Below are 60,948 nucleotides of genomic sequence, written 5' to 3'. Positions count from 1 at the left end.
TTCAAGGACATATTTTATACACCTTTGATTATATATATGGACTTCAAAGACCATTTCAGAACTGATGGAGAAATTATTATCCTATAATGTTTACTTATACTTGATTGGTGCAGCTTCATCTGACCTAGTCCCAATCAATTTGCTGATCTTTGACACGAGTCAATTTGACCAAGAATCGAAAAATTATGACTAAAAAAAAACAAAAAAAACTACTCGGATCTAAAATTAGGAAACAAAGTCATTCATTAATTTTTATCATTAAAACTCTTGTATTTAAAAGAAAAGAAGAAGTAAGGAATGCCTGATTCTGATAGTTAAAATAAATAGTGTGGATAAAACTGCGATCCTTATTCACGACTCCTCATGAAGTGGAAGCGATTCTTTTACTTTTTTGAAAAGATATCCTTGGTAATTATTCATAATATGATTGAAATATGGCCTACAATACTCCGACACAATGAACTTTGATTTATTGGTTCACATTTTTCCTCTAATAGTCCTAATTAATTAATTGCCTTTTCAACCACGGATACGTAAATATAAAACTCAAGACCCAAGCGGAAGTTATTATGCTTTTAATTATAGCTACTTAAAGAACCTTCTACCTTTGTTAAACTATGAGATAATTACGGGATATTTACATAAAATTATATGTATGAGTTAGACTACATATGTATTATAGGTATGAGTTAGTGCCAAAATATAAAAAATATGTCCTTCCACAAAAAGTAAACCATTTTTTTCCCTTTTCAGCAAAAATAATTTAATAATTTATTTATAACTAGGGTTGGAAATTGTAAGCATTTTCGCTATGTAAAAAGAAACAAAAAAAAAGCCGAAAATGGACATAATAAAGTAAAAATTTGAAAAATGCTTTAGAAGAGAAAACTTAGCTGCTATTACTTTTCATTAGATTAGCTGCTAGCAGCTCTGAGAGAAAGGAAATAAACACAAACTGCACTTCGTATCAAGCAAGAAAATAGGCAGAAATTACTCCATTGTGGATCCTCTATTATACTTTGAGTCCAAGACAGACTTACATTTAAAATTACTAGTGGTAGTACACGGCATTGCCCGGACGAGTAATTAGGCGTTAACTAAGGTACAAACTTAACTCCCTAACTGCTCAACTTCCTAATAAATCCTCAGTTTTAAACTCTATTTTTCATGAGCACATTCACACATAGCTACTCAATACCATGGTTAATAGAAATAAAAGGTTAGACCATCAAGTAATCGGGCTTTCTAGAATATTCAATCTGCTTTTATTTCTGCTGGGCAGGATAGGCAGATTTTGACAAACATGCAACCACTTATAGTCTATGACGTCACTATTGTTAGAATTTTCAATTTAATGTATCGTACCGACTGCTGGGCAAGAAAAATAGATTTTGAGAAAACATGCAACCACTCATACACTATCACGTCAATATTTAAAAGCGGGGTGGTAGTCAAACATTAATCATAGCCGCGTTATGGTATAACCTTGTATTTCTATTAAACTTGCTCAATAATAAAATATTCTTTCCTCAAGAGGAAAAATAATAATAATAAAAGTTTACAGGGGGGTACTTTAGTCTCTATAGGGCTCACTAACCGTATTTTTCTTACACACGCTCGTTGCTAAACCTCATTTAAAGTCACATACATTATTTATTTTTCTTCTCTTCGTTTCTGTTTTAATGAACTAGTTGTTAAAAATGAGTTATCTCCGACAAGCAAACAGACAGATAAATTTTTCTTTATCAATATAGATAAATCCCAAACAATTCTTCAGTGTTACTCTCCATCCATCAACCATGAGCACTTATACCTGCTTTACCTACAGTAGAAGCAGACCTATAGGTGGTCAAAGTGCCATTACTCCACCCTTTTTATAAACAGTGTATTAGTAATATAATACAATTGTAAGGTTGAGTGACTATGATAATATCAGTACATAATGTGACCCTTCCCACTTACAAGATCATTCAGGTCCCGTGAGATTACTTTATACTTATATTTTCTCACCTCAAGAATTAAAAAAATAATGACAACAGTTTTTGAAAAAAAAAAAAAAAAATTGCAAGAGCGAAAAAAACTCGCGCGCTAAAAAAAAGTAAGGATTTACAACCATATATAAAATACAGCAAAAAAACAAAAAACTACATACCCATTCTTACTTAATCCATAAATAATTGTGTCAAACGACACTTAAAATGTCAGAAAAAAATAATACTTTATTAAGATGAATTGGAGTAGAAGAAGCTTGATGATACGAAAATGAACATACAGTTAATTAATTCTCATAGAAACTCAGATAGGTTTATAAATGCATTAGAAACATATTCAACCAAGGTGGGGATTTTTAATCCAGAACAAGATTATACTTCAGTATCCTTGCAAATATGAAATCTATGTCTATGAAAGTGTGCTCATCAGATTTAACTAAAAATTGTATATACATTCTATTGCCATCACTCGATTCTCCATATTTGAAAACTCTCAAACTGTCATAAGTGATGTACGTATCCTTCTTTTTTCTTTTAACTTTCTTCTTTCCCAATACATAGATGGTGGAAGAGTCAGATCGTGGCCGGAAGACTTGAATTAAGGATATTTTATATATATATTAGATATTTTTCTGAATCTCAAGTACACCTTGGAGTGCCTACAAGTACCTAAAGGGGTACACATCCCCATTTGAGAACTACTGCTCTATATATTGGAATTATTGGCTAATTTTGACAAAATAATTCAATTTAGTGCTATACACAATAAATAGAACGACGCCTTCAAGACCTTTCAATAGGATAATATACAGCTGACAATTTTAAGTCAATCAGGAAGGTAAAGGAAACACATGCATTCCTTCTGCTGTGTCCACTCTTTCCTTTGAGTCCTTTAGGATATAAACCATTAGGACAACTATTCAATGATAATTTCGTGATGTTTTTATAAAATATCGAGTAAGGTATTGCCAGAAAAACAATGATCCTTTTATGGAAGACAATTTTTTTGAAAATGTGCCCGGAAGTAGATCCCCTCCAATTAAGTCATTCCATATTATTTTTGATTCTTCTTTTTATTTCTTTGTTTAAAGAACATGACAATATTCAATGGAAATCATACTCTAACAAATTATAACTTTTAAGTTTTTGTGAGTCAGGATTCAAGAAATAAAATGAAAAGTTGTCTATGCTTTTCTTTCTACATTTATATAAAAAGTAACAATAGAAAATCCATGTATTATTCATGAGAGAAGGATATTCTTTGATTTATTATTCTGGTTAGTTAAAAATGCATGTTCAAATATATAGGATACACAATTAAAATCATATATCTGACATTTTACATCATGTCTGACAATGTAAACAAAGAGATCAAACAAGGAAATATTGGGGATTAAAAATGATGAGAGAAGCAATGATTAAGTGGGGAAATCTTCATTAATAAAAAATAATAGGACTTTTAAAAACACGCAACCTATACCATGGATTATAATTAGTTATAAAATCATTTGTAATTAGACTGTTATATACGTATATTTCAGGCCTAATAATGAAAATGCAAATATTTATCATCAAAAAGTGGTTTTATTATTTTTCAAAGTATTATCCAGCAGGATTTATACACTTTTGCATCTGCTCAAACCAATTGTCAAAACTCTTGATCCACTCCGATTGAGACACCTCCAAAACATGGTTTTTAAACGCTTTAAAAGTATCTTCTGGTGACGAAAATCGCTGACCACACATTTTTTTCTTGATGTGCAGGAATAAAAATAAGTCATTGGGTGCCATGTCAGGGTTGTACGGCGGATGATCCATCAATTCGACGTTTTGGCCCGTCAAAAAGGCACTGGTTTGAGCCTATGTGTGAGAGATTGCATTGTCATGGTGAACAAATGATTCGATTTTGATGTACCACTCAAAATTGACCGTGATACGATGCTTAGTGGAACAGTCGCCACATGACCAGTTTTGTCGAAGAAACAGGCGAGCATTTGCTTCGAAGTGATTCTTCCACAAACAACTTTTGTTGGATTTGGCTCGTCTTAGAAGACCCACACGGTCGATTGTTTTTTTTTCGGGCTCATACGCATAGATCTATGATTCCTCACCTGTGACGATCTTATAAACGTCTTTTGAAGCACCATGAGCGTATTTTTTCAATATTTCTTTGCACCAATCAACACGAGCCTTCTTTTGAGCAATTGTCAAATTGTGCAGGATCCAACGACAAGAAACCTTTTTTATGGGCAGGTGTACATGCAATATCGAATATATGCGGGGATGGAAGAAAGGCCCAAGGATGTCTCTATCTCACGGTTTATCACATGACGATCTCGTATTATCACTTCAGGCACGGCATCAATTTTCTCTTCCACAAATGCCGTTTTTAAGTGAGCGTCAGCCACGATTGAATTCATTAAACCAGTTTTTCACAGTGCTATAGGATGGTGCTTCATCACCATACAAAGATTTAAGTGTATCAATACACTGTTGCCGTGATAATCATCTATGTCGAAAGTTGTGAAAAATGATGGCACGAAAATTTTCACGACTTAATCCCATTTTTTTTGCCAAATGAATTTTTTCAAGTCACTGTCAACAGCACAAATGATGGTCGTTCGTCAAAACATTCTAAGTACGATTATGGTACAAAATATCAAACTTATCAAAGGAAATGTCAAATTGCACCTGGCAACACTTAGTGTAGCCTAGGCCAGAAATATATATATAGCAGCCTACGAATTTAGTAAATGTTGAAAAAACAAAAATTAACATGGTAACCCTCATAATTTGAAGAATGTTTTAGAGGAGAGCAGCTTAGCTGTCATGACGTTTCATTAGATCAGCTGATGGAGGAGGAGAAGAAGGAAATAAAAAAGGGCTTTTGATTTCTAATTCTACTATTAGTCAAATTTTCTAGTTTTTTTAAAAGTTCCTTTTATTGGTCAGATGGAGAAGATTAAGTATAAAGAGAGATTTAAAAAATATGAAATGAAAAGTTTGCAATCTTTTTTTAATTACTACCGTATAAAAAATTTATTTACCAAAGCTGTCATCCTTATTCTTGAATAGAGAAAATCTATGTAAAAAGTAATTATTAGTGCGTCACTGAAGAAGAATAACCTGATGATTTATTGTGGAGTTATAAGTTTAAGTAATTGTTTGACTCAGTATAGAATTGAGGATCGACATTGGGTGTAATTTCTGTCTATGTCATTGCTAGATACGGAGTGGAACTTTGTTTATTTACATTCTCTCACTACTGCTGACAGGTAATTTAAGGAAACATCATAAGAGCTAAGCTGCAATCCTTACAAAAAATCATTTAAAAGATAAAATGAATTACGGCTATAAAAACGAGGGAGGACCACATGATATTAGTGCGGAACATATTATCTTATTAAAATCCATACATATTTATTTTATTATACATTTTTAAGAATATTACACAAAGGCAATAATTCTTTTTTTCTTGGGGAGATGTTATCACCACGGCGAACTATTAAACAATGAACAAATACAAGAAAGAAAAAAAGACCACACGCAAAATCGTTTTTCCTTTTCTAATTTTTAAAAGTAGTTTTTACATTACAAACTACTCAACGTTTATACATCATATAAGTAAATTTCCTTTTCTAGAAGCGATCCAAGTTTAATAGAAATACAAGGCTATACCATAATGCATTTCCTAAAAAGGTTTGACTTCTACCACGCTTTTTAAATGTGACGTCAAAGACTATAACTATTACAAAGAGTAGCTTTATATCAACCACCTTGACTGTTACTGTCATAGTACTACTGTTATACTCTATGACGTCATATATGTCTGTCTTGCCTAGCTGTAAGTACGGTATATCAAATTGAAAATTCTAGTAAGGTCTATTACATGATGGCATAACCTTCTTCACAAGCAATAACAGTCTCAAAATGCCTGTAAACAGATTGGCAGCTCGTAACAATAAAGGCCATTTCCATGGAATACACATCAAGAGTGTCTGCTAGGCGTGGCTGGAGGGGCCATAGCCTCCTTACAATTAAAGATTTTTTGCTTTTTAATAGAAAATTGAGCATTTGAAATTGTAAACCCAATTTTTTTTTTTTGACTGCTTGGAGTGAATCTAAATTCCAATGAGAAAAACAGTGCTCATTCTTTTCCAAGACACCCTATACTGTGAAGTACAGAGGATTGAGGTTAGGGCTGGAGGAGGGCCGCAGAAAAGGAGGCCAGAAGTCTGCTTTATTGTTGCTTCCAGAAGTTTTAGTTCGTTTTGTCTCTATAGTGGTGTAATTGACTTTTTTTTTTTTTTTTGTTCCACCCTTTTTATACTTAGAGACATCCGAATTAAATGCTACTACTTATTTTGGGTACCCACTCTCTAGTGTCATTATTAAGACTATAAAATATTCACATCAAACTTCATTTTAAAAAGAGAACACTTTAAAATAATAAGATTAAAGATATGTAAGATTTATTGCTTGAAAAAATATCTTAATTTTCAAATGCATCACTATCGTTGCTGCTTAGCGTATTTATAAAATATTTATATTTAAAAAGAAAAAAAATGAAGTTCTAAGTCTTCGCTTTACAGCAAACTATGGTTTTTATCATTGTGATCCAAAGGATATATTAATTATACTTCAAATGAGAAGGTCCATTTTTTTTCTTCTAACAAAACAATTTTTCCGATTAAGAAAACAAAACGATAAAGAAACAATTTAAATCTAAAAACATGCATGTACAAATAATAATATTATTTTCAAAGCAAAAAGTATCACTAAATAAGGTATATAAAGAAAGGCTACAAAACCAGATGTTTCTTATTTTAAAAGTCATTTTCATGTTTTTTTTAGGGTAAAACAATAAAAAAAGAACTTTTTCAACCGAGGGGAAAAAAAAGAAGTTGTAATTTCGTCAACTATGTAGTAAATTATCGATAAAACGTACAATCGTACCTGAATTAATAATCCAATGCTATTTAGCTATTAAGATTGAAAATATTACTATCTATTTTTTATTAGTTATTAACTATGTTACTTTAACAGAATAAACCTCAAATTGTGAATGTATCCATATCCTATTCAATCATCAAAGCTAGATAAACTCTATAAATCAATCGGGTTCTTATATTTATCAAACATTAAAAACAATGCTTTATTTTGGGTTGCTATTGTATTGAAAGAATGTTTTTCTCACATTCCTTGATATCCACAATCCTCATAGTAATAGGAAGATGGATAATTACCACAAATAAACGACTTGGTTCACACATATGATCATAAAATACACATTAGATATAAACAAAACAGATTGTAAGATAATTTAACCCGAGGCACTGGGAGGGAGGTGCAAGGGAAGGGTCGAAGCGACTACAACACAATCTATCAATTACACAGATATACTATACACAGAAATTAATGAAGACATGCATGGGTGAGGTCCTCATCTTTATCTATAAATCTAGTAAAATCCCTGATGCAAGTAAATATTTCAATACATCTTCAATGCGCTTTGACGAAGAAATTAACTCCATATGAATGTCAATGATTCTTCTCAACAGACAGCAACATTAGTCATTCCTTCCAAATTCTTTGAAACCTATGTAACATATTAGAGTTCGAACAATTGTTATAGTATTTTATTTGTTTCTAATGTCTCAAACCTGGAAAACAACAGTCAAAATTCTGCTAACAAGACTATTATAAACAGTATTCACTATATTATTCTCAGAAACAGGACCGTTAATCCCCTGGACGACTCCCCCCCTTCAATCCCCGAGCTACTTATTAAGAGACGAAAGAATAATAAATAAATACTTTAATGTAGAGGCTAAATTATTCAACTCTCTGTCTGAGACACACTTATATTAAAGTACTCAAATCCTTGAGTCTCACGGAATCACTTATGAATTAAGGACTATGTAAAGATATGTAGTTGGCATTTCTATATAATCAACGAACGAGTCTTAGGGAACCAATCAAACCTTTTTTGCTCATTTATATGTATAAAAAAATGAGATAATACAGGCTCCTTCGTCTAAAATGTAACACTTTCTGAAAATTACAAAAATGGTTACGTTTAAAAAATATCATCAAATTTGGAAAATTTAGTTCATAAATACAATTATCTTCTTTTTTTGGTTTACATTCTCAATCAATATAGCTTTTAAGATTTAAATATCTTTATTTCAACTAGGTGAAAATTATCATTCCTTTATACGAAAATAAAAAGGAAAAAAGAATACAAGGTACTATGATGAATAATTAATATCATATAAACAAGTCGAACTCCTACAAGCTGCCTTTTGCCTTAATGAACAGTTCTAGCTGGGTGCAGAACTTTGCACGCTAGTTCTTTACAAAGCTCAACTCTAGGGTAGCTGAAGTTGTCCTCAGTGGGTCCTTTGTTGTGTATTGAACTCCAAAAAATTCCCCTTGAACTACACAAAAATACTAAAGTCTAGGGAGGAACAGGCGGGGATGTGGGGAGGCCATGAGTCAAGCTTTACAAGCTTTTTGAGCAGGGGTTTGAACTGCTTTAATCGATTTAATGGCTTCAAACCCTGACGCAGAGTTATCTTGGGGGGATTATGGTTTAAGTCTTGCTTCGCGAAGCGTCTGCAGAGAATTCACGAGCAAGTCCATTGACGTCATCTTGTATATTCTTCATTCAATGGTGCCTTTAATGGCCTCAATCAAGTCTCCTTGGCCTTGATATGGACCTTGTGGAAGCTTTTGGTTTACCTCTCTTGGTCACCCAATACACAGTAGAGTAGTTACTGCCCAGCACTTTAGAGATATATGATGGTGATTTTCCACGCCTGGTTACAGTTGCTTCCACAGAGACGAACTTTTCCATACTCAAAAAACTTAAACTGGAAGAAAAAATGATTAAAAAATGTTGTATTGAATGAATACTTTGCAGATCTCAGATGAAATAACAATAAAGTTTAAATAAATAGCACTGAAAAGTGACAGTGTCAAGATAAGTTTGATACATCACTGTCACCTACGTTATTATTGATAATTTTTGTAAAAGGAGGTAAAATACTGGAGAGCAGAGGGGGTTGGGGGTGGTTAATGACTCGAGGGGTAAAATATTAAATGGTAAAAGGAGAGGAGGGTAGTCCTCCATGGGGGTAAGAGCCTTCGAACCATTATTATCAAAGGTACAAACGTAGTATATACGCACAATTTGATTTGATTTGGATTTTAACCTTCTCTTTCAGAGAAAAGGTTGAGGGACGCAATAAAAATAATTTTGTTTTTCATCTTACGAGGGTCGTTACGAAGTTATGTGCAAAGTCCGAGAGATTGTACAACTGGCATGTATCGAGGTTATCTTTGGTTAGTAGTTCTTCTTGGAAGAACACTCGCCAGCTTTCAGCCAGATCGGTCTATTTCTTTCTGTTTGGCATTCGTTTGAGTGGAGGAATCGGCCAGAAATATTATGACAACAGTCATTTTAGATTTACAAGGAATAATCCTCAACGACTATCTGGAAAAGGGTAAAACTATTACAAGTGCATATTATTCCTTATTGGACCGTTTGAAAACCAATCTGCAAGAAAAACGCCCACGATTGGCTCGCCAAAAAGTCCGTTTCCATTAAGACAATGCAACAGCTCATACCCCAGCAGTTATGGTCACAAAACTAATGGAAATAGGGTTACAACTGTAGATGTCCTAAGCACTAGTAATATCCCTACATTCACTCTTCTGTCATCCATCATTTTATCATGGATTTTTAACAAGCATTATCCTCAACAGGGTGTTCCGAACGCTCAGTGTCAATTGTGCCAATATGTCCACTCCAAATTTTTTTGTAACCACTTATAAATTGTTGTAATCGAAGGTGCAGAGTCCCCATAATGTTTATCAACCTTTTTTTAGTCTCCTAGGAGACGTTTTGCCTTTCATAATGTAATGTTTAATCAACACACGAAATTATTTTTCGTCTAATTTTTGAAAATCCCTCCACTTACTCTATTCAAACGAATGCCACACAGAAAGAAATATACCGATATGGCTGCAATTTGTTGTTTGTTCTTCCAAGAGATGCCACTAACAAATATAGCCTCGTTACATGCCAGTTAGTGTCATCTTTCGGACTTTGCATGGACTTTTCAAATGACCCTCGTATGTCAATAGGGCATATGAGCTGTTTACTTATATTCGTTTGTTAACCCTTCACCAGTGAGGAACTCTGCATTGCAGAAAAATAACAAACCTCCTTGAATAATAATTATGATTCTCCGGCCAAAGAATACTAGCTAGAGAAATACTTCTTACGAAGTTGAGTCACCTGTTTTACAAAATTCCTTTAATTTTATTACTCATTATTATTTGAGACTTATGAATATGATTTTGTTAAGTAATAATTGAATTAAAAGTATTCCTGACTCAAAGTGGTTCTTCCACCGATGAGTTGTACAACCCAAGAAGTTGAATGAAAAATCTGTTCTATCCAAGAAACAAAAATAAACGTATAAAGTACTTCTCGCTAGTAGTCCTTCAATTACAATTTGAATTTAAATCCATTAAAACTAATCCATCTATTAGTCAATGTTACTATTTCAAGGTTAGCCAACAAGAAAATTGTTGTTTTTTTTCTTCGTAAAGAGTTTCTAGATGAGTATTTTTTTTCTCCTCATTTTGATGGTAATATCAAATAAGTTCAATCCTTGGAATTTGGTTCTTTAGTGAGCAAGGACTGAGTCACCAAGATAACGAAGAGCTATTATCCTTTTGGGTCAGGATAATACGAATATAGTCCATTCATGAATTACTCATTCTCATCAAGTTGAGGAAAGGACCAACATTTCTTGTCATGAAAGTCAAGATAATTTTGATAGAAGAATGATTACTTTCTAGCTCCTTAAAGTAAAGACAACAACAACAGTCAAGATCTATAAATAATTTATCTTCATACAATTTATAGAAATCTAAATTCTAGTTTGTTTATCGGATCCCCATGATTTCTTATGCAATGAAAAGATATAACTTTGTTTTAATATTTTGTTGTAAATTTTCTAGCATTTTTGAATTAGGTAACTGATATTTATCACTTCGACTTTTCTGTTTTTATGTTAATATTTAATATATACATGATAATATCCATATGGTCCTTTTAAATAAATTATTGTAATCTGAAATGTATTTCAATTTATTTATTGTGTATTTACTCTATAATTTTTTTATTAAGTTAGGAGTTTAAATGTAAGTATTTATATTAAAATCCATTGGTTGTGGATTATACCAAATTATTTGATCTAAGTTTATTTCATCCCTAAGTTGAATATTATAATATCATTCAAAATTAGTAAAAAAAAGAAAGTAATTTTCATACTACGCATGCAATTTCATAATTTAGGAAGACAAAAGGCATCAGGAAATTGATGATTAGGATTACATGAGTTCTTTTAAATAATTGATCATAAATTGATAAGATCCAAGATCATTCTCGCATTTGGGAATTTGGACTTAAATTCCTTTGGCATGTCTTATGATGTCATTGGGAAAGGGCAGATCAATTTATTTAAATTGATAATAAATAAAGTTCAACCATGTCATAAAGACTTTTCCGACTGATGTACGGTGCATTTTAAACATACTGCCAATCTCAATATCATTCTTGTTTTGGCGTAACTTTATCAATGTGAGGAATAACATGTCTTCTCGAGTTAAGGACTCATTTTTATAGTTTAAATGATCAAGAGCCGGTCGTAGAGAAAAATACAAACATTTCAAGTGACTGAAGTTAATAAGTCCTGTGTAGTAGGCGATTCATGAAATAAATTAAATTGTTTACAGTCGAATTCACACTAGTCTATAGGATAAGTCATAAATATCTTAAAGATAGATAAATAGGCGTCTTCAAAAATTGGAATTAAGTTATATAAGATAAAATGCATTTTACCATTTTTCTTTTACAAAACCACAGATGTTGATTCAAAATACAACTTTAGTATCCCTCAATAGAATATCCCAGGATATATAGTATTTTATTCATTCATCTACCTGATAATTAATGAGAAAGTTTCGGTCAGCGGATCTGATTGGTCATCTTATATATAGTATTTTATTCATCTACCTGATAATTAATAACAAAGTTTGGGTCAACCGATCCGATTGGTCATCTTCTTCTTATGTTGGATTTAAAATAATCCTGTTGATTTTATCTGTCCGTACCTCCTCCTCTAATACATCCAAATATTGATCAGGAGTCATGATCATGCTGTTGTCAAACGATATTAATTATGTTACAATTTTATAAAAAAGACTGGCTTTATACATTAAAATTTCTTAGGAAAATTTAAAGACCTTAAACTTGCTCCAATGTTAGTCATACGAAAATTTTCCTCAACTGGATTTTTACTTAGTTGTGAACAAGGACAAAGAGATGGGACTGCATCTCGTTTCAAATGCCGATATGCTTTTCCTCCCATGGAAGCAAGGGTTTATCTTAGCACTCGTAAATCTTCTGACTTGAAGTATTTTTCACTTAATACAGAGTATGGCGATGGCCTCCAGAGTGAACAATTATTGTCTTTTTGTCTCAGAGCAATCCGCCATTTAAGACCTGTACCTTCATTTGAAAGAAATCAAAATAAGCGCCCTCTAGAGCACCCAGGGACAACACAATACGATGGCATATGTATAAATTATAATAATAACTATATTATAACTTACAAATGCCGCTATATTTGTAAAGATGAAATATTGTTAAAATAGCTAAAAAATATACTGTCGTCACACCAAAGTTGACTTAATCTAAAGCGACACTAGCGCCCTTAAGCAATCCATACTGACATCAGCCCAAGCATAAGTGAGTCCCGCCCCTAACGAATAATATATTTATATTTAGTTTGCTCATCACTAAATTTGATTATTCTGTAGAGAAAAACGCGTGCAAGGAGAAGATGGGGGGGGGGGGATAGAAAGACATATGGTATCATTGTTTAAAATACTGATATGATTATCAGCTGCCTGCTTTATTAAGATTTTTGAGGGTACAACAAAAGTATTTGTAAGCAAAATGTTTAATGAAGATATACTAATTATAATTGACTTAGACGTTTTTTTATCCCTTACAGTAGATTTGAAAACGTCACACTCTATGAAATTGAAATTCATTATGAGCCATATTCTCAGAATAATAACTAATGAAACGGCAAAGTAGAGTATTTCGAAATATATTTGAAGTTCCAAGTTTAAAAAAGAAGGCTTAAACCAAATATAATCTACATACTAAAAAGTAAACCATCATACATTTATGTTAAATATACAAAATTAAACAACTAGAATCATATAACTAATAATAACAATAAATTATAAATACAGACTATTGAAATAATAGATTGATCTAAATAATATTTTCTTATTCTGACATGAATTCAGTTAAATATGTCATAACTTTAAGTTGCTAAACAAAAGCCAGACGTGGAGTTTAATCAAAAAGATAATCACCCTTTTTTCCTAATGTGGAAGTTGCTATATACAATTGTGCACATTATAGATATATCTCAACCGATGAGATCTAAATAATTATTAATAATAAAGTAAATGTCAAAATCATAAAATTAGACAATAAATATACTAATAAAAAAAATGTTACAAATAAATCCATCTTAAAGATTTAGAGCAAAAGCTAATTATGTAGTAATGTCGGGCGATATTCCTCTTTATTAAGAGCATCAAAAGATTTCCCCCCGTTATTTATGCGTGTATAACAACATACTATTATCATGAAGGATACACACAATTGTTAATTATAATGCTACACCCAATGTAACTACCCCCGTTGATGTGACCATTTAAGCAGTTATTTTTGCCTTTTATGAGTTTTCTGAACACCATTTCTTGGGCCTTATTAAGCATAGATAATGCTTAAGTGATAAAAAAGTAATATTTATTGACTATGTAATATTGGGAAACCTTATGATCATACCCAAGTCTTGAAGTGAAGAAACTAATGCCAGACAAACGAGTTGCGAACCATCCAAAGCTACTACTCCCGTTGCTGTGACCATTTAAGCACTTGTTTTTGCCATTTAATGAGTTGTGTATCATAATTCTTGATAATTTTAACTAAAATAGAATCATATTTTATGATTTGATTTAAAAAAAAATGAATACTTACTGTTAGATTGTACAAAATTTAGAGTTCAATTTTGTAATTTGGTGTGGATGACTCTAAACATGTTTAAAATTATCTTAACTTCACAATTTACAATGGAGGTATTTCTATAAATGACATCATTACCAACATCCTCCATTAATTAATGATGGTTCCTCGGGAAGGGAAGAATTTACCAGTGTATTTCTCCATAATTTTTTTTAACGTAGGATGATCAGCAATGGATAAGGTTATATTACATACATTAAGCATCTTTGTGAGATAAAAATTAAAGTCTGACTTGATGTATTCATCGTTAACTTGATTTTTTAGATGAATATCCATACTCTTGTTATGAGATGAGGATAATGAGTGGCGTGTAATTCTAGACAGGGGACTAAAGGGACATTTATATCGATAAATCCGACAAGTCATCTGTTTCTCATCCGGTAAGTATTTTCCAAATTCCTGGGCCTCCATTTTCAGAAATCCAGACGGAAGGCGACGTTATTTTAGGGATTTTATTCAGTTCTCTATCGACTATCACCCTGTAATATAATATTAATATTGAATGATAAAGGGGGGAATGATAACGTTCTTGATAGAAGAATATTATAGTTACATTATTTAATCAATGATGCCATAAGTATTTCTTCTCTTCTCCTCGCACGCTTTTGTATTCTTACCAAAATTATCACCCTTACTCATCACCTATTGTAATATTTTCGGTTAATGCAAGGTAAATCTAGTTCCTTAAGACCTTCCTGGGACTACTGATACTCTATGAGAAAACATGCACCTTAAATATGTTAAATCATTCAATGCTCTCGATCACAAAATGACATGGGATTTTTTCCCCTATAAGTCAAGCAATATAAAAAAAAGGATTAGACAAAAATACTAAAGGAAATTGTTGATTCAGGCCAAATATGTAAATGTTTATTCAAAAAATTAATTTTTTTTTGAGCTGGAGGGGCTATAGCCCTCCACAAATTAAAGATTTAATTTTTTCATTATGTTGGCAATATCAGCCATTTTTCATTGATAGTTTGTTTGTTAGAAATAAAAAGGTAAACGTCTCTTGATGATTGCCGGAAAGAAAAAATCAATCCAGGTGGAAATTCTTGAAAAACTTTTGAAAGATTGTTTACTTTTCCAAAATAGTTAATTTTTCCAAAATCCTCAATTTTAAAGAGTACTCAAAAGTGTTAAAATCATTTCCCCCGGATTTTTTTATTCCATCTTTTTGAATTTTAAATTTGTAAAGGGCACTTACAGACGACTCACCTTTTTATTTGTTAAAAAAAACTAACAATGCTAACTTTGTGGACATGGGTAGCAACATAATAATAATAAAAAAAATCTTTGAGAATTGAATTATAGAATGAGAAAATAACTGTCACTTTTTTATTACAATCTTATGTAATTTTGCCAAAATGATGTATAATCCCTAATTAAAAAAAAATATAGATATTATTAGGCTTCCCCATTACTATATTTAGAGGGGGTGGGGAGGGGGGGGGGATTGGTTTTTAAAATTTTTGTGAATAAATAAATCAAAAAATTAAAATTGTTAAGATAAAATTTTCAAAAATATTATTTTTTTTAAAATATCCACATCTATTCTCAAAAAATTTAATTTTTTGGAGAAAAACTTCCAAAATCCACAGTTGTTCACAAAAAATTGAATTTTTGAAAAGTTTCAATTGTAAAAATTCACCTACCATAATTTCAGATTTTTTCTAAATTCAAAAAATTACTTTTCCACTTAGTAATCAAGTCTTGTTTGGCTAACTTTTCTGCTGTGTCATAAAGTATTTAAAAAAAAAATTGTATTGGAAGTACCACACCAGTAAGCTCTGACCTATAGGTTGATACCCACTTTTGAAATTGTACTTCATCCACACTATTTTCCTCAAAGTGGTCAATCAATTTATAATTCTATATAATACCTTTTTTGTGTTCATAATCACTCCGTATCACGCAATCTTTCTTGCAAAAAAACAGAGGAAAAGGCTCGAAATCTCCTGGTAGTTTGCTAAATAAGTCAATCATACCAACTGTATTTATCTCTTAATCACTCCAAGACTATCATTCTCATATTATTTAACCACCATTTTTAAAATGAATGGGAGATATTTAAGTATACATATCATAATATTAAATTCCTACATTTTATTCGATACTGCATTATAATATTGCTTTGTAATATTTTCATTAAAAGCGTAGCTATACATTTTTGTTTTTATTTGATTCCCAAAAATTTTAGATAAAAATAATAGAAGGACCAATTTATATATATAAATATACAACACCAACGAGGGATCAACAAGAAATTGTATTCTGTCCTTTTGGCTTTGGAAAAGGAGTATAAGTATAGTATTATTACTAGTGATAGGATGATTAATCGGAATCGATGAAACGGGTGTTTTTTCCGGAATCGGAATGGGTATCAGGAAAATAAAGTTTAATTTGCGATTCTTATGGATTATCATTTATTACTATTTTATTGATTTATTGTATCAATTGTAATTTTTAAGTATGTTTTAAAATATTAAAGAATCAAAATTGGTATCGGAAATGTTTACTAGAATTGCATTGGAATCGGCACCGGGATTTTATTGTAATCGTCCCATTACTAAATTCTTATTACTTTGTTTATTTATCAGAAAGAATAAATTAAGAAATACCCATGACGTATCAATCGAGACCTGACAACAAAATACATAGGATATTTTTGTGTTAGCGAGATAAACCTGTGTAATACGTAGAGTCAGCTGCTTTAAATGACACAGGAGTCAACTTATGAAAACAGCTAAAAAAGAAAATACACCGCATCTTTGATTATTTAAAAAAGCGACCCGTGTATGGCATGCCCTGGAGGTATTTAGAGTTTCATTGCCACGAAACTCCATTCTGCTGTTTGGAGCCGGACAATATGTAAGTCAGATAAATTCAGAATATTTGCTAGTTCAATATGCCCCTCTTAGTCGAGAAGTTGAGTAGAGTCGCATCCTCTATTGTGACGTCCATGGAACTCATGGAACACTCATGAAAAATTGTTAAAACAATTTTTGCAGATATTTATTTTGTAAGGTTGCAAACCTGTATTAGATAACACTTTGAACTAATTTTGTAAAATTGTTGTTGTAATCTAATGTTCAAAGGTCTGCTTGTATTAAAATAATTAATATCTTCTATGGCTTTGCAACTAAAAATATGTATGAACTTTGTTCTAGAGAATGGGTACATTTGCTTTGGAAGTGATACAAGTCAGTGCAAAATAAGTAAACAATTCAATATAGCTAAGTATGTATTTATGAACTTTTCTCATCATTTTCCCATTATTTCGTCTTACAAAAAACAAGGATTCGGCAATGTTACAATAACAGAGAAACAAAGGCACACAATTAATCGCAACCACTTTTAGAATATAATGTTATAATTGTCTTTTAATGTCGTAAAATATACATTGTTCCATGAATTATATGATGCTAAGTGAGGGAGCGGATGTCAAAAATAATGGAGGCTCATTTGGGTCAAGGATTGAAAGGGGTAAGACATGAATGGGAAGAGGCTTTGCTGGGGCTGGTTTAAGAGCATTAGTTGATAAAGTGAGTGGCTCAAAGCGTTTTCGTTTCCTCACAACTCGCAGAACTTTGGGCTTCCGTATAGACAAAGATGATCTTTTGATGCTATTGTTAGTGTTCAGTTTTCTTAGCTTCCTCTTACGAAGTTTTCGATTCCGAAAGGCTTCCTTCATACGGACTCGACTTTTGAGTTTTTGACTTTTTGGGACTGGATTCTCTTCTCGCATTTCCAAAATGTGATACCCAGTATCATCTGCTCGATAGCGAGTCACTCGTCGAACTCCAAGCGCATCTACCCACGAGTATTCTCCCGTTACAACCTGAAAGAAGAAATATTGTAAGTAATTGTGTACACTGTACATAATACCTATATTGTAATCTAATACAGAAATATCTCTTAAATTTTTCTAAAATATATGATTAAATCCTTAATATACACACGGATTTGAAGGTCATGTTGTGAGGGGCGTGATATATATAAATAATGGGTTGGGACTCATTTTAGAAGAAGAAAAATACATTTACCTATACAAGGATTTGTTGTGATATTTTTTGGTTTTTTTGTTCATCAAGTTTTTCATTAATATTCAATTCATTTCACCCACGAAGAATTAGCTCAAGCATGATAGGTTCAACGGCGAATCAATATGATTTCCATCTCAAACTGTTTCTGAGGTTACCTTGAGATACCTTCTACATTTTCTATAATGCAAGGCTCATAAATAATCAATTTAGTATCTGATACGAACGCCTTCGAAGCATTCATGCATGCAGTATTCAACTTGCATATTTAATTATTGTTCATTTTAGCATGTTAAAATATCATCAAAATCTTATACGAAGATAAAAGAAGAAAATGCTCAATAAAGGGCCTAACATAATTCAAAGCTATAAATCTGGGATAAATAAAAAGGGGTTTAACTACAGAATTTGACTTCACTAAACGACTCACGATTGTGGGCAAGAAAACGTGTCATCTGTCAATATCTACTTCCTTTTAGTCATCCATTTCAAGCATCTTTCTCATCTACTCCGTTTAAAGAGATATTAGGATTCCATATTTCTGCTAATTAAGTCAATTAACACTCGTCTTCAGTGGTAGGCTCTCTCTCATCTAAGAACTCCATAAGCTTGCCTAAGGCATCAATGTTCTTTTATATCGAAGAATTGGAGTCCAGAGTCCCTCTCCTCCGGTTCTGCCTCTGCCTCTAGACTTTTGATTGTAGAATCATGACAATTTCTGTATTGTATTTAAGATATTTAAGCCCATTGAGGATCTCCAAGTCTCAGCCAATTCTTATTTTTTACTAATAGGTATTAGAGGAAGACTGTAGAATACTTTTCCACTCACAACAGTAGGCAGCAAATAGCAGTAATCAAATTGCAACCTTTCATACACAAAGAAACGGGAAAAAGGTCCGGGAATCAGTTGGTAGTTGCCCAATTTTTATCAACTATAGAGTTACTATTCAATAATGGTTGAGAAGTGATCGCAGCTTAACAAGAGCAATTTCTAATTGAACCAATCAACGTTAAGAATACTTGGGATATTTTAGTTTTCGTGTGGTAAGGGTGTGTAGTAAGAACCCCTTTTTATATGTACTTATATAAATCCAGTGGCGAAACGAAGACCACGTGATCAATATTTGTAGGAAGTTGTGGTCGTAGTGATAGTTTTTTTGTCCGCTAGAAACCTTGAATATTACTTCATAATTAACTACACAGCCTCCATGAACTCACCCTATTATCTAACAAGCAATATTCTACGAAGGGGAAAAAATTGTATACTGCATAAAGGAAAATGATATTAAATGATTAAGTGACGGATTCTGTCGCTTAATAAAAAGCCCCATCTTTAAATGGAAAAATATATCAGTACGACCATGTATCTTTCAAGCTAATAGGTGAGTTTCGCTACTTTGTTTTAAGGATTTAAAATAATCAACTTTGAAGAATGCAGTGCCTCAAATGTTAAGCTGAATTGTAAAGAAAATTACTCAAGATATCAAGGAATATCAATTCTACCTCTGTTTCTATTCCAGGAGTCCCTCATACTAAACGTACATACTTATGTACATCTACCGAAAAAAATTCATTACTTTTTGTTTGTTTTTGAAAAACCATTACAAATATTCATTTGAGTGCTACTGATTTGATGGATGAGACTCTAAATATAGCAATTAATCATTACATAACCCTTTAAACAAATAAGCATAGGGCAAAAGGCAAGACCCGAAAAATGGGATGAAAAAATAAATATACAGATTTGAATGTATGTACCTATAATGAAAGAAAATGATGAGTTTATCGGTGAATAATGAGTCTTTCAACAAGCTGATTGTGGATTGTTGAAATAGATTTATCTTCATTCTCTACGCTGGAATGATTCAACATCAGTGACATTATCACATAAAAATAAGGGCAAGGCTTGAAGAGGATTCATCTTTTACAAAAACAATTCAACAACAGTTTTTTATTGAATTATCAAATAAATTAGGATTAGTTATGGTCCATATATGTATGTAAAGAGTATCATGACATCTTGGCAAACTCTCTTGGAGAGAATCTGCAAAATGAATAAAAATTGCTAATGTTAAAAAAATCCAATTACACTCATTTTTATTTCATTCCACTCCTCATGCGTACATATAAAACTTAATTCATTATGTAGACTTACTTTTACTACAGAAATATATCCCTATGCCGAAGAAATATTTTATAAAAATCCGATTAACTTAAATATATAAAGAAGATCATTTTAGACGACTAATGAAAACATTTCCCCATTTTCATTTTAATCCCGACTGATTTACATACATATATTATTTATAAAGGGATATATATAAATATTTATATGATTGAACGTTTATATTTATTGTATATGATTTACACAATCCCCTCATATAAAGTTGTTTTTCGAAGCCATTTTACTTTATCTTGACTCAAAATGCATTGTTACATATTTGCAGAAATCTATGTTATGTATTAGGATAATTGCATGGTTGAATAACGTAATTCAAATGTATAGACGGGTTACCACATCTATGCTGCGTGTACACATAATTAATTTCTAAGAACTTTGCATATTATAATCTTAAAACTAAAAAAACTCTCCCTGTCAAAATAATGAGGTTCTCTGATTTAAAATGTTTCTTATTTGGGTGAGAGAATATGACGAGTTAATCATTTTTTTTGCTTTCAAACATATTTTGTATCACAAAACCTCTCCACTTTGAAAGGCATAGTTGTTGAGGTTTGAGGATTATAATATTCAAAGTTTTTAAAATATATTGCCAATAGTGACTTCTTTATTGATATATCCTTCTATTTTTAAAATAATTTCCTTCGGCTGCTACCATGGCTCCAACCTAGGCCTAAAAGTGCCACAGCACTTCTTGATGAAGGTGTCGGACATGGCCGACCCCTGCTGCTCGATAGAGGACTTAAAGTGAACCAAATTTCGGTGAGGGGTAGCACAGGCTCTCCTCTCAAAAACTGGCCTCTCTGGATCCGATTGGCATTGGTTGCTGTTGAAAGCAGTTGCCGATGTCGTCATTTATAAGAGACCTTCCCCAAATCCTTCACATACGTCCTCACAGACTGACATTGAGAGCCTTAGCACGCTGCCTCATCAACTTGGCCGGACTTCTGAAGGTTATGATCTAAAACCATATGCTTTTAATTCTGTAAACAAGACTCCGGGAGCGCCTTACGACCTTCATGATCTCTTTGACAATCATTTCGGCGTGGAGCAAATCAGACTCCCTTTGGCTTTTCTCCTCCATGCTCAGAATTTTTCATTTTTGAAAGTTTATTTAGTTATTGTTTATTAACCGGAGCAGTACCTTCTTTTAATAACGCAACCTAGGATTTTAAAAATATCACGCTGAAGTAATTCAGATTGATTTAAAGTCAAGTTCACGGTTTCGCCTCGCACATTGTATAAATATATACAAATGTTGAATATGGTATCCCGCCTTTCCTAAACTTATTCGTTTGGGGACATTTTTGTAGTATTATTCTGAATTATATTATACAGGTATTTGTTCACCAATGGCTCAAATGTAGGTATGCTTATAAAGTATGATTTGCTGTATACATACATATGGACGTAAATATTACGTACGTTTCAACTCTTCGTTCCAAGGAATTCTTTGTTTACCACACGTAAATAAGTACACGTACTTATTTGAGGTATTTAGTAGTAGTTAATATTATTACTAAGTATTATAACATTAATCATAATCAAAAAATTTGAATTTCCTGATGTACATAACCTATGAATGATATTGTGAGTATAGATACAAGTAACGTTACTCGATGTCGAGGATGTAGCTCCCATGCAATGATCCTTTTATGTAGATATACATATATATATTTAACTTGCTAAATACATTATTGGAAGGCAAAAAACTCATCATAGGACTCAAAAATTATTATTGAGTGCTAGGACTGTGTGTTCAAAAGATAGGTCATGTAAGTGTACAAATATAAGTTCAATTAAGGAGGTTTAGTGACTGTATGAATTATGAATTTGCGAATATAAAGTTAATGGGTTGCATAAACTATATAAGTAATTAATTAATCAAGAAATGGCTCTTGTTTGGATATATTTACAGCCTACATGCATCGTTTTCAAAAATAAAACCAGCATTACTTTTCAGGTATATATTGATTGACCAACCGGCATTATTGGCACGGACATATTCTCATATTACATTCTGCCCATGCGCCTAGGGATTACGTATAAATAAAACCATAAAATGTCTAGTTCTTTAATAGTTAAGTCGATTTTCAGGATATAAAAAGAGGAATTGGTCGTGCAAAAGAGGACGATTGGTCTCCCTTGTTTAATATTTACTATGAATTTTCTGTAATAATAAATAAATATAATCTAATAGTCAATTTAGAAATGCATTTATGGAATATTTGGTTTATTATGAGTGCAGTTGATTTTCAGGATGTAAAAATGGACATGTCTGTGCTTAAGAAACGATTGGCCCCCCTAATTTAATAGTCAATAGGGATTTTCTGTAGAAATTAATAAAATTAAAATAAACATTAATTTAAAAATAAAGAAAGATCAAAACTCCTTCTAAAACCAAACTAATTGCCCACTCCAACTGTAAATTCTCACAAAATGGGGTAACTAATGCCCCTATTGTGCAGTCACGATTAAATACAATTACTTTATTAATGGCATATCGCTGTATTTTAATTTCAAACTATCCAATAAAATAAATAAAAACGTATCTGCTTTGCTGACATTTTTTATCAAATAAAATAAACTGAAAATACGGCTATTATTATTGATTTGAATACAAATTTTAAGAAAATGTTGTTTGAATCAATTTATCCATTTATTAATCTCCTGGTATTAAGTTATATATATATATAAACCGATATGTGCAAATATATTTGAAGGAATGAAATTGTAATCAAACTTAAGAGGTTATAGACATCATTTAATAAAATATTACATTGTTAATTTTGCCAAAGGAATGGATATACATTTTTACCTTATCATCTCTCGTCTGCGACTGTGATTGATACAGTTGCACATTATCATCTGAAACATCAAATGAATAAGAAAACTTAATTGGTTTCCTTTTGATCGAAAGATTTTGGTTTCGAATCCGTCTCCGATGCCGAGCTTCTACGTCAGTCAATTGAAGGGATAGTAACAGACAAACTATTCCTACAAATATAGAAATAGTCTGAAAATAAGAAAAAAATGCTTTAAAAGATGACTCTAATCACGGAATTATTGCACTTACACGCTGCATACTGATAGTAAAAACCTAATTCGGAGTATTGTAGACTCGCTAGAATACAACTGACAGTAACGTTGTTGTAATTTTTCTCTTTTTTCTTCATTTGGATTCAAGAGGTCAACAAGGGAATACAATCTTTCCTGCGCGTACCAGTTTTATACCATTGGTAGTAGCGGATACAATTATTTTATGTAGTGCTTACAAAAGCGAGGAGAGGAGAAAAAGAAGATGATGGGTGAGGGTTAGAGCAAAGTATGGTTCATTTATGTAACATAGGCGTGTTTTTTGTGGATTCATGAAACCATTCTATATACATATTGTGTTAATAATATATGAATTAGGCCATTATTAATCCATATCTCTCATAATGACTTGACAGTAGACACTTCAAATAACTTTTTCTACAAGGAGGAAAACATATAACATAGAAGAATATGACACTAATTGAATACATGATGCGCAAGCAATCTATGTCGCCACTTTGGTGCACTCTCTTCGGGAAACACAAGCGCTTGGGCACCTGATTTTTTCTTTTGTTATATAGCTTGTGAAAAAAAAAATGGAATCAATTGATGATTTCGTTGCCTCAAATATTTGAAAAAGGCGCGAAGTCCTCCTTGGAATCAGTGCCTCGACCCATAAAACAAATGCTCGATCTCTGGGACTCAGTAAGATGTTCGTTTGCAAGGTTAGGAGGGAAGTTGAGGCGTCGAAAGGGGATTTTGAGTCATGCAGACAAAGTTCCCAGGCCACGTTGAGGTGTTGGTGGTGGTTAGCTCTAAAGGCCTCATCATACCTCCTCATGTGTTTCCTCAAGGTCAATGTTGATCCTACTTGGACATGTTAGAGACCAAGGTGAAGCTCTGGATCGAGATATTTGCCAATGGGAGGCCTTACATCTGGCAACAGGACTCGGCTCCCTTCCACATCTAAGAAGAAAAAAAAAGTCTCAAATAATTTTGACAACTTCACCTCGTCGAACGTTTGGCCTCCTAACTTGCTGGAACGGAATCCGATGGATTTTTTTGTGTTCAAGAAGAAATTCCAAGATTTGCTATGGAGCAAAGTGGCGAAGGCCTGCTCGCGCTTTCGGCCTCGTATAGATACTTTTAAAAAAATGCTGGATGTGATTGTATTAAATAAAATAAATTAGAATCCATGAAGCTTTCAGAACCTAGTTTCATTTTATCAATTTGAAATATTGGTTAGATAGAAAATTGTATTTACATAAAATCCTTTACGAGGCACAGATAGCTTGCACACCCTGTATGCCTCAAGTATTGCACATTATCTGTTCATGTACCTATTTAAATGTGCCAATACGGAAAGGGGAACTCATCACATTTGTAGGTAAATTGAATTGGTTTATTACACAGTCATATACGAAGTCATTAATGTATAATGAATGCAAGGTAACTGAAAATTATTTTACTTTATTGTTTCAAGCAATACATCAAATGGAGTAATTTGTTTTCTAAACTCAATCAATGAGAATAATTGGATTACATTAGGTGACGAATTAATATTACATTGACAAGATAGACATGGTTCAATAACCTTTTCTGTCTGAATATATTTTTAAACAATGCTTGTCTTCCATTTTCTCTCGTTATGTCTGAAGAAAGGGTTAATTGTATTTTCAACCTTAAGGTTCCTATGTACCTCTTAAGAAAAGAAGGTGTTTTATTTTTTCTTTTATCTTAAGGAAAAGCTTTGTAAAAATTACTTATACCATGATTATTTTCAAGTGTGTAATGAATATTTATTAAAATAAGTTGTGGTATAAAAAAACTTTGAAAAACAATTATTATATTGATGTCTTTGTAAAAAAAAAAAAAAGACCACGAGAAGAAGGCGGGAGATACTTCAACATTTAAAATATCTACCGTTTTTCCTTTTCTAATTCATAAAGGTAATTTCTTCATTAGAAACATATCAACTCTAGCTATAAGGACTCCAAGAAAAGATTGGACATCAATACCGTACGAAGAGTCGTAGTTTTTTCTCCTCTCTGATTTGCTTTTTTTGCTTAAAATTGTCAACTTCAGTTTGTTTCCAATTTTGAGCATATTCAATATAAGAAATTAAATTATTTCACCAAATTAGAATTTTTTTTAGAAATATTGATGTAAAAAAATTAAGATTTAATAGGTCAACTTTTCATGGAGCAAGGGGCATGATTTTGTCAAATAGATGTCCTCAAAAAACTTGCCGTTTAAATTTTACTCTTCAAAAATTGAAAAAATTATTATTTTTTTGAATATGTGGTAATATGTAAAATTTTGGAAAAAATGGGAAGGAATATTTTAGTGTTTTGAACGTTGATTGGTTGACTTGGAATCAGCACTTCTTAAGCAATTAACAATTATCAATATTGATTGATTAATAATTCTATAGATGGAAAGAATTGGCTTACTACCCACTGATTTGGGGTTTTTTTTCTATTTCTTTTTTGTTTAAAGGTTGCAAGACATAATGAAGTGATTGACGTGTCATTTTTCTTATTATTAATATATAAGTTAACTGGTTAAACTGTAATATGATGTTGTTAAGCTGTGATATTAATACTGAATAATTTGATACTCATATTATTATTTGATAATACCACATTTTTGAAGAATTGGAAAAATATCAACTGATTTTGGAGTGTTTTTTTTCTTTGGTGGAAAAGTTACGAAATCCAATAACAATATAATTTTGTGAGGAGATTTCGTGGAAGGGAAAAATTGTTGTCAAAAAGAATTTTTTATACATTTGATGTTCCTTAAAACAATTTTAGATTGCTTTATGATTGAATAAATATTTGTTTTCAATTAATATAACTTGTTTAATTATTTATTTTTAAATGGGAACATCTTCTCAACATTTCTTAGAAGAATAAGATATTTAGTGAAAAAAATCATTTATCTAGGACATATTTTGCTTTTAAAAAATCATATATTTATAGTAGTTAGTCAATCATGTCATTTTCTACCAACTTTAACTTTTTTAAATAAGATCAATCATTTTTTTTGTTTATCGTCTTCTTTGAAAAAAATATTCTCAGTGTATATATTAAATTTTTATAAAATAATATAGAGCGCGGTGCCCAAACGAGAGCTGATCCAGGAGAAATGCTCCCAGTATCCCTACAAAAACCCACCTTGATCATATATTAACAGAGGAAGTTCTTGGAAACTTTTATTCCTATCGTAGTTACACCATTAGTAAGCATGGTATTACTTAGAAGCACAGAGCAGGGGAGCGAGACTTATTGAATAAATGAATCAATGCACTTGTTAAATATCAGATGCAATGTAAATGATTTTTTTTTTGGGGGGGGGGAGGGATGTATTTTTGCTATAGAGACCTTCTCTATTTAAAATAACATTAAATTTAGTGAAAATAAATTATAATGATATTGAAATACTTATATATTTATAAATTTTTAAAACAATTTACACCGAAAATAGGCGAGAATTTTTCTTTTTGAGAGAGATTTTAATTCCACCACGATCTATGAAAGAATAAACAAAAAAGCAAAACGAGCACACGCAACAACTTTTTTTTCTTTTTAATTTCTAAACTAAGTTTTTTCTTTTCAGAAATCCCTTTCCTACTCATTACAAACCAGACAGTACTATATAAAAGAAAATTAAAAAAATGAATGAGGCACTAATTTAATGTTGTAAATGAATTCCTTAATTCCTAATGGTGATAAATGGCAGTGTTTTTATTAAAAGTTAAAACAGGAACAGACAGCTAAAAAAACAGCTTTGGAAAAAATACTATTCTGCCTGCAACCAAAGTTATAAGCCAAGTAGTGAAACTAAGACCAAGTGATCAATATTTGACCAAGTAGTGTTCTGTGTGATGTTTTTTTTTTTTTTTTTTTGACCGCTGGAGGAGTTGAGTATACTTGAATATTACTATGCAACTTTGCTTGTGAATAAAGTGTCAGAGAGTGGCGTCATCTTGTGGCAAAAAAATACAACTCCACAAATTATATTACTTTTAATACGAGAAAATAACATAATCGTAAGGTTCCTCAAGAAGAAGGCCCTATCAAAATTCTTATTATCACACCTTATTTTTCAAACAACAAGCTACATACAGTAACATCACCTTGCGGATTATTTTTTAGTTTGCTCATTTCCTATTAACAATCTGTGAAATGAAGAAAAACTTGCATACGTCATAATGTTGTGTGGGTCCTTATTGGGAACCGAGGATCGTGGTCCAGTCCCATCCAGTCAACTGCAGTTCCACTTGTCCGTCCTTAAAAAAGGTAAAATCAGTCCCTCCAGAGGTCATTGAGGATATTTTTCCTTTTTTTATTATTCCGTTATACAAGTATAATAGCTTAAAACAACGAATATAATTGAGTAAAATATAATATGCCCGTGAAAGATATATGCAATAATTTTGATACATATTTCATATATCTAATTTCGCTTAATAAGCCATTTATATTTCTATGAAAAATTTCAAGAACTGAAAGTTAAGGACCAGTCCCAATAATGGACCATCCTGAGGACCAGTCCCAATAATGGACAGTCCTGAGGACCGAATGAATAAGAGCCAAAACATTGCTACCCAGGATCTTGTATACGCAATAAAATAATAGGTACCTAATATATATAAAAAAAGCTTGTTTCTCTTATAGGAGTATCTTTGTTTCGTTAGACGGCCTTGATTTTTAATTAATCATCCCCATTGCTAAATAATAATTATATTTTTTCTCATAATGTTTTATTTTGATATATATAACTCAAGCATGACTAAAAATGCATGCATAAATCTCTTCAATGTTGACAGGAGTTCAAATGGATATAAGTTTTAATATTTATTATTTTATGGAAAACTACATTGCTCGGAATTATTTACTATAACACAAAGTTCTTCAACTCCTTTGTTACCCACTTCATTCTAGAGCCAATTGGATCAAATTAAACTTTTTTATAACCATGAATACCCAAGTTAAAATAAAAAGATATTTAATATAAAATTCTAAAAAATATTCAAAATTGCAAACACAGTAAATGATGCCTACAAAAGGATTACCTTCATATATATTAAACAATAGTTTTTGTATTGTGTTAAGATATGTGGTGCGTGAACATAAAATTTTTTTTTGAACAAAAATCAAGTACAGGACAAAATCCCAAAATATTTTTTACTTCATATATAACAGCAAGCTAATTATTCATAGATATATTTGAGTCGATTATATGCTTTGAATTCAAATTTGTGGGATGAGTTAAGAAGCACCACGTACTTTCATCTATAACCATTTCGCCTTAGGACATTTTGTCTTAAAGCTATTTTGTCTCAGGATATTTTGCCACAATATATAAATATAGGATATTTATGACATTATTTTATTAAAATTGATGTTCCTTTGAAATAGCTATGAATTTTTCAATTTTTTTTTTTTTCGAAAAAATTTAATACTTAAAATATTTTTCCAAAAAAAATTATTTTTTGTGAATAACTGTGAGTTTTGGAATTTTGTGCAAAAAACAAAAACCAACAGTTTTTATTTTTAATATTAGAAATTTTTTGCAAAATAATTTAAATATCTGCAAACAGTTATGGATTTTTCGGGAAAAAAATTGCGAAAAATTTAATATTTGACATTTTTTTCCAAAAAATTCAAAAACCAAGCCTTTAAAATCCTTGGACGCCCCTGAATGTTATCTATAACGTGGAACCTTTATTTAATTAATAGAATGATTTATGTCCCGGTATACCCTTTAACATAAAATCTATCAATTTTTTATTCTTTTACTGTAACAATCAATTTGACTTCTTGAAGTGCAATTTTGCAGTGAGTCTAAAGAGTTAATTAGAATAATTCTTGATAGAAATTGACGATAATTCGTTAACGAAGACAAATGTAATCCAAACTAAATTGTGAGAAAAACCATTGTAGATTCCCTTTGTTTTGACGGTCCACATAATGAACCCCTCTCTACTATCAAATTTATGTACTTTTTTGAGCGACATCCATAAAAAAGGTCACATTGTGTGGTTAATCCCCAATGTTATTACAACAATAGTTCAAATAATTATGTTCTACTAATAATAACATTGGGTTATTCTTTGTTTTGGCATCAGTAGTAAGTAAAAATGTAATATTAATCCGAATCCTATCGTATTTAGATTCAAACTTTGGGTAAAATGCTCATAAAATTCGAGACAAGTATCTGTTTAATTTTGGCTTCGGAACTAGATCCTAAAGTTTGGGTACTCGAAATTTACTCACATATTTACGTATAAAGATCAGAGCCTACTTGGATCTGAGAAAATTTGGGTCCGTCCTATATTTACTTATCACTTCGTTACTTTTAGTGTGTCAAACAACCTTTCATCTGTGAAGAAACAGGTGGGAAAAAGGGCCGAAATCAGTTGGTAGTTGGTCCTTTCTTCCAACTATAGATTTATTATTCAATAAATGTTGGAAACTGTTCATAGCTTACAAGGATCTACTTCTAATTAAACCAATCAACGTTCAAAACACTGATTCGGGAAAAAGAAGCATACACCTCGACAGCTGACAACAAAATACACTCTATTTTTTTGTGTTATCGAAGTAATGTAGCGTTATGTGTTCATTGTTTGTAAATATCTATGTACTTAATCATTGTTATCCATCCATATAAGGTTCTTCATGAAACATTCCGTTTTTTTTTAAATTGTGAACTTTACATATAAAATCACTCCAGGGGTTATGAAATCCTTGCTACTCTTGTTAGCAACGTTCTCTTCATTGTCTTAATGATTATTCGATGATTAAATTCGAGGATTAATGTACCAAGTACTTCTCTTACTATCAATTAGGATTAGAAAATGAAAATATTAAATTAACTCATTACTTAATGTCATTATTAATTATATTATTTGGATAAATTGGACCTATTTATAGGCAAGTATAATCAAATTCAATTTAATTCTAATTTTTACACTCTAAAAACAATAATTTTGAATTTACGGCCAAAATTTAATCAAATTTTACTTTAATTTTCTTTTTGTTTTGTTCGACATGCTTATATTTATACTCTCAATTTCTTATATTGCATTAATCGAAAAAGTAATTTGTACTACAAGACCCCTCAATTCGTTGCAATTTACATTGTACCGACAATATTACTCAAGGGCCTGACGACTGCCACAAGTTAACAATATAGGATTACAAAACAGTTTAATTATTGTATCATCAATATTTGAGTCCTTATTTCAACTATAAAATTTAGGACATAACTCTGCACTCTATTTAATTCTACTTGGAGATCAGTAAAAGGTTTCCGATCCTTTGAGTATCCAAAGTAGTTCGTTTGACTACAATTTGTTTTGTTTTTTAAATGATAAATCAGGTATACATTTTTTTGCATGACTTGATACCGATTTTAATTTTTTGTTCTCGAAAAAATACTCTCAAGATGTCTGCCTTCTGTTTGTAAAACCTATTATTCACATGTTTTTGAGTTTTAGCCCTGCCTCTACAGAATAAATGATTCTTCCAGATTTCCTTGCTTTAATAAACTAAGCAAACGAAGTAACTTTACTTAATCCCCAATAATTAGCTATTAGTTATACAAAAGTTCAGTATGAGTATAACTGAACACGCTACAAATGTTTGTACATGTTAAAGATATTCACAAAAGCATTTGAATATTTTTGATTTTGTACATAATTTGAGAATATGCTGAATGGATTAAATATGATTTGATTATTGAATATATCAACCCACATATTGTACATGCTTCCTAAGATGTTTAATTAATGAAATATAAATGCACTGTGGCTCATTTCCATATTTACACTGTAAGATTAGTTTAAAAACACCTTCAGTCCCTAAAATTTGCATAATTTATGCAAGTACAATTAAAATATTTGTTCTACAACAGTTAATAACTGTTAACTGTGAATACTTCATTTAATAAAATCATTTACAGAGGTAGGGATTTGGGTTCGAGGCATACTCCACGGTAGAGTCCATATTTTGAATACTTGCGACTCGATCTGATCTCTCATTACAAGAATCAACTCGATTTGGACTCCAATACGAATTTAAACTTAACTTAAGTTAAGTTTATATGGTAGACGGGGTAAGTTGAGCAAATTTTACGTGCACGGTCACATGCCATATAATTTTTGTTTGTTATCATTTGTTTTTTCAGCAATTCATTTAAACATTAATCAATGAATATATCTAGCCTGTTAAAATCAATAACACCATACACCTTTTCGCGCTATATAATATCTTCGTACTAATGTAGAAATCTTCATCTTCAACCTCATGATCGGGGTAAATTGATCACCATTGTGGGGCAAGATGACTATTCTTAAAAACACACACATACTTATAACGAGGCTTGTGAACAGAATGCAAAATTGAATGGCGTTCTATGGAATGAGCGTTCAATGAACAGAACGGATTTTTTTTTAAACGCTGAACGCTAAAAATGAGATTTTAGCGTTCCGTTCTAAAACTACTTAAAAAAATTTAAGAAATCGAAGTTTATATATAAATATATATATATTTAAGTATGCTTTAAAGGGCTGATAAAGCAGAAACGAACGGCAGTGGGGACGGCATAGGGCCTACTTTTGACATATGCCCAGGAACGATATTCGTGAGGATTCATGATCGGCAATGAAGGAGGCTACAAATCGTGTTTCCAGAATTGGGAAAGTATCATCGAGCTATTGCAACGATTTCCAGCATCATGGAGGACGTTTGGAACGTAGTCTGGTTGACCGGTGGAACCTCATCGACCGCATAGCCGAGGTAGCGATCGTTCTTATAGTTTCTCGCCTAGTCCACGGCCCAGTTTTTGTAGTCTTGTTGCTGTACTGGGTGTTCTCAAACGAGGCATCTGTGACACTATCGATGTGGAAGTTGTAATTTGGTATTGTACAGTGTATATGGTCATGACTGTTTAAGATTTGAGCGCAGAACGGAACGGAAATAATTACTGAACGCAGAATGAAATTTTATGAAATAGTAATAAATAAATAATTTAAAAATGGGGAATGATTTTGCCATTTTATTCTTTATAGGTATATTTAAATATAAATTGGATGAATCAGTTAATGTTCCATTATTCTAAGTTACACGAAAAAGGGAGCTGGTTTTGACGGCTTGCTGACTCACCAACAAAATAAGGCAAATATAGTTTTGTTAATATGTCTTGCTTCTAGAACGAAGTCTCGTCATTATTGTCAAGGATAAAAGTTTGTCTGTCATGTAACTTAACTTTGTGTGATCAACTTAGACCACCCACGCCATGCTTAAACACTGCTTATGGTGTTCTAAAACTCAAATTAATGTAATAATGTCAGAGGAAAAGGGTTATAATATTATAAAACGTATTTCAATTTTCATATGAACACAAACACTTAAAAAAGTAACGAAGTTATTCACCTAAAGTTCATTCATTGATTTCCCTTCAAACTGATGTGTTCAGTTACTTTTAAATAATTTGTAAACAGAATGAGGGAGGCCAAAGGAATTAAAACCAGATGATAATATAATATATGGACAACTGTCTGGAGGAGAGACCATTAAAAAAACGTCATGAAAGCGGTTAAAGACAGGTCTTACCCCAGTCACTCCTGGGGTATTGTTATGGACTAAAAATGTAAAAAAGGAATATGAAGACTTGAACTGAACTCTATGAAAATATTTTAGGACAAGAACTTGTGAGTAAAACCTTGTTATTCCGCTTGGAATTGAAGTAAAATAACTTCTCTTCACCTTTCCTAATTTATAAAAGTGGATTGATGTGTACATAATATTTAATATTTTCTTGCCAATTATTTTTGATTCCATGTTTAAAATAGTTCCTTGTCGGTAATGGGTATATGAGCCAAAACCATCAGAAAAAGATATATATCCCTACCGCAACTTCCTATAAGGCATCAAATAACATAGATGAATAAGATGCATTTTTGATAGTACTATTATTTAACCATTTCTCATCCTACAACCACCCAAAATATCATGTGGGCTCACGAGTAAACAATACAGGAAGAAGTAATGTGTAATGAAGTCGTCTACCAATTACTATTCGTACTTTCTTCCCAAGGTATTGATTAAATATGTTCAATAAAGTGACTTGAACAAAAAATAAATAAGGTATAGCATAAAAGTCAAGGTTTTTGTTTATCAGAAATTAAAAAAAAGTTTCATGTTTTTACATTACGTGACCCTTTTCGTTGTAATGATCAATTGTTTTTGTTTTGTTTTATTCAGTTTAGACTAGAGTAGAATTTTTTTCCAAAATAGATATAGTAATTGTATTCTAGTTATATGGAAATGTATGCCATATTAGTGTTACTACTCCACCCCCAAGACAAAACTTTATCCGTGTTCCTCTTAAGTCATATTTTCTAGACCCAATTTGGTCCAATATTTCAATCCAGACGGGTATCTCAGAGCGTAGACCGAAGTTTAAACGTTTTCAAATCATTATCCTGATTGCTTTGTGCTCTAGCGCATGGACTTCATATGACGTCTTTGTAGGTAGATATTCACAATTTTTACACACAACTGACGTCATGAATAATTCATCCATAGAATATGTAGGTATACACTGAATTTTAAATGAAACAAATCGAAGGACATGTCCTTATCGGTCTATCGGTTCAAGCGGTTCCGGTTCTTGAACCGCTATAACCGGAACCGACAAAGTCGAACCCAGACCGCAATATATTGCTTATCCGTCTCAGTTCTTATACTTTTGTTCTGATATAGAATATATAAAGAGAATACAATAGATATATTTAATAAAAAATAAATTAACTTTAATCAATAATTCAATTTTCTTAGTTGTTTTTTTTGTACAATTGCAGCATTTTCAGATGATTTTTTTACGTCGCCAAAGTGATACAGTTGTAACTGAGTTCTGAATAGACAAATACTTCTTATGGATCTGGAAAAATAGTTTTATGCACCAGACGGTGTCAATAAAAGAGAAAAGAGGTGGGGTAGATTATGACCTAGGTCCGCTAGTAAGCATGTCGGGCTCCTATAATATGATAATTATAATATTTCTCAAGCCAGTGTTTCCTAAGCTAACCTATGACAATGTATGTATAAACTGAAAGAAATCCTCAATTCTTCATCTTCCTGCGCCCCCCCCCCCTCCTAGACTCCGCTTTGAAAACCAATGTATTAAGCAACTTTATTTTTCAGGGTCTCTGCTGGAACTTGGGGCACTATGCACTCTGCGTATAAGGTAGCTGTGGTTCTGTTTGTATGTAATATCCTTTCCTGGGCCCAAATTTTCTAGTGGTACCCCTTGTTTTAAGTGCCTGTTACCAAACTGAGCCTGTTTAAAAAAACTGAGACCGTTGACATAAAAGAACCGAGACTTGGACCAATAGAACCGATGAAATGAACTGGGCACATCTCTCAATAGATCCTTTCTTTTGTTCGATCGAACCGAACTTCTTTGAAGGATCCAATTAGCTATGATTCACTAAAAATCATAGCAATTCTCTACTGGCAATTTTCTCGACGTTTTCGGCTACATATCCCACATAGTATTTTGGTGAAATATCCGTTCGGCAAATCGTTCTTCGGCGAAATTTCATTCGGAAAATTGAACTTTTGTAAAAATATTATTGGCCAATTCTCCTGACCGTTCAAACCGAACCCATCACTACTAGTACGTATGTAGATTGGTTTATTGTTCATATTTTATATGAACATGTCATGTCTATTATTGTTTAAATAAATGGGATTAAATAACTATCTGCCTTCCTAGGTATATAGGTACACCATAGAGGTATATATGTAATCTACAAAGTTACAATAAGGGATCTTGGGTTACATCCTTTCAATGTATGTATGATCTATTAATTTTTCTCAAAAGTAAGCATATTTTTGACATATTTTGACATTGCATTTACCTACAAATCTTGAGATGCCACTCCTTGCGATTTATACCAAGATTTTGGGATATTGACGCCATGTTAGATATGACCTGTATTAAAATTTCAAAATATTGGGATTTTATGTATGCAACAATAATTACTACAGTTGTAGAGGGCACAAGCAAGAAACGATTAAGAAGCTGGTAATGAAATTAGAAAGGATTGAGGAATAACTACATAGTTGGTAATTGATTTAATATTAACAATTATTTCAATGTTTTTGTTTTTTTAAAGCCAAATACTTAAGAAACGTTAGTTTTTATATACATCCATATAAATATATACCTACACTGACAATCAGTCAGTAATAATAAACCTGTAAGAACATTAATCTTTCCAAATTCAAATCTCACATTTTTACCTATTGACATTCATTTAATTATGGTAATAAATTAGTATTATTAGAATAAATATTTTAAAAATAGTATAAATATATACCTAACAAAAAAAAAACTTAACCTTGAATTTTGTAGAATAAACATCACTATCCTTCAACAAGACAAATATTTAATTGTTTCGGTCAACTATTCCTCTTTTTTTTCCACCCCGTTAACTACTTCTTCATATCAGCACTCTATGTATTTTATCTCTATGTTTTGATTGTATGCATTATACCTTCAAACTTTGTTTATCTAAAGCGGGGGTCACCACCAACTTTTTAAGCCTGAGTGCTACTTTAAGATTCCCAAAAAGGCTTTAGGGATACCAGCTCAAAAAAATATGTATAAAATAATCAAGAAATCAAAAACATACAATATTTTTAGAAGACGTTCAGCCAACGACTAAGAAGAAGCCAATGAGCGACCGGGTGCCCTGGTGGCATAGGCTTGGTGAACCATGATCTAAAAGTTTAGAGTTTACTACAAGTTTAGTCGTGTACAACTCGTTCATAACTCTTTTTCGTTTTGTTTGATTTTAACTGCGGCTAAATAATATATTAGAAAGAATCGAGCTGACAACCTTACTAACAAAAATATTCTATAAACTCATATTATTTTCTTGGGATTTCAGTATTGATTCTTGGGATTTTTAGGGGCAAATCTAGGGATATTATAAAATCTTGAGTGGCATCCCTGCCCAAAACCATCAATTACTATACAGTATAATTATATTATATATGGGACAACAGAGCTAATGGGCACATTTTTTGGCATAGCCTTGGATTGAAATGTTGTGTCCTTGATTGTTTTTACCTCGAAAAAAAAATGAAAATAACCTTTAATTCCCAAAATATATGTGTTTTTTTTTGTCTACAGAGGCAACATTTTGTATACGATCAATTTTCCAATTGAAAGCCTTATCAATATACAAAAATGAATAATTAATTACTCTTCTAAAGAAAGGATCCATTTTTCATCATTAATTTGTACTTACAAGACATTTTCTCAGATTTTGAAGTAAATAAAAAAATAGTTAAAATATTCTTTGGATCTGAAAACCATGGACCTACAAATTATGTTTTATACTTTTGTCTTTAATTTAGACATTTCAAGACAAAAAATAACACTGAATCCTGTAAACTTTGAAAAAAATATACGATACATGAAAAAAAACTTGGTTTATAAAAATCATTTTCACGTTTTTGGAGTAAAATCTTTGAAGTAATTATATTAAAATATTAGTTTGTTTGTAAAGTTCAAAACAATATGCAATTTTTGTACTAATTTCATAATATAGTTTAATTTAGCTGTGATATCAAATCTAATGTTGTTCATTTTTTATACAACTTGCTCTTTGCACTCACCACCTGCAAATAGGCGTTGCTTATAACGTTGATTCTCGGGAATTAATTAGTCGGTAATTTATCAAATATTAAATAATAAATTTGAAATTGATGTTAGAAAAAAAAAAAAAATTATACATATTCGAAATTTTTTCGGGAAAATCTGCGAATTTTTTAAGTGTTATCTGAATTATCCATTCCCAGACATCCTAAAAAGAAAGACCATTTTTCAACTGTAGTTGCTTATACAATAAAAATAGGTGGTATTTCTAAATAAGTGATGGAACACAATTCAAAGAAACATGTGGCAATTAATTAACAAATGGTACAGAAACAATGGAATTGCTGAATCATGAATGGTGATTGTCAATGACGTCAAGTCAACTAGAAAAGTAATGTACGCAGCAAGAACTAATAAAAAGTTTCAAGGGATGGGGAAGATGGTCAAAGGATCAGAGAGTTTTGATGAGAATGGAATATTTGCATACTGATTAAATAATATTGATAAAGAACTAGAGGATGGAGCCACAGAAAAATCAGAAACTTGCCTGTAAACCATTTAATCCCATTGTTTCCCACCAACATTTATGAAAAAGTATCATATCTTACAATCCGAATTCACAAGAGTCATCACTTGTGATACTAATCGATAGCATGTGATAGCCCACTTGCATTTTTGTGAGTTGGAAAACGGGAGAGTGTCTATCTCTTTCGTAAGCTGCTATCCTTATTATTGAATCCCCGAGGAGTGTACTTTCTTTTCTTCAACTTATAATGTAGGGGCGTCCGGAGGATTATATTTTTAGGGAGGCCTTGGTCAAAAGTTAAATTTTTTGAGAAAAAAATTCCGAGTATTTACTTTTTTGGAGGAAATTTTTAAAAGTCCATAATTATTCACAGAAAGTTAAGTTTTTGAAAAAAAATGAATAATTAATTAAATTTCAAATATTAAATGTTTTGAAAAAAAAAAATTCAAATATTACATTTTCTAATAAAAAAAAAAACAATTCCTTAATTGAAGGGGGAGGGGGCAACAGACAGCACTTCCTCTTCACCCCCTGCGGACACTCCTGTAATTATATACAAAAACCGGATTGAACATTTTTTTGTGCTCTTAAAAGGCAAAGAGGAACCTTAAGGATTTGCTGCGGAATTATAATTGTAAATCCTTGTTGGACTTCCTTAGAAAAGAATTGAGGATCAACATCGTACGCCCTTATCACAGAAGCTTGTTGCTAATCTAATAAAACGTCATAACAGCTAAGCAGCTCTCCTCCAAAACATTTTTAAATCGTTCTATGTTGATTTTTTGTTTTTTTTTATAATGTCCAAAATGCTACCGAATAGCATCACATCTTCTGTTATATTTTGAGTTAGATAAACAAACAAAAAATGTAAAGAGTATCATGCCTAATTAAGTATGAGGAATGTTTTCTGCCTATACCAAGCAAGAGATGGGCATGAACATGGTTGACTAAGATTTATCTTCAATTGATAACAGAAACCAAGCAATACTTATGTAAATATATATACCAACAAAACAATATTTGTGTGTACTTCATATTCCAGTGTTATTTATTTTCTTATGGGTGGAATGGAAGAGTGATGAATGGTGTGATGAGTAATATTGAAAAAGGTGTCAGGTCGATACATTAAATAAATAACAAATATTGTGATGGAATGATATTTAATTAGCCATACATTGTAGGTTTACTTTGGATAACTTGTCTTCATAGTATACAATACAATATTAAAATAATTATTTGTTGAGCTAATAGAAAGGCTGTCCCAAAGTGATTGTCTACCATTGTACTATGTACATTGTATTTTATCTCAAAAAACAATTTTAATTATGAGTTTATTATTTTTCTCACGAATTATATATTGTATTCTTTGCATAAGGTGGTCTGATAAATCACTTATAGAGTGATTTTTATGAGGGTGTGGAAGTTTAATTTGTTCATAAGTATGGACATGGTGTATAATTTATTTTCAGAAACGGACTTCTATAAGGGATTTTTACGTAAAGCTGTGATTTGATTTGAAGAAGCATATAACAACATACATAGTATGAGTTTTTTTTAATATAATTCGGATCAATAGAGCATGAGTGTTGTTTACTTAAAAGTAATTTGATCATAATGATAAAATATATAGTAAAAGCAAGGAAATTTTTTGAAGCTGAAGTTACTTGACCAAAATAATGTAATATATAGTTATATATACATCAATCACTCCAGATCTGACATGGAATCATCATAAAGTTCTATAAAAACTAAAGACTTCCTTTAAAAAAGTATTATCAAATGTAAAATACAGTGAGGATCGAACATAAAACTATTTGAAGCACCCTCTAGGATGATAACATACTTAACGTATGTATTGTAGAATGAGCAAATGTGTTCGCTGGATTATATTTTTGTGGGGCTTGATTTTTGGAATTTTTTCGAAAAAAAATCCAAAAGTTACAGTTTTCGGAAAATAATTTCAATTCTTTTTTAAATTCCAAAATCCACAATTATTTACAAAAAATTCAAATATTAAATTTTTTGAATTTTTTTTCAAAAACCCACAATTATTTATGAAAAATTTCAAAAAACTAAAGCTATTTACTGATAATAATTTTTTTTTTTGGAAAAAGAAATAGAAAAATGAAATTCAATTTCATATATTAAAAAGATATCCACCGCACCATTTTGTAGCTATAAAATTTAAAGAAAATACATAGTATTAAGTTCCCAGTAGTTTTTTCCCCCCGCTGTTCGCAGACTGCATATCCCGATCCCATGATACATAAGGAACAACGGTACATAGTTGAGAACTGCAACCATTAATCTAACAGAATGAAAGCGTCAAATTTACAATATTTCTTATAGTTTCTAGTATAATTTTGTTTGTTTTCAAGGCACCATCTTGCGGACATAATATTTTTTTTTAGTTTGCTTATGTCATATTCAACCAATGGTTTTTGTTATGTTTAGTTTTGGAATAACTTATCTGTATATAAAAAGACGCCATTTTCCTTGATTCAAAATTACCTATTGTTAGAGAATTTTTTATTTATGAGTATTAACTTTTTTGATTACATAACGGAGGACATATGGAAGAAGGAAAATACAATATTTGTCAAGTACTTTTTATAGGGGAGGGGGGAGCTTAAAAGCCGATATATGACCATTGACTATAAATTGCCAAACCCTCTGACCTTTAAAGAATCAAACTTACAAATTATAGAGGTATGTATACCAGGGTTCGGTCTAGAAATCCTAGGCCGGTCTGGAACTGTAATAATTTCTGTAATATCGAACTAATATGGTTTGGACCGGTCTTGGTCTACAAAAAAAAAAAAATCGAAGTCTATGTTTTTAAATGTTTCTATATGTAAAGTTTGAACATAAAATACATATAAAAACATACAAACGGCGGAAAATATGCTTTGCGGAAAATCTCCAATAGCCAAAATTGCCTGAAGCAACTCATGCAACTCAGCTTGCAACTCATAAATCAGGATAGGGAGAAAATTAGTGTATAGATTGAGACTGAAAAAGTCGGTTCATAATTTGAAAAGATTAAATTTCACTATCGATTTCTGAGATTCTACTCTATACTGAAATATTTGTTCTAATCGGTCTTGAAAAAAAAAAACTCTTAAGACCGAACCGAAAAAAATTCTTCCTCAAATCGAGTCTCAACACTAGCTTTTACATCTGTTTTTTCGTAAAAGGTATTGAATCATTATATTACTATACATGGCGTGTAAGCAAGACATTGAGTTTTACTATGTATTACCATTTTAGGAAACATTTAAAATAAAAAGGAAGAGTGTGAAAACATTATTCATAAGTAAAGTATAATTACAGTTTCCAAAAAGTACTTTGCTTCCCATCTTACCTCAGGGAATAGTGGTGTGGTAGTATTAAGATATCAACATATGTCATTAATTAAGTATAGCACATATGTTTGTCGAGAGTCAACGTACTAGTTAAAGTATCTACTAAGATTATGATGATGACGGAAGTAGTACATCCTTTTACACCCTCCAGGGACTTTTATGTACATTGGTTTTCTTCACGGGAAAATCTTTTCATTAGGCTGAGTTTTTAACTGAGGAAAATTTATAATCACTGCAAGAAGTATGTTTACGCTTTTATTGTAAGAGATAAGAGGTTGAGTTATAAAAATGTTGTTTATTTTTGTTTGAATAACATTGATTTCAAAATGGAGACGCAAGGCGTCTTGCATGTAGTATTGAGAGTGTCTGTTCAGAGTACACTGTATGTAGTGATCCATGATGTATGTCATATTTTTGATCTAAGAGATGACACTCTAAGCTAAGTAGCACTCTAGAAACTAAAGTACTCCCTGGGTCGAGGGCTCGCATTTTTGTAGTTACTACCTGAATATATGTTTAATTTTCTAAAGATGTTCTCATTATTCATGAAGAGAGAACATTTACTTATTAAGTAGAACCAGGAATGTGTTTTCTCATGATTGACAGAGAATAACGCTGAGAAATTATAGTTTTAACTCCTTCTTGGATTGGGAGTAGAGTTGAGGATCGATATCGGAGTAATTCCTTCCTAAATCATTGTTAGATACGGACTGGGGTTTTTATTAAATTATTTCATCTCATAGCTGCTGAAACGTAATGACAACCATATTGTTTCCTCCCGAACATTCATCAAATGATCAGGGTGACCACATAAAATTTCGTTGTTGTTTTTTTGTAAAATACCAGCGTTTCTTTCATATGATTTGAGTCTCTGACTCTGTACATCAAAGTAAATTAAGATCATTTAAAAAAGCAAAAATTTGTCAAAATCTAAAACATAATATAAATATGTGCCCAAGGAATCCATTCGTGTCGAACTAAAGCATGATTTGAACAATAAAATTGAGTCTTAATTTATTTCCTTTTTCCCTTTTCAAAATATATTGGGTATTTGATTATAAATATGCACATGAAATGAGCACGACCATATTTTATTCATACCTCGTGGTTTAATAAGAGGATAAATCATTTGTAAATGGGTTAAATTATTATAAATTGACCAAATAATGATAAGAATCTGCACGGTTTGAGATTAATTATTCTCGAATTATACTTCCTTAATAAAAAATAAAATAAAAATAATTAAAAAGATTAAATGAGTAGAAAAAACTAATATGATTAGAGGAAGTGTTCAACAACAAAGACGGAAGAACTCCTGATGGGCTGTGATATTTCATATTTTTCCCCTATTCTAAGAATTTCTTTGCTTGAGACATAAAAAAACATACTTTTTCGGTGGTATAGGCCATTTTAGTTTTACCAAATTTCAGTATTTTTGGGTCAAAATTGGCTGAAAATGTGCTCAAAGAGATACGTTTTCCTCGTTTCATGTTATTCAAGCGGAAGTACCAAGGCTTGTTCAGAGTTTTTAGGAGTCTACAAACAGACAGATATTGCTTCAACAAATCCAGTGTCTTACTCTTTGTTATTAATGAGACTATTCACACGTAGTTACTCAATACTTAGATGCTCTTTCCTCAAGAATAAGAATAACAGCATAAAAAATCATTTGATGAATCAGAGAGTACTTTAAGTCCCTACTAAACCTCATTTCAAGTCACATTCCTTTTTTTTAAATTTTAAATAAAGTACTTCCCGCTTTTTTATCTTTTTTTAATATGAGTTGAACTTACGCTTGCAATATTTGATTCATTTTGAATAGAACTCCCTGTTATATGATATAAATTCGATGATCGCTATAAACAGTGCACTGTATGACTATTTCTCATACATTCATGCATTGATACGGGTTGAATAATATAGATGGTTAGAAGATAACGTTAATCCTTCTTGTTCGACAACTATCCCTTGAACTAGAATTTTATGTTAATGTCTGACAAAACAGAGCCATTGTAAGCCAAAGGGTTTATCTTAAATTATTAAAAACTTGTCACACATTATTTTAATTGATAAAGCAATACAAAAAAAATAATAAGTATAATATTTTAGTCATTACGTCATATTTGAAACGGTCCAATATGATCAATTTAGACCTATAAATACAATTTCCCACGAAGATATAATGTCCTAAACAACACATCAATATTTGCCAAAGGCAGTTTTTTGATTGTCTCCAGCAGAAAAAGTCTTTGTGGAGGGGTAAAAAAAAGAGAACAGATGCATACATAATCTCTTTTGAATGTATTTTAGAATAAATTGTTAAGTCAATAAATATTTATGTCAAATATACAATTTTAAGTTTATTGTTCACTTGATTGCCTTATTGGTAGCAAGCTTAATTAAGTCCAGCAATTAAAATTATCATTGTTATATTTGAAAATATTCTCAAGGTTGATTTTAGAGAGGTGTGTCAGCATAAAATCAATCATGAACAAAAATATTGAAAATCTTTTTTTTTTATATATTTATATATACATGCAGCCCAATATTTCATAAACATATTTGAGTAAATAATAGGCCTTGTTTTCAAATTATTGGGATGGGATAGTATACCCAAGAGCTTTAACTAAAGTTTAGAAGCTTAATTTGATTTTAAAAACTTATATTGGGCTTGATACAGCCCCTTTCAACCATGAAATATGTAAATGTCTCACTTCTTTTACTGTGACGATCAATTTTGACTACTTGAAGTACAACTTGTGACGCACACAAAGGATTAACAAGAATAATTTGTTGATGGAAATCAACGATAATTTTTCGAAGAATATAAATGTAATTCAAACTCAATTTTGAGAAAAACACTTTTAGTTTGCTTTTGTGTTGATAGGCTGCAAATAATCTTTTCTTTTTTTAAAAATGTTTTTGACAAAATGAATTTTGTTAATTCCAAGATTGCAACAAAACAAATTGACAAAAAAGGACAACAATATTTTGGTCAGAGGGGGGAGAGGTGAACTATTCTCCCCCGCCCCTCTATTCACGTACCTATTGGATGATAATTATATCTTCACGACAAAATCTTTTAATAAAAAATAATTACCTCCGTAACGAAGTTGAACGGAGATTATTTTTTGCCTTTGTTTGTTTGTTTATCAGTCACCAGGATTACGGCAAAAGTTAATGATCGATTTTGATCAAACTTGGTGCAAAGATTATATGGTCATAATAGGAGGTCATTAAATTTTGTGAGGTCAAGGTAACACACAAGGTAAAAAATGAATTATCACCTATAATTTTGGAACAAATTGAGATCAGTATGTCAAGAAGTTGATATTCTCTTTTTCAAACACACATAAATGAAAGTAAATTTAAGATATTTCCCAATATATCACCCTTTATTTTTTTACATTTTTTAATGCGTTCAGGAATACAAACAATTAAATTATCCAAGGTCTCAATTTGATTTTAGGCGGAGGTTTTGCGCTTTACCGTGTGCTTATTCTAGTTATTTATGTTTGTCTACTTTTTTATGGCAAATACTGCTTATTTTTATGGCAAATACTGCTTATTTTGTTCCCACAAAACCTCTTCTTTTTGTTGCTATTGTAAAGAATGAATATTTCTTTTTGTCAATTTAACTATAGAATATTAGTAAATATAACTGCTCTAAAAAAATGGAAGAGAGTCTTTGAATATCTTAGAGGCAATGAAGGAGATTCTTCCAAACTCTGAGAATTGATTTTCTATCAAGAAAATATTATACTAATAATGATTTATGAACCTTCATTTATACATAACTCAGGTACTTATGTACTTCCATCATAAAGTCAATTAGAATCATGATATAATTAATACAAGATCCCTATCATGTGTGTATTAAGAACACACGTATAAAATCCTTATACCCATCGCATTCTTTGTTATTTTTACCATGAATCTTCGTGGTTTAATTAGAAGTTAATTTTCCTGGCGTTTTGACATTGATTCATGGATCTGTCACTTCTTAATTTTTGGCATCAAGATGTATTAGTAGGAAAGATGACGTTTACTTGCTTCTTGATGTGAATTTGGCAATTCATTGTTTTTAAAAGTAATGAATACTCTGTTTTATAGATCTGAAGTGGTTTTTTAGTATCTAAAATCCTATCCCTTTTTTCAAAAATGATTATCTATGTTATAAATATTAATATGTCTACCCGCATTAAAACGATTTGTACTTATCTACTGTTGATTATAGTATAGACCTTCTAAGAATTGATCTAATCAAAAACGATACTCCCTATAAAAATAATGGTTTATCCCCACAAATTAAAAGTAATCTTTTTTGTTCTTTAAAAAAGATTGGGACCTGTAGCAGGTAAACCTCTGATTGATTATTATATAACATATGTATTTTACGTTAGGTTGGGTAATTTGAAGGGGTTTGATCTACTTATTCCAATTTTGAAAACAAGGTATCGGGAAAAGTTGTATATTATTATAAGGTTGGGCAGCAAAACGTGGGGTGTTAATTAATGTTACTTTTTTCATTAATACAGGAAGTTTAAGTTATTATTTTCATTTTTTTTGACAGGAATGGTTCAACCATACTCATAAACTAGTAACTACATATGTACATTTCGTCATCTCTTCAGCATGAGTCAGCAAAAAGCCAAAAGGCCGGCCATCTTAGATTTTCTAGATGCTGAAGTTGAGGTGGCGAGAATTATGGACATTGTGAAGTGCTCCATGAGCCTTGTTGTTAATGCGGCCCAATTTATGAATGATGAAGAAGACATCTTCAGGATGATAGGAAGTTGAGGGCACAATTTAAAGAAATATCCGGAGTTTATGTTGAGCATGGAGAAGAAGTTCAAAGAGGATCCCACGATATCGATAAATCGTCAAGCCAACGACTTCTCCGTGGCTGGTAGTGCCATCAGGAGGGACGTGAAGGGATACTTCGTATTGTCTTCATACACGAAAAGTCCACCCCACATTATGACAGAGGTCATGAAGGCCAGGAGACTCAAGAGACAAAGAGATGTGGTTCCCTTCCTCGCCAGATTTGAACTCACTTGACTGTACTTTCTAGGGGGAAAACACCTGCACGTGGATACATATAAGGGTGCCATAGTAGCTGTGTGGGACAACTTGTCTGAGGAGTTTGTCATCAACTACTAGAAGGCCTTCTAGCGACGTGTAAAGGTGTGATTGATGTTGAAGGTTGTCCTACAATTGAGTGACCAAGTTTGCAAATGCCTTGTTTAAATGGTTTGTTATTATTGAAAAAAGAAAAGAAAAATATTGAAGTAGGTAGTTCTAAAGTAACCTCACGAGTTCATGGTTTGCTGGGTGACCCTGTTAATGTTTATGTAAAAGATGGAGTCTACAACATTCAAAAGGTAATAAAACAAGTTTTATAAATCATAAAAATTTATTTTTGTTTCATAATGATAGTACACCTTTTAAGTTTTGTTTTACATAGCTTTAAAAGTACATAATATAGAAACGTCTTCTATTGTACAATGTACAGACACTAAATACGTCGAATTTTGGCATTTTAATACCCGGTGATTTTTTCATTGTTTTGTTTCTGTTTTCTGTAATTTTTCATTGAGAGGTTTTTGAGGGATAGTTTTTTTATACAAAAAAAAAAAAAAAAAAGATGCGAACAGTGATATGCAACATAATAGAGGATGATTAGTTGATTGAGTAATTAGTTATTGGTGATTCTACAAAGTTCTTTAAAATATTAGTTTATTGAAATAAATCTGGTTTCAATTAGTTGATTTGAACAAATTGAACCAACTTAGAATCCTTGCATGACATCAAATCATTAACATTAATTTGAGATCTTTAGAACTATTCACGGAGAAGTTTCTTTGCGCTCTTTTTGAATAAATATGAAAATAAATAAACATTTAACAAATAAATAAAAAAATGATTTGTAGTACCTATAATTTTTTTTCAATAAGGACAAAAGTGAAACTATTTTATCATTAAAGGTTAAAAATATCAAAAATATATATGGGTGTGTTTTTGATCTAGACACGAGATTCTAAAATTTTCTTGAAATACAGTCAGTCCCTATAATCTGTTGGAGTAGTGAAAAACGTTTGTTTATTGTCAAAAAATAATTTGACATAGTATTTTATAAAAAATTGCAAATTAGTTTTTATTAGAGCAATATATGAAAGTAACCCTTGGTTAGTGAACTAGGATTTACGGTACACCAAACTTTATAAAATTGCTATGAATTTGTTTAATTTGTATGACCATCTTTTAGAAAAAATCCAACTTTTTGATAAAAATGTATTTATTGGAATTATTTGTAAATTTTGCAATAGTTGATACAGGTTTGGAGAATTTGATACATGTGCTCACTTTTAAGTCGTTCTTTTGTTTTTCCACCTTTTTATAAAATTTAAGTTATATGTAGTCTCTTATCGATATAATCTACGTCGAAAGTTGTGAAAAATAATGACACGTAAATGTTTATGACTTAATTCCATTTTTTTGCCAATATGAATTTTTTCAAGTCACTGTCAACAACACAAATGAGGGTCGTACGTCAAAACATTCTGAGTACGATGATGCATAAAAATGTCAAACTTACCAACGGAAATGTCAAATTGCACCTGGCAACACTTAGTATAGCCTAGGCCAGAAATATATACAGTAGCCTACGTATACATTGGCAATAATTTCACAGTAGCTGTTATACTACATATATATATCAAACTCACCATCCTCTACATCAACGAGTAAATATTTGGTACTTACTCTTTTTTTAAGCATTTTAATTGATGTATACGAGTGAAAAATGAATCATATAGTTGAGAAAATATTACAAATCAAAATAACATAATTTATTATTTGGAAGGACGTTTTACAGCAGTTATAACTACGTTCAAGTAGAATGTTTACTAACGGAAGGTTAAGTTCATTGCTTTCAATTGCTAAAATACAAAGAAAAAAAAAGAAAAACTAGGCGGTAAACATTGCTAGAATGCTAAAGTTGTCACTATCAAATTTAATCTCATACAAGAACTCTACATTGCTTCAATTTTTCCACATCAAGTAATTGAAGTACGTTTGCCGTCGAAAATAGATATTGGGGAAACGTGGTTTGACAGAATATTTTATAAAATTAATTTAATTGCAATTTTATTCCGGATTGGCTGGATTTATAAAAATGAGTTCATTGCTTCAATTCCTAATATACAAAAGACGATTAGGTAATTGGAACATGATTTATTCTTGAAACCTTTGCACAATCGCCAATAACTAATTACTTAATCAACTATTAATAGACACACAAAAAAAAAAGTAATAATATAAAAATATTCATTCACAATTACATAATAAGATATATAGTGGATTAAATTGGGTAGTCACCTGTCTGATGTGATTTTCAAAACTATGTAAACAAATCAACATTAAATATACACTATTATTATGAAATAAAAATGAAACCTTTTTTAGATAAATAACTTATTTTATGGACTTTTGAAAAAAATGAAATTATGTTGGTGCACCCTGTTGAATTCGCAAAATATACTTTCAACTGAACTAGAAGACCTCCAAAATACGTTTAATTGATTTTAAATTTGGTATGGATAGTAGATCGGTTTGATTTTCATTTTTTTTCGAATTTCGATTACGGATAGGGCGGAAAACTTGCCTTGGAGTATGAAAATAAGGTGATGTTAGTACAGACTATATAGAATAATTACTAAACTTTTTATTAAAATGATAGTTTATTCTGCAAAAAGGACAAATTCATACCAATTTTTTGATGCACTGCGTATTACGCGCACCTGTTTTAATGTATTTCAATGAATATTTTAAATAGTAATTCATTAAAAGGTAATTTTTTTCATTCACTCCTGAAATTTGAATAGAAAAATAGTAAAATATGAAAAAATAATAGACATCTCTAGTATCAAGAAAAAAAAATGCCTGTGTTTGAAACTATGGCTCAATATAAATTTTGAAAATTATGTAAGGTTTTTATTGTTTTTGTTTAAAAGTTGATAAGAATATAATAAGGAATATTAAATAAATCATTTGTCATCCATTATTGTAAATGATTCAATTTTTTAGGTTATGGAAGACATGATGATAAAAATGATATTTATATGAAATTTATTATATATTAGGTTCAAGTCATAAAATAGATATTTACCAAAATTATATATTTACAACCTTTCTATCCGAATTTCACAAGTAAATGTTAGTAAATTAACTTGTTAATAAATTACTATATAAATTATTTACTAAAATGCATTAAAACAGGTGTACATTATACGCGAGTCATCCAAAAATTAGTATGATTTTTCCCTTTTGCAGATTAAAAAATCAGTTTAATAAAAATGTTTTAAATACTTTATGTAGACTTTTAACATCTAACAATTTTATATGAAAAAAAAATAAATGTATTTATCAAAAATATAGCCAAAAATAAGAGAAGATTATATTTTTTTCAAAAAATTTGAACAGAATGTGCCAACTGAAGATGAAATCGTAGAGCTGTGTAATTTTGTACACCTTATTTTCATACCCCAAGACAATTTTTCCACCTAACCCAATCGAAATTCAAAAAAAGTTGAAAATCAAACCGGTTTAATGGATCGTATTTCATAGTATTATAAATTTTCCGATATCCCCATCATTGATTTCTAAAATCCTTATTTTCCACTCACTCTATTGTACATACTAAAATATTTTCGGTGTTTATTTAACGGCAATTGTTCCACTTTTGATCAAATTTATATTTTTTTGACAAATATTTTCGTAAATGTATATTACTAGTTTGTGATCCTTGTAATTAATTCCCCATACACAAAACATTAATTTTTCATGCACAGTCTCATGTTATAAACAAAATGACTTGATCTTGTGAGCAATGAGACACTGGCCTATAAATAGTATTTGAATATACAATTTAAGCACATATTTATAGTTGTATAGATGTACGGAGTGGGATTTGTTTTTTTGTCATTGCTCTTATGAATACTTGCAGCTGGCTTTGGGTACTTTTGCCTTAAACCATTTCACCTTAGGGACATTGTACCTTTTTCGATTAAAAATTGATGTTTCATTTGAATTTTTAAATCAAAATATGTAACTTTTATTGAAATTAGTATTACGGTATTATGCCTCAAAATTTCAAACCATATTATTAAAATCTCACCATGTAATGAATTATAACAGGAAACAATTTAATAAGAATAAATAAATAAACAATCATGACAGTGATTCGAATGGTGAAAGTATTTTAATTTATCATTCGACATGATTGATTATGATTACGAACACGATAAGTTATTTTTATTTTGTTATGATATAGAATTTTCTAGAAAAAGAGGCAGCTGGGCTTTTCATTATGGGCCTCCCGAATCCTCTTTGTGGGTTGCCTTACTAAAACAAGCTGTTTCTTCTTCTGAACCATTCTGGATCATAATAAGTGGAAATTCTTTCCTTATGACAAGTAATAAATATTAAAGCTATTAATTTAAACATTCAAAGGGAACATGCATTTTAACAAATATTAAATATAATGAGGTATAATCTTATTTATTTCAATATTATACCTACAAAATATCCTTGAGGCAAAATGGCTGTAAGATAATATGAACTGATGCAAAATATTTTAAGGATAAAGTACCCATACTATCAGCCATAATAGTATTGACACAAATCTCACTCCGTATCTAGCAAATATATAGGGGAAAATTACTACGATGTAGATCCTCAATTCTACTCCCGGTCCAACAAGGACTCATGCTTATAACACCCCAACAAATCCTCAATGTTACTTAACTTTATCAAGGAACTAACGTACTTTATAATAAGATGTTCCTTCCTCAAGAATTAATTATTAATGATAAAAGCTTTGGGAAATAATGTGAAATATGAAAAAAAAAGAGATACATGAATTTGAATACAAGGGTCTCCCTCTTAGGAGCCTGTTTCCCCTGGATTTATTGTGATGTTACATCCATTGGAAATCCCGCATTTAATTATTATATTATTAAGCTTTATATAATTATGAATAGTTCAGTAAATTAAAAGCTAGATGCATATGAAAGAATCACTCGGTTTAAAGTTTGATACTTGGAATAAGGAAATAAGGAGCCATAACAAATCAACCCAAAAAAAAAAAAAAAAAAATACCAATACCTTATGAAATGATTTATGAACTGTACCATATCGACACTAACGTTCCTTATTGGGAATATAATATGTGTTTTTAAAGTAGTGTGAGGTGTAACCTTTTAAATGTCACATATTTTTATAAAAAGAGTTATTTGGAAGATTTTAGTGATGCACGAGTTGCCTTTTAGGCCATGGATCGGGCTGTTTATTTCACATTTATAAAACAGCTAGCTCCAACAAAAAATAGCATACTCATCACTTACTTTTTTTAATGCGGATTGGATCAGGTTACGGAATTCTATAAAGTAGAGCCCGTGGGCTCTAAAAATACAACCCGAGTGAATTAGTGATAATGATAAAAATCAAGGGAATAAGAATTTGAAAAGTATCTGGAAAGTCCAAGAGATGGCACTACTGGGGCGTATTGAGGTTATGTTTAATTAGTAGTATCTCTTGGAAGATCACACAGCAACTTTCAGCCAGATTGGTCTATTTCTTTCTGTTTGGCGTGCGATTGATAAAAGGTTAAAACTAGGGCTAGTACGGTACAAGGTTGTACCACGGTTAGATTAAGTACGTTTTTACCTTCGGTGCGGTACATATATATAATCAAATATTACATATCTTGATATCATAAGGTTTTTTTTTTTTTTTTTTTTTTTTTTTTTTTTAAATAGATTTAGATTAGGATGTAAGAAGTTAATCCATAAGCATAATTTTATATAAAAAAATAATTTATGCATTTGTTTATAGAAAAAAAGAGATTTACAGCATTCCAAACTGCGTACCGTGAAGGGTGAACCATGGTTCGTACCTAATCTTGGGTTTAGCATACCGTCCCAGCTCAACTTAAATGCACTATTTTTTCGAAAAGTATAAAATAAAATACTTCATTTACACTGTATGTTTTATTTACTAATGGGATGCTGATATTTCTTACTATCTCGTAGTTTTAATACTAAATTGTTCACCAGGAAATGAAAAAAACTAATAACTAGACTTAGGATTTGTGAGCGATTGCTCAATTGCTCATAACTCCCTGAATACTCGTTTCTCATTCGAGCACTTCTAATCACTAAAAAACTCGTTTTTTAAAGAATTATTGAAACTTGTAATTTTAAAAAAAATCCAAAATTAACTTAAATATCATAATTCAACAGTTTTTGTAGTCCACACATCAATATTTTACTATAGTCTAATATGTTTTTAGTGGAACTGATGCTCATTAATATGAATGCATATGATACTCTGTAGAAAAATGAAAGTTCTTGGACAACTGGAAGTCATTTTCTACATATTCATCCCTAAAGAGCGATGTTACGTTGCGGTCCGAGGAGGACTTTTGAGTATGTCCTTACTAAACTGCGTAATTTCAAGCAATGTCGATTACTCCCACTATTCTAGAAAATCAATCGAACTAAGATTACTTTCGAAAAATCCCAAGTCTTGACCAGTTCTGAGCTATTGACGAGTAATACTCGGTCGGCTCTTAATGTCTACGACCCGAGTTTTTTGTGTGGTTTTTTATTTACGTCATAAAACTCGAGTAGCAGTTTACGAGTTTTGTTCATGGCATATCACTAATTTTTTATATAATAAATATTACTTGATTTTATTTGGGAAATGCAATGATGCCAAAATTACCTTTCCTGGTTGGATTTCGACGGAGTAATTGCAATTTTTCTTGGTAAAAAATTAAAACTTTTCATCACCTGCAATTGTCAAACATTTCATGAACATTTTTTTGTTTAATCTATTTGAACAATAGATGGCGTATCAAATTTGAAAATATCGTCATAAAAGTGCATATGTATTAATACTAAATAATTGCCACTCAGTAAAACATTATAAATTTTTGTCACTTAATACATAAAAGATTGTAAATTTACTCAGATATAGTCAAATATGCCTCAAATCAACCAGAAATACTCAGAATTTGATAAAATAGCAAACATATTCGGGACGAAAATTTGAAAACAGAATATTAACGACGAAATAATGTAATTACAACTCACGAAGTTTATTAATTTACTGAACAAACTCTAAACTATAGGTGCAATTCTTGGTAAGTCATCCCACAAATTTAAACAGTGATCCTATAATTAGATTAAACATTTCTATGAAATATTGGGCTGTATGCAGGGACCTAGCTAGCTTACAACCTTTTGAGGATAGTGTTTAGCCCCAAAAATTATCAATACGGTTATATAAATAGGTTTATTTTATATTTATACCGGCAGAGGATGCCCGCGTTACAGGGCAGAATAGAAGGGAATAGAAACAAAAAATGAAAGTAGAAAAAAAGGGAAAAACAAAAAGGTATAGTGGGAGAAAAGAAAATGGAAAATCCCCTAAAGCTTATATATATGAAAAAATAACGAACTAGAATAAACAAATTAGTAAGTTTCAAAACTCCATATTATAAAAAAATTCTCTAACAAGGCTAATTCCATCTTCCAAACCTCGAATGAGAATCTTCTCAAAAGCTAAATTTATCAAATAACATCATAACTCCTAATGTATATATCTACAAATAATAACTAAACAGTATCTCTAGCGGACAAAAAAAAAAAAAAAAACTCTGTGCACCAAGACATTTTTCAACTACTGATCACGTGGGTCCTCGTTTTGCTACTTGATTTAAAGCTTTAACAACCCCACATGCCATAACGTTGTCCGGTTACTTTGTCTGCATGGCGACAGGCACATTTTTGGGGCAAAATGCAACCTCCTGTTCTTCTGGTTGTTGACTTTTATCCACTCCCGGCACAGATTCTATGGAGGACTCCATGCCTTTGAGGGGGTCAAGCCGCCCCTCAAAAATACCACCACACACACACAAAAGAGATGTATATATGAAATAAAAAAAACAATTTGTATATGCTTCTTTTTTTGTTCAATATAGTTATTGTACTGACACGCCACATATCTTTCACCAAATTGACACTGTTTTTCAATTTGTGACGTCAATGAAAACGTTCTATTGCAAAATATTTATTTGGCAATAATGGAACCACAATATTTCTCTGTATTTCTTCATTTAAAGATTGTTTCCCCGGGAGCCCACGCAAAGACAATTTCCCGGGAAATGGGAAGTCTTAGTATGTGCTCATATTGAATGTCACAATATATGTATATGTATTTATATTTTAGTAAAATGTGAAATGAAATGAAATGTCGCAATAATATATAATTTCAGCATTCCGTCATGACTAAGTCAAATTAAATGCCCTCATACCTCTGTGGATATTATGTACCAAATAGTGGGCATTACTCAAATTTTACCAGACTCTTAACGTGACATATATATTTTTGTATTAAATCACTTTTGAAATGTCAATTTCACGACTTTTTTAAGAGATTATTCGCTTCTAACATGTATTTTGATGACGGTAATTGATGCTCTTTGTTAGCAATTATTTTTTTAAAAGTGCATTCACCGATGTATGTTTGTGCAATTATTATTAATTTATTGATAAATTATTCAACACATGCAATGAATAGGCCACACAATGCAACAAAGACGATCCCATTTCCATTCTTTCTTCAGGGGCCTATATGTAATTCAAATTTTGAATAGTTTGTGTGAGGGAAAGGACCGTTAGTAGAACTTTTCTTATATGACTTTGTTTTAAAAGATAAAAAAAGAGGACAAAAGTTACTTAACTTTATTTCTTTTTTATTAAAATAGTTTCTTGTATTGATAGTCCGAAAGAGCAAAAGTATGAAATGCCGGCCCCTTAGACTGAAGGACCGGTCCTAAAGCAGGACAGAGGTGGACCGGATAGATAAGGACCGACACAACACTATATATACATAATGGTTTTTATTTAATAGACATATTTGAGCCCATTATAAGCTTTAGATACAAATTTTTGGGACGAGATAAGATACCCAAGAACTTTATCTTTAGATTAAAAGTTTTATTTGATGTAAGGGACTTGTATTAGCCCCGATATGGTCTTTAGAACAAAAAATACAAATTTATCATTATTTTATTGCGATGATCAATTTTGGCTATTTTAAGAGAGCAATTTGCAATAAATTAATATATTAAAAAAATCAAATATTACATTTTCTAATAAAAAGAGAAAAAATCCTAAATTGGGGGGGGCTGTTGCCAAACTTTGTTCGGATTCATCTGTAAGACTCTATACAGTATGGAGAGGTTACATGAAAGTTTTCTGGGCTCTTTTTACCTCCAAAAAGCTCACCTCCCCCTTTTCACCTCACGGCAAGTTCATCTCGAGGAAATACAATATTTTTTATGTTATATAGTATATTTATTGGAGAAGGAAACAATTTGCTTGTACATATTCAAAATGTATTTTACAAATTTAAATTAAGGCTCCAAATAGTTTGTGACAATCGTCACAATGAAGGCTAATTAAATTAGTAATATACCTACATATTTATATTCAATTTAGGGTAGAAATATCCTAAAGCTATGTAGTAAATTTGTTGGAATTGGTGTTAAGGATTTCGTTAAGCATAAGTTCTTATTCCAATTAGGAGCTTCTTTACTTGGATACTGAGTAGATAATTGAATGATTAAATCTTAGTATTAAAAAGTAGAATGAGATAATTAATATTCATAGTGGATTTTTTTATTAAGATTTATATTCAAAATACAGGGTTTGCATGCTATTTGTGCCGCGAAAATGATTTTTTTCAAATGCAATTTTTCTCCAACCAGTTATCAAATTAAGAGAAAAAATATAGATTCTGAAAACTTGATAAATTGTTTCTTATTTTATTCAATAAAATCACCTCCAGCCTCAATTACAGTCTCTAACCAATACCAAAAGCACGAACAGGCCTTCACCACCGGATCCCTTGTCAAATCCTGGAATTTCTTTTTGATTTGACTTATACGTTCGTCTTTGATCTTTGTTTAATTTTTCTTTCGATCGTACCCAGTACACAAAAATCCATCGGATTCAGAGCTGGCGAGTTTGGAAGCCAAACGTATGACAAGATGAAGCTGTCAAAAGGTTTTTGGAGCTATTTCATACTTCTTTTTTGTCAAGGTGTGTCATGGAGCGGGGCCCTCATTAAACTGCCTATGTGCCCGTGTTTGCAAAAGAGAGTTTACCAAATTGCCGATAGCTTGCAGACCCTTTAGATGTATTGTTGTGGATGAATTTTGGCCCACTTTTCCCCCTCATTTTGGCCATAAAACTCGTTCAAAAATCCTAAGTCTCTTGAGGAACTTTCCGTACACGTAGTATGGAGTTATGAGTTGACCCAACGCCTGTAAAACGTCATTCATTTTTAGGTAACGCCTTTATACAACTTTATACATATGTATATACTCATTTTTCTTCTTTAATATGAGGCGCACGCTCAATTGTATTGTTATCAATTAATTATTAGATCAAGTATCCAAATCAGATCTAATATTCTCTAAAAAATGACTGTAGGGAATCCAAACATCCCTATATTCAGAAAAACTTTGCTATTAATATAGATTTTACTTTAAGTATGGGACATGGAGTTGTAATTGGAGTCAATGAGGCAGAAAAAAAAACACTCTTTATTGTAACATGATTAAACTTTGTAAATCCCGAATCTACAAAGTCATACTTACTACCTACCTACACAAAAACTTTATGTTGTATGTAATTTATCAGTCAACGCTTATTAGACAAAAATACTTAATTGTCATTGTAGGGTATGCATCTATAAATACCCCTTTCATTCATTTTCATTCCACAACCAATAATAATAATAATAAAAACATCCTTTTATAATGATCTTTAATGAGTTTTTGTTCTTCAACAACAGCGATGTACAAATAAATTATAATTTATTACCTTTTAATAATCCTTCGTGACTTTTCAATAATGACTAAATTCAATTTTTTTCATCTTGAATCCTGTTAAATGATCAGTCTACTTAAATATATTAGTGTTGGGTTTCGTTTTGGAAGTTCTAGACCCGTCGGAGACCATAATAATTATCTAATTCCATCAAAAATATGAATCTACACATTCTGGAAGTTTTATTGGTTCAAAGAACGAAAAATAAAATGAGAAAAAAAAATAAGTGCGACGTTTTTTTTAGAAAATGAAATCTCAGTCTACAGTTGGTTTGAATTTTTCTCTAAGGTCTCTAAATTTTAGTCTATAATTTGAATTTCTGTCTGGACTGTAAAATCAGTCCAGATCGCACTACAAAAAAATAACTTAAGACCGAACGGGGAAAAAATAGGTATCAGACCGAGTATCAAAACTAACATATATTTACAGTCAAGCGTGTATTAAACAGTCATACTGAAACTGAAAATGTAATTGCTAAGTAGATGTGACCTCTTAAACCAAGTTTCCTATTTGGAAACAATTCTAAATATTAAAACTAGAAATGGAAGCTTTGTGCAATGATAAACTAAAAATATGTTGTTCGTAGACCAATATTTGGTTTTATATATATATAAATACAAGAATATTAGTGTTTATATTATGTCTTGAATTCCTAGTCGGTTCTGAGATAGTAATAATTTTACTAATTGGTCCAACTTCAGTTTGGATCCGTTTCCTTGTAAAATCTAACATCCGGACTTACGATTTAAAAATATATCAAATTTATGGGTTATCTTTTATTTTACCAGGAAATTTCGAATATTTGTTCAAAAAGTAGGGTAAATATTCAATTATGATATCATTAAATAACTGTAGAGCAAAGATTAACATGTTTGCGACATTTTTGTATAAATAGCATAAAACAAATTGGGTATATATATTTTTGGTTATCCTTCAAAAAAATACCCATCGAATTAAGAGATTATGAAATTGAGTTTTGTTGTAATTATGTTATTTGTTGGTCACATAATCAAACATGGCAAAAATACTTTAGTTTCATCACAAAAATTAACAAGGGTATGCATAATTTGAGGGCAAATGTAGAATTGCATGTTAAATTATTTTTAAATATATATTTTTGATTAAATGAAACTTTATTGAAAATTTTTCAACCATTACTCATCAACGATCACTATTGAGCCAATATTAGAATTGATATTTCAGCTAATTTACCATTAATTGTATTATGAAATACAAACCAAAATCTGGCATACCATTTTTTACTTTGCAACAAAAACCTCAATATCACTTCTACACGCTGAGTAATGCGTCAAAAAGTGAGCTTCTTTAAGTAATTTAACACATCAAAATGAAATGATAGTGTAATTTTATAGTGTAATTACTCCATTACCGTTTTACTAAAATGATACTGTCAACGAAAAAATAATGTTGTTAGAATGTTCCTAAATATAGTCTTAACAGATCCCTGATCATTGCTCAAGGGTCCAGTGTATCTCACATCCACATAAGTTTATTTTATCCATGGTCATTTATGTAATATCTATTTTGAGTTGACGCCCTTATGATAATTAAGATGAAATACATACATAGATTGAAGATACTGAGAAATACTAGAGGAAATTATTTGTCGTCACCAATGCAGACGATAGATAAAAAAATATTTGACAAAAACAATCAAAAAAATTATATTTCCTGCTATAAAATGATCATAATTATAGTTTTCAATCTACTATTAATGATCACGCCTTTGATTCATCTCCTGAATCAAACTATATAATCACACTAATTAAATATATTTTAAAATGTTATGCAAGCATAAAACTATATCACGTTTGGGGAAACGTGAAAGTTTGAGGATTCAAGGGACCAAAGTTTGGATCCTTTGGAACCTTATCAATTTAATAATCAATCATTATTTATAGTTCAATTGAATAATTATAGTCAGAATAATCTCCCAAATCCATCATTAATATTTTGAAAGGTTAAATATAATTATATTTAAAAGTATAAATTGGAATAAATATTAATATACTTCATAAAATAGTGATAAAAAGTGATAATGTGATAAAGTGATTGTATGGGGATGCATTTTACAGGGAATAAATGTACTGGGAATCAAATTACTGTTCACGATTTTTAACATACCTAACTATTACAAATAGAATTTTATGGTCAATTATTTCTTTTCTCTTTTTGATGGTATCAACTCTAAGTATTTTGTCTCTTTGGCCCAAATTATCATTCAATGATTGTTGGGAATTGTTCATAGGTTAATAAGTGATCATTCTAATTCAACAAATCAACGTTCAAAAGACTAGAGAAAAGAAGCAGATTAATTAACACCTGAGAACAATATACCGCGTAAATTTCTGTGTTACGAAGTAACGCCGTCTAGAATGATCGATTTTGAATATCAATAAAGCGTATATAATACGTGTAAATTGTACAGTCTGTTTGTACAAGTTGCAAATTGAACAAAATAGCAACTACTAATCAACATTGTATATAATATATCATTTAACTGTAGAAGAATCAACGTTGCTTTTTTGTACATAACTCTTTCCCAATGTATGTATGTAGATTATGAATGTTTGAGTAAAGGTCTTTGATGAAGGAGTGAAGAACAGCACAGCATGAATGGTACTCAAAACTCCATATGCATAGAATCATACCTAGGTAGAATATTCTGTTAATTGTGAAATAGATAAACATTAAGCATAAATATAGGTATAGCATCCATCGACCATTCCGACACTCCTTTCTATAATATGTGGATCTAAATATTTACTTTACTTGTCATTTAATAAATTAATTTGAGGTTGGATAAACATATTGTCTTATCTTTTCAAAATAAAACTAATGTGTAGCATGTTCTAAGGTTTCTCTCTTAGGACACCGTTTCCCCGGGATTTCTTGTGATTTTACAACACCGGGAAATTACAGGGACATACAGCATATAACTTTTTCATAGAATAAGTTTCATTTAATTGTATATAAAGCTGATTAAATGGAAGAATAAATACATATTAAAGTATCATGGAGGTTGGTAATCCTAAGCATTTTTTTGGCATGGGAGTTTTGTTGTTGTTGTTGGAGAATCTGAATGGTGTTTTTATTATTTTTTCATTCTTGAAGAGATATAATCTACATGTACTGACTAACTACATGTGCTCATGAAAAACGAAGATTAATGCTGAGGATCTGCTGGGGAGTTATCAGTGTAAGCCCCTATTGGACTCCGTATTAAAATTGAGGATAAAAAACGAAGTAGTCCCAGCTTGATACAAAGAGAAACTTGTGTTTATTTCCTTCATAAGTAATGTTGTATTGGTCCTTATTTATTCGGTCTATTTCAGTTCAGTCTTAAAACTGTCGCTCCTTAGGACTGCATGTACAGGGAGCGGGGATCAAATTGTCGCCAAAATATTTTTCTACAAAAAACAACACAGAATATACATTTTTTAACTTTTTTATTGAAAATCAAAACTATGACGAGCATATAGATATAGAGTAGCCATTCATTCGATATAATCATCGTTGGCATCAATAACAGCCTCAATACGACCTCTGAACCGGCCGCAGGCTCTTCTGACCATCTCATTGTCCATGTCGCCGAATACCTCCTTGATGGAGTCCATCAGGCTGGCCTTGGTGCTATGGGGATGTCTGTTGGTATGTCTCTCGACATATCCCCAGACAAAATAGTCCAAAAGATTAAGGTCGGGAGAGTTAGGAGGCCACAAATCCTTGGTTACGACGTCATAACAGTTCTCGGTTAACCACTTCATGGAAATTTTGGACACATGGCAGGATGCTGAGTCCTGTTGCCACACCCAGGGCCTGTCTCCAGCCTTCATGGACCTGGTAGGGCCATCCTCAACCATCTTCTTCACCTTGTCGACAAAGTTGGTGTCCCTGACCTTCCTGTCGGCACCCTCCTCATTGGGTGCCTCTTTATGGTGACATCAAC

General features: G+C 31.2%; 1 protein-coding gene and 1 long non-coding RNA gene across 2 annotated transcripts; one reads left to right on the top strand and one right to left on the bottom strand.

Annotated features, from left to right (window-relative positions):
• The first annotated feature begins 16,923 nt into the window (after positions 1 to 16,923).
• Positions 16,924 to 17,593, top strand: LOC121121814 (uncharacterized). The gene is made up of 2 exons (XR_005865579.1): positions 16,924 to 17,049; positions 17,349 to 17,593. It is a non-coding gene; the product is annotated as an uncharacterized lncRNA (long non-coding RNA).
• On the bottom strand, positions 17,405 to 23,621 carry LOC121121813 (uncharacterized). The gene is made up of 3 exons (XM_040716793.2): positions 23,477 to 23,621; positions 23,219 to 23,416; positions 17,405 to 18,019 (listed from the first exon to the last, which is right to left on the bottom strand). Exons 1-3 carry the CDS (start codon positions 23,483 to 23,485, stop codon positions 17,594 to 17,596), a joined length of 633 nt encoding a protein of 210 aa, XP_040572727.1. The 5' UTR covers positions 23,486 to 23,621; the 3' UTR covers positions 17,405 to 17,593.
• Between the last annotated feature and the right edge of the window lie 37,327 nt (positions 23,622 to 60,948).

The sequence above is a fragment of the Lepeophtheirus salmonis genome, chromosome 7, assembly GCF_016086655.4.
Source record: "Lepeophtheirus salmonis chromosome 7, UVic_Lsal_1.4, whole genome shotgun sequence".
NCBI lineage: Eukaryota > Metazoa > Arthropoda > Copepoda > Siphonostomatoida > Caligidae > Lepeophtheirus > Lepeophtheirus salmonis.
This window is presented reverse-complemented; position numbering and strand designations above follow the sequence as displayed.

Coding starts and splice junctions, on each gene's coding strand:
- LOC121121813 (XM_040716793.2), bottom strand. Junction 18,020..23,218: donor CGCAGACGAGAGATGATAAG/GTAAAAATGTAT, acceptor TTCTTCTTTCAG/GTTGTAACGGGAGAATACTC.